General features: G+C 40.7%; 1 pseudogene; it reads left to right on the top strand.

The window, feature by feature from the left end:
• The first annotated feature begins 14,520 nt into the window (after positions 1 to 14,520).
• On the top strand, positions 14,521 to 44,073 carry LOC127214109 (glutamate decarboxylase 2-like; annotated as a pseudogene).
• The last annotated feature ends 16,593 nt before the right edge of the window (positions 44,074 to 60,666 follow it).

Raw genomic sequence — 60,666 nt, 5'->3', positions numbered from 1 at the left:
CAGTGCTAAGACTGAAAAATCCTAAACTAGAATTAAATGTCCTCAGAGCTTTGTTTCAAGGTCGACATCATACAGTGTCTGTCTTTCAACTGGGCATCTGACCTGAACATACTTGGTTCTATTTCCTGCTGTCTTGCATCTCCAGAGGTCCAACAAATTAGTATTAGCCTGAATTTGGACTGTTAGGGATGTGAGGGTCTGGTTGGTGGCTGCTTTGTACCAAGTGGCCTGTTTTTATCAGAAACCCCAAGGACTCACAAATCAAAGATCATAGTCATACATAAGCCCTTCAACAGGCACAAGTTAGTTGCTCCTCAGTCACAAAGAAGAAAAAACTAATCAAGCCATCATGAAATAGTTCAGGGTTTCTTCCTTGGAGGTGAGGCGGAGGAAGACAACTTCCCTCTCTGCCTTATGATCTCATATTTTCTGTTTCTGTATGTTCGTGGCGTGCATGCACAAAAACTGAGTAACAAATTCCTAGCTTCTCAACAGTCCTATCGAAAGTTTGACAACTTGTCATAACGAGATGTTCCTTATGGAGTAGAAGTGGGGCTGTCACTTATGAAATCCTTGACAGTCTAGGGGATATACAGAAGCCATAATTCCATATAAATTTGACATCATCAAGAGCAACATTGCGGTAATGAATACCAATTGTATCAAAGAGATAACTAAGAAAGAAAAGACAGTTTAGAGGAATGGGCAGAGGATGATAAGAGATGAGTATAGATGTTTACCCCACATTCTGTAGGAACCATTAGCAGCCTGCAACATTAACAACAGTTTGTATGACTCAATTCAAACATAAAGCATTGCTGCAAATGAAAAAATAATATTTATTACCATTATAGTATACGATTTTGCAGGTCTAATGGCGACTGGTTATACTTATAAACTAGATAGTAATGAAAGGGGGGTAAAAATCTCTCTTTTTCAAAATTCTCTTCAAGATGTGCATAGTGTTACCTCCTGTAATCCCAGCACTGGAGAGGCTAAGACAGGAAGATTGAGTTCAAAGCCATTGTGCACCACATGATAAGACTGTGGGAACTCCCCAGCAAGGGCTAAATAAGCTAAAACTCCCCCGCTTGAGGGTGGGTGTCCCTCCATTCCACCACTACAGCCACTTTCTCTTTCTCGTCTCAGTTGTTCCAGACCAGGCTGGCCTTCAATTTTTCTTCATCACTGCTCACCCTCCCCCCATTTACAGATGTTTTCCTTCCTGTAGTTAGACCCAATGTGCTTCCTGAATCTGATGCAGTTCAAAAGGATGCTATCAAGGGTTTTACCTGGAAGTTATGGGTCGGGTTTCTTCAACTTTTCCCACTCATAATCCTTTTTTACCTGGAAAGTTTTCAATCCTAGGTTTCTAGACATACAAATAAAACATTCACTAATAACAAATCATAAACAATTTATTTTACAGTAATTCTTTGTTATGGATAACATTTTATCGCCCATTAAGGACAAACAAATTTGTGTAGTAATGAGACGCATATGTTAGATTTCTGAAAATTAAACCGACAAAATCATGATAGGCGAACCTTGTGAGAACATCACCATTTTTAGAGTTACTCCTTATTTCGGATTGTTTATAGCCAATACTTAAGTGCATCAATACCATTATCGATGGCCGACTTATATTTAGAGACATTTCAGAAATTGTTGAAAATTCTGTCCTAGTTCCAAACCAGTATTTATCATCTTAATTATTTATGAAACTCAATAGCAACTTATAAAAAAATCAAACATTCTAACACATGTGATCCAGATGCACTGATATGTACCAGCTGAGGTTAATGATGAGAAATATTAACTTTGTTTTGGATAACTAATAAATTTCTATAAAATAAAAACTTTCTATATATTGTATCCCATAAAATCCTCTGTCATAACACACATAATCTGGTATCTGAACCAATACATTTCCATTGGCACTCATTGTGTTAATGGCAAGACACAAAGAGCCAAGTGAACATTATGTGTGCTTAGAATCAAGTTACAGTGGCGCTGGGTAATGTAACACAGACAAGCACTACAGAAACATCTCAGACTCATCATGTTTGATTTGGGAAATAATTTGTGGTTTGTGTATGTTCTGAAATTTTTTACTGATGACAAATTTTAAACCCTGCCCTCCCCACACCATGCAGTTATATGAGTGTCATATTGGGCTATGACACACAGTTAGAGAAGCTGTTCTAGGTCTGTGGAAATAAGAATGCAACTTGCACGAGAAATGTTGATGGAGAATGCAAAAGGTAATGGTTTCCTGTGCCCCTTTCAGGTGGTGCCATCTCCAACATGTATGCTATGCTTATTGCCCGCTATAAGATGTTTCCAGAAGTCAAGGAGAAAGGGATGGCTGCAGGTGCCCAGGCTCATTACCTTCACATCAGAGCATGTATGTGTTTACATTCTTTCCAGCATACAATTACAGTGATGAGCCCCCAGTTTAATGAATAACCCCAGGAAGTGATACTTCATCTCCAGATGTTCTCTTTCTGGAGACACTTCTTGCAAAAGAATGGGGGAGGGGGTTGGTGGAGCTCAGCTGTCCAGTGGGATAGCTTCCTTGTCTCTGAAATGCATGGGAACCCAAGACAAAGCAGATGTGTTTTTGTTATGGTATATCTGTTGTGGGGTATGCACACATGTATACAGGTATCCATGCGGCCAGAGGCCTCCCCTCAAGCTGGAGTTTACAGACAGTTGTGAGCCACCCAACCTGGATGGGAACTGAACTCTACACTCTGCAAGAATAGTACCTGGCTCTCTGACCACTGACCCATCTCTACAACCCCAAGGGAAATCATTTTAATCCTCCCATCCTCTGTGTCTGTCTAATGCTATGTCAGGTTGAAGGAGAGGGAGGAGAAAAGGCAATGTGGCTTCAACCCATCTGACTCTCTAATGCAGTGCTTCATGTAATCCAAACTGGATGATGCCATCCCTGTCAGTGAACTCTTCTGATTAAAACTATCCTTTTATATCTGATGGATTCAAACCTGTATCTTTAGCCATTTAACTCTAAGCTGGCCCACTTGATTTAGTATCATCTTAGTTATGTTTTAGTTTAAGTCAGCTTGGGATGTGCTTAATCTCCCTCATACTTTCAGACAATTCATTGTGATGAGAAGGCATGGTGGAACAAAGCAGTCACAGCATGATGGGGCCCAGGAAGCAGGGATGGGGGCCAAACATTCTCACCTCTCCACTTTTTACTCTGTGCCCATCTCCACTTCCAGATGGGTCTTCCCCCCCTGAGTTCAGTCCTCTCTGGAAACACTCTCATCTCATGACACACCTAGAAATACTGCATACCCCCTCCTAGATCATTTCTAAATCCCTAGTCAGAGCCTCCGTGGGGTTGCAAGTGCCAAAAGAAATGACATAGGAGTCTTTCCCATCTGATCTTTGAGCCACATGTCTGCTACACACTGGATTCTGTCTATCACTGGGTGCTAGCTAGGTGCAGGCTAAGAACTCTGGTCATCCTTGTTGGGTATCATGGCACAGAACTTCATGCTCCTCTGTGCCCTTCAAAGAGTGCATACTACTCCTTCTGCCAACATGTAGGGCAAGGAAGCGATGTTCCAGTCTATTCAAGACCTTACAGTTCTAACTTGTCAAAGAACCGTTTTCCCTTTCTATGTCCCAAGCAGGGCAAAGCAGCAAGGGACCCACATGGCAGCAGCTTATGCTACATAGTATGGCCAAGCCCTGCTGACACACGCCTTATAATTTGACCCTACGCCAGGGGATAACTTTTATTAAATTTAACTTCTCTGTGGATAAAAACAAGTATAATGTTCCTTCTCCATATTTCCCTGAAGTGGATCAAGAGCCCTAAATAGTTAAATGTTTCCATATGCTCCCAGCTTCAAAATACCCAGATGTTTTATGTTAGACATCCTTTCCTTTGGCTACCTGAGTGGTGGCCCATAGCAAAAGCTGACCCTGTACTATCTGCCAGGTATTCTTACAGCGTAAGCTTTTAGGCCTCACACTGACAAAAGTTGACCTTGCCTGTTGTAGAAACTCAGACCATGTGCTCTGAGACTACTTATGCTTTACTTTCATTCTTCATCTCATGAACTTGGAAGTCCATTTCTTCATTTGCAAGACGAAGAAAGGCTTTGGGCCACCACTGCTCTAGCATGTCTTGCAGGCAGGACAGCGTTGTGATCAAAGTGTTTTGTGGCTGAGTTGGTTTTTTACATTTTTTTTTTTTTTGGATGGCATACAGAGTACCTTCCTTCCCAAAGATGTGGAACACAGGGTGAAGGTTCTGTGTAGGCACTTGCTTGTTCTAACTTCACCATGTTCAGTGAGTTACATGGTGTTGTAAACTTAATGTTTTGTAGTTTCATGATCAAATTTCCACCATGAACTTTTGTTCATATTACAAGTTGATACTAAATGGCTAATGCTTATAATGCCTGTAATAAGCCATGGTCTTCAAAGCCAGGCTGGGGACATTAGAAAGTAATTGCAGTATCTACTTGCTCCATTCACAGACCAAATTTAGACACGAAGTTCTTCGGTGAGTCCTGGTCTTGAAGCTTTGAACAGAGGACTCCTTGATCCCCAACTCTAGTTCCTTTGGGTTTGACTCACCATTTCACTGTAGCTCCTCTTGGCTCCAGGGCAAGGATACATATTCCCTATGTATTTTCAGATTTTCAGTCATTTTGTTGTACCTGCTCGTGAAATATCTCAAAAAAGTCTCAAGAAGCCAAGTCCTTCCTAAATGGCCTTTTCTCCAGTCGAGGCATAGTTGGTCCTTTCAGTGGGGTTTTTCCATAAGGAAGAAAAGGGGCTTGTAAGCTGGTGTGGGAAGGAGGAGGGCAGTGAAACCATGTCTTTCTTCTTGCTCTTTGAGAGGTTTTCCCAGCCGAATACTTACAGGGCTCAGATGAGAACATCAGAAAAGCTCTTGACTCATGCCCAGGGCACAGGAGGCTGTATTCAAGGTGACACCTTAAAATATCAATCCTGCTTTATAGAGGTGGAGAGCAAGCTACAGACATGAGAGATGCTTTATCCTGGATTACAGGCCAACAGGGGCAGCCAAATCTATAGCCCATGTTCCTCCACCATCGAGTACTGCTCTTTCAACTACTGGGCTGGGAGACTGAATGTCAGTCATCCTGTGGCTGGGGGCCTAGACCAGGCTTGTAGTATCTTGTCTCAAGTGATATTTATTTTCATCCTCTGGTTGTTCTAATACTATTATATCCCTACTGAGTCAGAGTTATTATTATTCTATTCTGGGTGCTGACTGTCATCTGACGTATTTGTCCTAATCAAGGTTACTATTGCTGTGATGAAACACAATGACCAATAGCAAGTTGGGGGCAGAGGGCTTATTTGGTTTATACTTCCACATCACTGTTTATCGTGAAGGAAGTCAGAAAAATTCTTATTTTTAAGCAAGAAATGATAGAGGCCTTGGACGGGTGCTGCTTACTGGCCTGCTCACTGTACCTTGCTCCAGCCTTCTTTCTTACAGACCAGGACCACCAGCCCAGAGATGTGCACCACCCACAATGGTCTGGGCCCTCCCAATCAATCACTAATTAAGAAAATGTTCTATAGAAGCTTGCCAATAGCCTGCCTTGTGGAGGTGTTTTCGGAATTAAGGCTCCCTCCTCTCCAGTGACTCTGGTTTGCATCAATTTAACATGGCTTTCACCAATACAGCCATGAGGATGAAAATAAGATTTAATAACTCTGCAGCCCATCATTTCCAACTGGAAGCTTCCCACACATTTAGGATGGAAAAATTACTCTTTGCTTGCTATGTGATACAGTGCGAACTAGAACTTCATCTAGAGACAGTGCATGAGCTGAAACTTCAGCATCTAACCGATAAGGAGAACAAGCTGTTTACATTTTTCTGTCTGTTAAAATGAGCATATTTACCCACCAAAAACTTGGATGGGACTGAATTAAACAAACAGCATTAGAAGTGAATGACTCAGTGAGCTACAACAGAGGCACTGAGGTCATGAGCAATAAAGTTCCACGATGACTCCCCCTGCAATATATAACATCATATGAATCACGACACTGGAAGGGCCATCAGCCCGTTCATTCCACACACTCCTCTGCTGAATCATCACACTCCCTAAACCTTCCATGAAAGGGAAGCATAAAAAGTAATCTAATGAGTTATAGATAAGTTCTTAAAAAGCACAGTATAAAGGTGATCTAAAAATCCTAACTCCAGTCTCATCTGTCAATCTGAACCATCAAAATCCCATATAGGGGTCTGTTCTGTCTCTCTTTTTTCTCCTTCATGTGACTCAAGTTCTTCGAGAAATAGCTTCAAAAGAACTTAGCACAGTGTCATTGAGGAAGAAGTCCTTCATGATGGTAAGGAAGGTTTTTAGGCAAATCACCAAGACATATTCCCTCCACTTTTCACAGATCAGGGACTGCATGCATCCATGTCCTCTAGAATGGGTCATGAGCCATCCCACTCAGGCCTCTCTTGGCAAGAAAGGGGTAGTTTTCCTAATTTACATTTAGAAAACAGTCTGCATGTTTTATATATGACATTCTGGAGGGTTTTAGTTGCATAAAAAAAAGTAACAACAATAAAAAGTACAAAAGTTTTATTTTTAAAAATGTTCCACACAGCATGAAAAGGCAACTGTCATGTAATGCATGCATACATCTAACACCAAATATGATCTAAAGCCAGTTCATCTTCAATACCCCTGCTCCCAAAGCTCTGGCTTTGTCTTCAACTAAAAGCTCTCCTCTCATGTTGCTTTCCCTCCTGCTCACTCCTGTGAGGGCAGAGGCCTTGCCTGGGTGTGTGTGACTATAACCACATCTACACTCTCTTGAGGTGTTTTATAGCAGTGACTAATAGAGACAGGGACGGGGGGCATCCCTGCACTATGGATTCTTTACTTCTTAGTCCCTTCCACTCTTCCCTCTCTTACTTTTACGACCCCCTTCCCTTCTTCTCTCCTCTCACCTCACCTTCTCATCCCTTCCCTCATGCACTCCATCCCCTTCCATCCCCTTCCTCGGTTTTACCCCTTCTCTCCCCCTTTCTCCTGTCTTCTCCCTGCCACTTCTATTCCCTTCCCTCCCCTTTCCTTCTCTCTGTGCTGCTCTGAGCCACCATTGGGGAATTTATAGCACACTGACAGCCCAGTGTCACAGACCCAAAAGTATATGTTGTCATAGAAAAGGCCTGGAAGGCTATCATCTTTCTTAAATCTCATGATTGCATCCCATGTCAAGTGGAGAGGCCAGGTTAGAAATGCCTGGGTAGGTGTATTTTTTTCTTCAAGGATAGTATAGGAGTCCATGAGTTTTGAAGTGAACTCAGAATGGTGCAAGACCTGCTCAACTTCCCCTTTAGGCATTAATTCAGATGAGTGACTCAGTTTCCTCTTCTTCTGAAAAATGAACAACTACACCGATAGTTGTGGAGAGGTGATATAGGCTAATTAGGTGAGGGCCCAATGACCTGACCTCTAGTGACACTCCAGAGATGACAACCAGAATGGCTACTATAATGACCCACACACTAGTGTTCCCTGTGAAGAAAGAGCTGAATGCATCCAGGTGAGATGGGTGCAGCAGAGATAACTGTGATATGAGCACATGTCTGGGAGTTGTTCCTTCTTTGAAACAGGTGTGCTTCCTCATTTCAGTATTAGAGCAATGACCAGGAATTCACAGTGCTGGAAGGTTGGATTACTCTATTGCTATGGTTATCATTTTTCAGATTCCCTTACAACTTCAAATAACATTTGTTTATTTTAAGAAATCAAGTAAATGATGTTATTTATCCCCACTTAGAAGATTCCCAAAATTCTACTTGAGGTAACAAGAGGGGCATTAGGGTGTCATCACACCTGGGTGGCAGTAATATGAATTAAGAGCTAGATTTGTAAAAACCTCCTGTTGTCTGTCTGGGTGGTGCATCAGTACTTTATATAATATCCATGGATTCTCACACCAGTTCTGCCAACCTGGGCAGTTCTGTAACACCTCAGTGAAAGTAAACTAATGGGTACGTGGGAGGCATCTGTAAGCGGACCGAGGAAATTCTATTCAGTAGTGCGGTGGAGAAGGAGTAAGAAATTAATCATGAGAAATAGTAAAGAAAATTCTAGCTCATTCATGGTTGACTTTAGATCTGGTGTTGGAAATCCCCATTGTCATATCCAGCCAAGGGGTATCAAATCCAAAGATGGCTGATAGTTCTCAAAACTAGAATAGAGAATTTGATGGAAAGCCTGAAGGGTTGAGAACTGATATTCCCAAACCACTGTGTCATTGCTCTGTCGTCATTTGAGATCTATGGAGGTTTAGCTTCTCTTTCATAAGGCAGATGGTCAGGAATAGAGGAGCTGGTGGTTAGCGGCATACTTAGGAAGAACTCCATCCCTCAAGCCTTCTGGGTAGGGACCAGAACAACCTCTAGATTTAGCACACAGAGTGGACAAAACCCATTTAGTCCTCAATGATCTGAGTTGCCACAAAACTCCACACCTCAACACTCATATTTGTGGCTAGGTATTCTAAGCAATAAATAGTGGACATTTTCCTGGATTGCTCTCTAAGCATATGGCCAACAATGTCAACAAATATTTATAAGCAAAATACAGAAGTCTGACCTCATGCAATTCCTTTTGTCCCATTGAGAGCAGTGAACTAGTTATCACTATATATTTCATAGGGCAGTAATGGGTTATTGTTATTTCTACAGAGTAAGCATAAAAGATCCAATGCAGAGACCCATATGGAATGAGGGATGGATATATAAAATTATCAGAAGACAATTTAATAGTAACTTCCTAGTCTTAGGAGATGGAACAGTAAGCAAAGGCCATGACTGGAAATAATTTTAGCAGCTCAGTGACAACTACAATAATAACCACTGTGGGAGGGATGTGGGGTAGAAGAGATGACTGGGTACTGAGGGGGCTGCCTAAGTCATGCTCCATTTCCTCCAAAACTAATAAGGCCTTTGGTTCACAAAAAAGCTGATGAAATATTTGCATGTGACTAACCGGGCTTGGAAGGAATTGGTGTAGCTCTTCAGACTTCCGACGTAAATTCTAACAGGAGAGAAGCCAGCCAGGGGGTGCCCCAGGCTTCAGACTCTAGGAACTGGTTTGTCTCAGAGCTGCTGATCAATCTACTAGTTACTACCATCACCAAAAGAGGGTGAAGAGCTTGTCCCTATCAGGAAGTGAAGGAGCACAGGCTGGAGAGATGACACAGTCAGTAGTGTTTGCCATGCAAACTTGAGGGCAGATTTTAATCCCCCCAAGCCATGTAGTTAAGCCAGGTGCAGCCATGATTATTCATAATCCCAGATGCTGGAGAAATCAAGAAATAAAAGTGTCTGGGGCTTCTTGGCTCTAGGTTTCCTGACAAGCTCTACCTCAGCAGTAAGGTGGAGGTGATTGAAGACAGTGTTGACCATGTGAATGTGCGTGCGCACGCATGCGTGAGCACACACACACACACACACACACACACACACACACACACACACACAAAGTTGAAGGGCCCATACCACAAGCTGCAGCCCATAAATATGGAAGAAATGATTGAAATTGGATATTCTTCGAGCTGACCTTCCCATTCTCACTGAGGATGACCCTCCCCACCTCCTTTTTTTCTTATTTCTCCGAGCCAGTCAGGGGACTCAGTATGATGTATCCTCTAACCTGAAATACTGCACAATCCTCCTACCTGCGTTCTCTTTAATGTTGGGATTACTGTGTGTCCTCATGTCTGCCTTCTCAGTGATTTCCTACTGGATAACTGTATACGACTCAAAACCAAAAAAGTCTCTGCTTAATTTTCAAAACACATTTTCCAGTAGTAGCTGAATCCTGTAAACTTCCTCTAAACTGCCAACATAATTTATTTTAAAATATTTTTATTTTAAAAACTACCTCTAAACTGCCAATATAATTTTATTTTTAAAACATTTTTATTTTAAAAATTAAAACATAATGTAACAAGCTGCAGGTTGGCTAGTGTGCACACACACACACACACACAGAGAGAGAGAGAGAGAGAGAGAGAAGAGAAGAGAAGAGAGACTTTCCCTCATCTCGCTGCTCCCAATTTCCCTGTTGTACTCTTTTTGCCCCATGTATTTCCTTCCACTTGTGCTATGTCCTTCTTTAAAACCTCCTTCTTTCCAGTCTAAATTTCTTATTAATCCCACCTTGGCTGGCATTTGGCATTTGCAGAGCTAGGAACTACTCATAGAGACAATGCTTTGCTGTTAGGAGACACAGGCAACATTGTAATGTTTTCCAGTTCCATCTAGTTTTTTATGGAATTTTTCCTAATTTCATTTTGTTTATAATTCATACAAATCTATTGTGTGTATGTGCCAGATTTTCACTACCCCAACCATCACTTGATAGACGTCTAGGCAGATTCCATTTCCTAGTTACCATGAAAAAGGCAGCAATGAACACAGCTGTCCTATAAATCTCTGTAGTGTATTTTGGGTATCTGCCCAGGAATGGTATAGCTGGGACATGTGACAACTCTATTTCTAGTTTTTTGAGAGTCTCTACCACAGGTGTGTTCTGCTAATTTACACTCCTATGACAATGTGTAGAGTGCCTCTTTCCCCACATAGCCTTGTAGAGGTATGGCAATATTTGTTGTCATTTGTTTTCTTGACTATAGTCATTCTAACTGGAAAGTTAGAGTCCAAAAGTAGTTTGAATTTGCATTTCTTTGATAGCTAGAGATGTTTGTGAACATTTACAAATTATTTATTTTCCATTTGCATTTTTTTTTTGATAACTATATGTTTTTATTCTTGGCTTGTTGCTGCTTTAGAGTTGGGGCTCAGGATGTTTAATTTTGACAGAATTTCTTTATATATACTAGATATTAACTTTCTTTATCTGAAATTTAGGATTGGGCAAGATTTTCTTCCATCCCACAGTCTGTCAGTTCCATTCTGTTGAGTTTCTTCCGCTGTGCACCAAAGCTTTTAATTTCATGAAGTCCCATTTATCAGGTTGGGCTAGCTGCTTTCTATGCTTCAAATGTGAAACAAGCTGTTGTACTGACTTTATCATCCAGTATTTTACTCTAGAAGTTTTTAACATTTCAATATTAAATATTGAAATAAAACTTTCCATCCATTTGGAATTTTGGTTTAGTTTAAAATAAAAATCAGTAGATTTTTTTAATATGTATTTCCATAAATGAAAATGCAGCTTAGTCCCAAGTAAGTATAAACTCTAACTAAAGGATTTGATTATATCCAAGGTCAGAAGAGGAAGAAGAGGATATGCCCAATGGTGAACAACAAATTACTATACTAATGCACCATTATTGGGAGACAGAATTTTACAATCTTTGTGATTCAAAATTTGTTAATAATTTTGCTTTTCTAAGAGAACTTGATGTTTCCCTTCCAGCCCCTATTGCTATAGCTATTCCTATATGCTTTAAATAGCATCATCTAAGTCCTCTCTAGACACCCCTTTCCCAGAATACTTAGCATCGAGAAAAAAGATTGGCTTTTAGATACAACTACTCCCTTCAATTTATCCACAAGTGGTTCCATTATGGTAATGATTACAAAGTAATTATTACATTTGTCTCATACATAGAAAGGCATGCCATGCAACCTTGTCTTTCCTGCTTCTTCCTTAATGACTGTCTTCATGACCCATGGTTTCCTTCCTCCCCATGGATGCCTTCTTCTTGTCAGTACTGCTTAGCTGTTGACCTCTGCTCCCTTTCCTGGCAATATAAATAGTGTGGCGGCCTAATTTTCTTTTTTCATGCCTCATATCACCTTTGTTCCCCCTCTTTAAGCTCCCTGTGGGCGTGTGGGCTTCCTTAAGTCTGTGGCATCTTTACAGCAATCAATTATCCTTTGTAATTGCTTCTGTTAAGGGTCCCTGTTCTTTCCCATTAGGACCGAACCAATTACACTCTCATAGGCAGGTGCATCAGATCTTTCTTATTTACTTCAATTTGCCAATCTGCCGATTTAAGAGCCCCAGAGAACATTGAAGCACATTCAGATGTTGTGCCAAAAGCCAGGGCGGTTGACACTCTCTGAACCTTCTTAGCAAAGAGAGGCTGAGCACTGCTCTCACTCGAACTTCTGAGCTGGGTTCTCTGGTCTCTACCAAACATCGGGAACATTGGTCTGTGATTTGTGCAGACAGTGCTAGTGTTACACATCCTTAAATCCCTAGCCCAGCAGGCTCTTTCTCCACAGCCCCTGGTATCTGTGTGAATATCCACTTTGCCATTCTGTGGTTGTAAAATGAGCTAATGGTCACTTTCTCATTACTTCTAGTTACAATAGGCTTTTAAAACTCATCCACTTTGGTGTGTCCCCCCTTATTGGTTTGTGTTTTTTTGCCTGTGCAAATGTGGTTTCCTGCTTGACCAGACTGGTTGCCCTAAAAATACACATGGCTAAGTTCATGCTTTGCATGCTTAAATTTCAGTGGAGACTGGGCACTGGGAAGGCACACCTCTTTAAATCCATGATTTAAAATTCCCTCAGCTATCTTTGGAGATGCTAAATTGAGAAGCTGATCTCTTTTTGGACAGCCTAATGATCTATAGTTAATCATAGAGGCTGATGGGCAGATGCTGTACAGTTGGGTTTGAGGCAGCCTTGTCCATCTCTCCAAATGTCTAGGTGATTATAGCTAAAATAGACCCCAGATTCCAAGCAGAAAGCAAAAGCAGGCTGTCAGTATTACCCACTTTACTAGCTCCAGACACACAACACCTCCTAGAACTATGGGAGGGAGGTGCTGGACTTAGAACAATTTCTCACTCCTACTTGAATGCACAATGTGTCACTAAATTTGAGGAAAAGAATTCAAGTATAGTTTCTTGAGGCTAGACAATGAGCATCAGAGGAGAAAGAAACTTTGAATTGTGTGTGTGCAGGGGTGGGGTTATATAAGATACATGTGATAGAAAGCAGAAAGGCACCAGCGGAGGAAGACCAGGAGCCAGCCAGAGGGGGAACAGAGATGGGGAGGGAAGATCAGAAGAGATGAATCAAGAGAAACAAATATATATGAGAATTTCATAGCTAAAACTCATTACTTTTTAGGAAAAAAAATCAAAGGGAAAGAGGAGGGAAGAAAGCACGAAGAGCAAAATGTGAGTTTGAGAACACTGTGTTTTGTTACTGGAGGCAGTTGCTAAGTGTTTGAGAAGAGTTAGCTCAGGGCTGGGGAATGGCTCCCTGAGTAAAACATACAATCATGACAACCAGAGGCTGAGCCCCAGAATCCACATAAAAACCAGAAATTATGTATAATCATGGTGTATCTGTTCTGGGGATGAAGAAGTAAACATGGGGGAGTATCCAAATCTGGGGGCCCTGATTTACATAAGTCTGACCCATGTTTGAGACCCTGTCTCAAAGTGAAAGTGAGGGACTGATATCCATAGCTGTCCTCTGACCTCCACATAGATACTGACCTCTCTCTCTCTCTCTCTCTCTCTCTCTCTCTCTCTCTCTCTCTCTCTCTCTCTCTCACACACACACAGACACACACACCCCCCCCCACATGATGGGGGGAATATGTTTTAGACTTGTGTTGAGACCTCACATCCAATTACAATTTTCAATATATTTTTATCTTTCCTCAAAAAACCCAGGTGAATTCAACAACTATCACAACTAAAAACAATCGCGTTTCTGCTCTCTATACCCATAAGTGGTGTGGCTCTCAGACCCCATCGAAGAAGTTTCTTTGTTCAGAAATAGTGGTTAACACGAAATTCAGAACTAGTCAAGGTACACAATAAAGTATCTGAGAAGTGCTCAGCCACAAATGTACATCTAGATCACACCCTCCCACAAGGTTTTGAGCCTATTGTGGAAGGGGGGATGTGGAAAGATTAGAAAAACCCAGAGGGTCGAGAGGGGCAGATTGGAAACGGTGTCTTACGCGAGATGACAGGGCCACTATACTCATTAACTCAGGCAGCTGTGGTGCCACTACCTCAAACCTGCACAAAAAGGAAAGCAGTCTACAATTACATGTGGAGGGACTCAAAGGCCCACTTCCCGAGGTGAAAATGATAAGCTGCTATGGAAAGGAGTTTCTTTGTTTCATTTGTTTTTCGATACGGGTTTCTCTGCTGACCAGGGTGGCCTCAAACTCATGAGATCCAACTGCCTCTGCCTCCCGAGTGCTGGGGTTGAAGGGTGTGCACTGCCCAGCCAAGGGGTTTTCTTTAAGGCTATGGTCCCTGATTAGTTCAACCATGCTCGAGTGAATGGGTATGTGGGTAGCACAAACTGGACATGAAGTTGGAAGGAATGTAAGGGGTATGGAGTATCATGCAAAGACTTAAGGGAGGTGGAAACAAATCACAAAATAAACTATATTTATATATGAAATTATCAATTTTAATAAAAGTATATTTTAAACATATAATAAGTAGGAGGCTAGAGAGACGGCTGAGACATTAAGAGCACTGGCTGCTCTTCTGAGCATCATGGTTCTAGAGTCTCCCCCATTGCAGCCTCACAAGTACCTATTGCGACTCGAGTTACTGGAGATCCAGTGCCCTCTTCTGGCCTCTGTGGGCATCAGGCACCCACAGGTACATGGACAAACATACAGGCAAAACACCCATACACATACAAATAAGTTAATTAAATTTTAAAGTCACACTATATAACTAAAACAAAACCAACCCAGTGTGAGTGATGAGCTATCCCCTAAGAAGCCTGGGCATTGGAGGGGCAAAACAAGAAAACCAAAAGCACTCGATCTTGTTTTCATAAAGAAATAATTATATATATATATATATATATATATATTTTTTTTACAGAGTCACTTTTCTCTCAAGCGGAGCTGCAGCCCACAAGATGGGACAGACAGCGTGTCCTGATTAAATGTGATGAGAGGTGAGCAACGAATCTGCATCACTGTCCATTAACCATTTTAAAATGCCCCACAGGTACCTCTTTGTCTGAAACAGGTGATGACTATTGGAGCAGCAATCTTGCTTCAGTCTAAGACACAACCATACACTGTTTCTCTGGCGCACCAGACTTGCTCAGAGTCTCCAGATGCTGTTCCCTTGGAAACCATGGAGCCTTTTACAATTAGTGAATGAATTGGAACCTTTGTTAAATCAATCAAAGCTCTCCTCAGTAGCTGGTGTAGAGGGGCGTTTGTCACCTAGGCACATTAGCAACAGAAGCGATTGAAGCAGTGATTGATGATGAGGTGAACTGGGCAGCACGGGATTATGTAAACTTGCTGAGAAATAAATGATGCCCTACCAGCTCGACAGCTTTGGGCAACAGCAAAGAGGTCCTCTTAGGGAAACTGTCTTAATTATTACCGAGAAATCACAGCTTTCTAGAAAATAGAGTATGATACCACTGTGGGTAGGTGATAAAAATCATCTTTAGGTTATCCATATGAGGTACTACTGATTAATAGGCCTGGAACTTAAAAAAAATCGGGCCAAATGTTTAAAGTATTAGTAGAATATTCACTAATTTAAAAGCCGGGACAATGAGCCATTTATCAGTCCAAAGAGCTGCCCACCACATGTCACCAGGCTCAAAAAAGCCTGAGAGATATAGAGTGGGAAATGCCAAAGATTAGAAGGCAATTGTGGCATGGTGGGGTGTAGGGGTATACTGTGTGATGCTGAGGGTATGGGAAACTCAGTGGCAGTTGGGAGGAAGCTGGAGTTTTCTAGTGGAGGGCTGTTATATGGGGCGGGGGACAGGGTTGTTACACAAGACAGGTACAGCCACAAAAGGAGTAGGCTGGAACATGTCATAGGATACAAGGAATTGGGGCCTGGTCAGAGAACGAAAGAAATTAGGTAAAATATGTTTAGCCACGTGGATGTGAAAAGGTCTAAAAACCCCAGGACAGATTGACAGCTGCATTGACCTCTAAGTGGTGAGATTAATGATTGTCACCAGTTTATTTGCCAATTTTATTTTTTTGCAATGAATATTTTTATTTTATAAAGGGAGGGAGGCACAGTAGTGCTTGACTGTAACCTCCTCATTCCAATAGTTTGAGGCAGGAGGATTTCAGCTTCAGACCGTTAGGCTACATATAAAGACCTCATTTTAAACAAATGAGAAGAGGGACAAAGCTGGAGATGGAAATGGAGAGGGAAAGAGAGGGAACAGAGAGACAAAGAGAGAAGAAATATATGTATTTTTCCTTTGGTGGGGGAGGAGGCTGAAGCTATCACTGACCTGGATAGTCAACCAAATTAGCAACTTACGAAAATGCTTCTCTCCAAACCGCCGGTATTGAAACCACCCTCCAGGAGGTGGGGGGTTTGAGGGGGGGCAGGAAGGGATTCTAACAAAAAGAAAGGCGAAAGTGATGAAGAGCTTGAAACAAAGCAAACATTTCTCAGTAGAGACCTGTCATTCCCCTTATTATTGGGTGCATAAGAACCCAAGATTTGAAGAGAAACAGGCAGAAAGAGGCATCGGTTTCTCATATTTGCTGCTTTATGTATTTCTAGAATATCTAGAATAAACTGCCAAAGGGAAGTGTGTTTCTGAATAGAAAGCAATGAATAGAGTTAAATTTAATATTTTTATGAATATGCAGCTAATCTAAGTAAGAAACCAAGAATTTAGAATGGATCACTCAGGCAGACACTGGGCTTCTAGCCTACTTAGTCATCAGCCTAGTTAACAGATGCCCCAACATAGGATCCCAGCGGGATAACAGGTGACCTGTGACAGCATAGGGAGCTCTGAACTCCACTCATTAAGGCATCAGTATTGCTGTTGCTGCTGCTGCTGCTGCTGCTCCTTCAGTGGAATCGAGTGTGACCATGGAAGTGGACTTGGTGGGGTGACTGCAGCAAGGGTTCAGCCACATGATGGCAGATTAATCAGAAGGGAGGGGGTGGGCATGGAAGAAAACAGAGCAAGAACAGAGAGAGGGACAGGAAGCAGAAGAAGGGGCAACAGACAGGATTTCCAGTGCAGGGGCCCCCAAAGGGTGACTTGGCCAGCAAGAAGCAGAGAAAAGTGCAGGGAGGAAAGAATGCTGGGAAGGAACCCCAGAGAGATGCAGAATCACTAACTGGCAAGACATCCCTTAATTTTAAAATTATTTTTTTTAATTTCTAATATTTTAGAAAGACTGAATGTAACAAGTCTTCTCTGTGTGTGCCAGCCAACTTCCAAATTAATGATATGGAGATGTTTTTATCAATTATGAAAATTCAGCCTATAGTTTAGGTTGTTCTTCGTCACCTCTTATAACTTCCCATTTAACCCATTTTTATTAATCTACATTTTACCATGCATCAATTTACCTTTCATTCTGTAAGTCCAACTCCCCCATGACTCATTGGCATCTCTCCCCTGTGCCTTGGTTGTGTTCCTACCTCCTCTCTTTTCCCTAAAGTCCTGCCTATACCTTCTGTCCTACTGGCCATCAGCTCTTTATTAAACCAATCACAGCAATATAGCTTCATATAGTGTACAAATTTCCCACACCTGAACAGGGCCATGTGGTTTTGCCCGAAGAACTTCAATGCTGGCTGCCCCCCCCATGTCTGTCGCAGGGAAGCACTGAGGGTGAGGAGTCATCGAACAGTGGGGACCTAGGACCTTTTTCTCTTTATGCTCATGAGCCTTGAAGAAGGGAAGAAAGGAAGAAAGGGAGAAAGAAGAAAGAAAGAGAAAGAAAGAAAGAAAGAGAAGGAAGGAAGGAAGGAAAGGAGGAAGAAAAGGAAGGAAAGGAAGAAAGGAGAGGGGGAACAATATGAAAAGAGGAAACAAATTCCCTGTTTCTCCAGGAAAGAAAAAAGGAAAAGAAACATTAGGAAAAAAAGAAACCTGGGGAAGGGGGCGTGGAAGGTTTATGAAGTGGAGGCAAACCAAAGAGGAAACTGTAGAATAAAGAATGCATTATAATTTTACCACCAAAATCAGTACTTGCTTACTTGGGAGGGGAGAGAAAGAGAGAGAGAGAGAGATAATAAAGAAAAATTTCCACCTTAGCTTTTATAAATCCCTGGAGGGCAATCAGCATGGGAAGTTCTTTTCTAAACATTTGGGTTGGTTCTTTCTTTTGCTTTTTTCCCCTTCTCTTTGTCTATTTGTGATTTCGTTTTCTTTTTCTAACTAGATATGTGTTATGGGTACTTTCCCAATACCTGGACCCAGAGCAGCATCAGTCCCAAAATAACACACAGAGACACTGTATTAATTATGAAACTATTCTACTTACAAGTGTTTCTTATTAGCTAGCTTTGTCTTTAATATTAACTTATAATCACTCACTAATATATGTATTTCTACGTGATCTTATCTTACGGAGAACATAGACTTTCTCCTCCCTTCCCAAGATCACATTGAGACTCCACTACATTTCCCAGAATCCTCCCCTCTCGTCCCACCTATCTTGTCTTCCCATTTGTTAACAGTGCTTTATTCATTAACCAGTAAGAGAAACATATTTATAAAATGATATCTCCCATCATCTCCTCTTTTCTGTCTAAAAAAAAGAAAAGGGTTTAACTTTAACATAGTAAAATATATAACAAAATCATTATCAAATAAGAACTATTTAACAATATTTAGTCCATTAACATTAGAAGATTTAAAGAAAATATTTCATCATCTATCCTATCTTTGTGAGTCTAAAGTCTTATATGTAACTTATCTTTAATCCTAACTAAGGAAAACTATAGCTCATAACTATCTGTCTTCAACTCCATCAAAGACCACAGAAGGATAATATATAAGAGATGACAGAGACAACTCGCTGCCTGGTCAGTCACCCAAAGTTCTTCTGTAATGTTCCATCTTCAGCCTATAGGTCATGGTGTGTCTGGCAGACTCGCAGCAAAGCAGAAAGCTTAAGCTGTCCATCTGTATTGGCCATTTGTCAGTCACTTTTTCTCTGTGTCCTGCAGACTGTCTGGCAGACTCTTCTATGAAGCAGGAACCCCTCAACACTGTTCATCTTTATCAGCAGTCACTTCCCTGTGTGGGACCTGCATGTCCAATTTATACAACATAAAGTCAAACAGTCCAGACAAGAGCCTTTTCTTGCCCAAATGGCTATGGCTAGTCTTGCCATATTGGAAGTAAACTCCCATGGGAGTTTCTTGATAATCCATCTTTCTTTGTGTCGTAGGTGGTGTTGCCAGGAGCAGTTATATCTAACTGTCAAGAAAATCCTTAGGGCTGGAGAGTGGCTCAGCCGTTAAAGGCTAAGCTCACAGCCAAAAATATAAGAAAAATAAACCATTTTAAATGCCATATTCTGAAAGGTTTGAAAAATACCTATCAATTTAAAATATATCTCTATATATTTGACTATCTATAATTTGTACTTAATTATACATTATATTTTTAAATGAGCTATAAAGCACAATACTTAAACAAGAGTAGTAATGCATATCACAAAATTGACCTTAGAATTGGTATAAATAAATGAAAATTCATTTCCAAACAAAGCATTCATTTCTATACCATAATCCCCTTTTTTACCTTTAAAAGAAATTTGTTGTAGCTATTAATCATTTATAATCAACACCATTTAGGTGAAAACAAACATTTATAGACAAACTGTTTCTGCTGGTTGAGAATGCTATAATACCATAGGAGTCCTAAGAAGATGCAGAAATCCTAGCTGTGGTCTGCAAGGCTACCTTGTCCCAACTGTTTTGAATGTTGGATCACCTGGGACACTGTTTCAGGGGGTCTTGTGTGATCAAAACATGTTAGTCTGGAAGAAATCCACAGATTTTAATTTTTTGTGGAAACAAAAATAAATTCTTTCCCCAGTAACCTGTCCTTGGACTTAAGTGTAGAGTCAAAGCATTTTTAAAATATATAAATTGGATGAATTCAGCAGCATTGATAATCAAGTTGTTCCTTTCTTAGTAATTGAGTAATTCGAAGACAAGCATCAGTATCCAGATTCTCTGTGTATTTTCCATCTTTACTTGACTTTTTTTTTTTATTATTGCTTCTTTTTTATTTTTTTCTTTGCTTGTTTTTGTTTTTGCTTTTGTTTTGTTTTGCTTTGTTTTATTTGAGACAGGGGTTACTCTAAATAAGTTTTGCCTATCCTGGAATTCACTCTGTATACCAAGTTCCCTTTGAAATCTCGAGATTTAATTACCTCTGCCTCCTAAGTGCTAGGAGTTAAAGCACACCCAGCTACTCTCATTTTATTTATTTTTTAAGCCACTTTATCCTGTTTATTTTTCTCTCCCAGCCTATGTATATTTTAAACACGCTTTAAGCCTTTAAAGGTTGTTCTTTACCTTAATCTGTCTTTAGATGTAAATCTTAATCTTTTTCTGGTCCAGAGTCTTTTATCTGCTAAGTAACAACATTGCTTTTCCAATATGGCAGGGGTATGTTTACCACCAGCAGTGAGAGCTGTTTTTGTCAGTTTTTAGCTAATAAATATGTAAATGTTAGTAACATTAACTTAAATATTATAAAATAATTGGACTGTCTTTTCAGTGAGTATATGTAGTAAGGATGCTGTGTGTCCGGCCGCATTCAGCAACATCCATTTAATTTTTTTTTCTGTACTTATTTATTTATTTATTTATTTTTTGTTTGTTTGTTGGTTGTTTATTTATTTATTTATACATATCGATTCCAGTTCCTTTTTCCTCCCTCTCTTCCTCCTCCCCCCCATTTTAATTCTTATCTAAGATTGTTTGATGGTTTGCAAGATGAGTCATTTTGTTAACTCCATCCTCTCTTATTTATTTGTTGATTCTGCATCTATCAGTGGGTGGGGTAGGCTTTTCTGTATCTTTGTGTCTCTTTATTCTTTCTCTTCCTCTATCACTGAATGGATTCATAGGTCCTTTCAGAAACTAATTCTACCATTACCCTCTCCCACTCCACTTTCGCCTCTCTCTTTCTTTTCTCCATCTTTTTTTTCTTTTCCCTTCAGACTTACCTTTCCATTATCTAAATTTCTAGTAATTTTCTGTGACTGTGTAGGGGATAAATCTGCAGAGACACATGATGCCAACTTGGACAGTGGTCACTGACTGCACCCAGCTGAGCGACAAGAATTCTCTAAAAGCTACTCTGACTAATGTTGTTAGAACACAAATTAACTACTAGTGTTTTGTACACATTTTCACTGTTTTAAAAACACTCCCCTACTTTAGAGATTATAGCTTCCTATGATTGTTAGAGTACCATACTTTGTCAGACAGTTTACTGAAACAACTGAAAGTGTAAATAATCTGAGATCATTAAACTCTTTTGTTAAATTAACTGAATTGTGGCCAGTACTACAACTGAGAATGCTAATGGCCTCCTTGAGGTTTCAGGGGAGCAGCTGGGGGCACAGTAACAGGACACACTATACAAGAGACACTGAACCAGTTGTTAGAGAGCAAAGCTGGAAAGTCTAAGCATCCAATTTCCTCTGGGTTTCTATGCAGAGGCTCAGGGGATACTTGTGATAGCCTATATGAGGAAATTACAAAAAGAGTAATAGCAAACTCATTGCTTATTGCATGTAGCTTGGTCTACCTGCTGTGCCTAGCGACCCAATTAATACAGCAATTAGAAACACAAAGGGGTATATTACCTCAAGTGTATCCCTGCTGATACAGTGCATTATGATTTGTTACTGAAGAAGCAACAACTTCAAATAGTACAGTGAGGTTTCCTTTCTCATTTAGCTTTTAACATATCCACACTCGTCCAAGGTCACATAGTTTGGTAAGTGAAGAGTTGAGTCTCAGCCTCAGAAGGGAACTACCAACTTTCAGCAGTTAAAATGACTACTTTCTCTCCAATCACTGTTATCATCAAATGCATAGCGCCATATTAACTTCATGATGGTACACCTCAGCATCACACACTCACATTTTTAACCATTGTAATGAAAACTGAAATATTCCCATCAGACTAGCTAACACCACCCTCTTCCCATGCCCGTCAATCACTGCTCATTATGTATTCTCCATGAATTTGGCCACTTTGGGTCTCACTCATGAAAACATGATACACAATGACTTTTTGTGAGAAGTCTTGGCAAGATGTCATAAAACTTTGTCCAAATGTTTATACCTGGAATTCCTTCTTTTTCAGGAGTAACAGCCCATGTGTACATGTGTTACTATTTTTGATTCATTTCCAGTTTAGTGTGTATAGATCTATTAGTTCATTAGTTTTAACTACTGGCTTGTTGTGTCTTACTCCCTTTACTTGCCTTCTGTCCCTGGTTAGGACTTACAGGACTTCTATTAGGAGTGACAAGACATGTCATCCTTTCTTGTTTCTAATCTTAAGCTTAAAGTTTTTTGGCACTCAGTATGATGTGCTAACTGTGGAGTTTTTCTATGTGGCTTCAACTGTTTTTCCATACACTTTTTTTCATACCAGAATCATTGGGTTTTTATTGTGTGAGTGTTATCAGCGTTCACTCTTTTGACTTTTTGAGGGCCTGCCTCCCAGCTCATAAATGATCACACACAATTTAGTTATGAAATACCTGGACTTAGCAGGCTAATTTCTAGCTAGCTTTCCTAACTTAAATTATCCCTTTTGTGTTTGGGCTTTTCCTTTCCCTATCTCTGTATCCTTACTTTCATTCTTCCTCAGGAGCTGGATGGTGGCTGGGTGCCTGGGTGGCTGGGTGCCTGGGTGGCTGGGTGGCTGGGTGGCTGGGTGGCTGGGTGGCTGGGTGGCTGGGTGCCTGAGTGCCTGAGTGGCTGGGTGCCTGGGTGCCTGGCCTCTGATGTCCTCTCTCGCCTTGTTCGTCTTTGCTCTTCCTATTTATGCTCTCTGCCTGCTATCCCCACCTATCTTTGCTCCTGCCTTGCTATTGGCTATTCAACTCTTTATTAGAATCTCCAGGTGTTTTAGAGCAGGCAAGGAATCACAGCCTTCACAGGGTTAAGCAAGTTCTGAATAAACAAAAGTCACACACCTTAAAATAATATTCCACCACAGTGTGGGGATGGTGACACTTGTCAAATGCTGTTTCTGCAACTATGGAATAGTCATGTTTTGTCTTCCATTCAGTTGATATGTCTACTGTGCTTTCTTATTTGCATATGTTGATGCATCACATTTGGCTATGGTGTTGGATCCTTTTGAAATACTGTCTGTTAAACTTACTGGTGTTCCCTTGAAGATCCTTGCATCTGTCATTATCCTGCTTGTTTCTTTCAGGTGCAGGTCTTTTCCTTATTTCCATGTCTAGGTAATGGCAGAAAAAGTTTAGAATAATATTCATCCCTTGTCCTTTATACAGACAATTGTAGAAAGTAGCAGTGATCCCTATTTAAATGTTTAATGAAATGCACTAGTAAAGCCAGTAAGTTCTGTGGTGGGGGTGGTAATGGTAAATTTTTTAAATGCGATTCAATCTCTATACTTGTTAATGCTTAGACTTTCTATTATCTAGAAACTAATGTTTTTAGAAAAAAATTAAAAAGTGTTATTGTTTCTTGCTAACAAGTGTCTAAGTGCTATTTTGGTATAATACTGACATTTATTTTGAAATAAATGATTTCAATTGTGACAAATAGTACCTACTTTTCTTAAACTACTGGAATTTCTTCTTTTTCTCTTGCACTCTCTCAGACTCTTCTCTTCTTCTCTTTCTTCCATTCTTCCTCTTCTAGAATATATTTATTGATTGTTAAAATGCATTTCGTAACTGGTGTGCTGCTGCATGTTGTAATGCCAGTACTTGGGAAACTAAGGCAGGAGTATCATTTTTGTATTTTATAGTGTTTATGCCTCCTACTCAGTTTGGTCCTCATAGAAAATTAACAAGGCAAGAACTACTATTTTATAAATAGACAAAGGAAAAACTTAACTCTTCTAATACAGCTAGTTACCTTAAATCTGGGACAGTATCCAATTACCTCATATTTATCTGTCTCTTCCTCATCCAAAAATAAGCAGTGATAATTCTCTTGAATTGTTGTCGGAGTCAGGGACCATGTGAAAAAGCATGGTGTAGTAAACATTTGTAAGCTGGACCACTCATGCTCACTGCCAGAGGCATTGCAACATTAGTAATGGTTTTCATGAGTCCTCTCTTTGCATATGAATGGTCACGACAAAGCCATGTCCTTTCCCTAATAATTTAGGAAAACCCTGTGAAGCTTTTCCATTTCTGAAGGACTATAAGCAAGGTCAGTCAATAACTCAGCTCTCTATGACCATCTAGAAACTAATGCATAGAAATACACCCTCTCTATTAATGGGCTCTGTGCAGGAGGATATCCCTTGACTTAGGTTCATGGATGTGCAGGGATGAACCATAGCCCAAAATCCATGATGTAGACTAAAAGTCTTAACACAAAGACTTTTCCAACCTACTAGCATCTTGCTGGGGTTTGTACAGCAACTTTGTATGACTTTTTAAAACTATATCACATACCAAAAAATTTCAATACAAAATCATCCTACAAACCCTCAGCTTGGTTCAACAGCCTTCCCCCAGTTATCAGTATATTCTACCACACTGACACTCAGACCATATCATAATGGTACTGGTGGTTACTTTGAGGTTACAGACAGCTGGATGAGTAAATGTAAAGACATACATTATGCTATAAGGATCCTGGTAGGCCAGGCATAAAGGATGAAAATCTACCATACAGAGCATTTCCAGAAAGGCTGGGACAGACAGCTACAAATCCTCAGAAAAGCATTGCTGGTGGCCCCACCACATGTGGGCAGGCAGAGGCTGTCTGTGTTACATCTGGAGCCCCTTCTACTTACTGCCTGATAGCCATACAGACTCTGAACTAGGCTCATATGAGAAGTCTTTAGCTAGCTTGTTACTTTATTACAATGCTACCCAGGATAAATGTACATTTCTAAAAAGCATTACTACTCTATATGTGACACAGGTCTACCTCCATCATAATCATCTCAGTGTATCTTAAAAATGCAGCTTTCTATAACCTGTCTACCTATTGTTTCTCTCCCATGATAGCATGAGAGAAGACCTGGCACACCAGATCATAAAAACAATATCTGTACATTGTAAGTGCTTAAGATATTTATTCAATAACTTCATTCTTCAACTCTATACTGACTATTAAATCAAAATCATAAGAATGAAGTCAAGAATTCACATTTAAAAGTAGTACTTTAATGATTCTTAGTCATGTTAAATATTAGGCATTTGTATCCCAAAGTAATTCAGTGAATTCTAGGATCTTAAAATGGAAGGTTTTCACACTAGTCTTGTTCAGACATCCATATTGTTGAGATCTCATGGGTGCATTTCCCTGACAGGTCTAAAGGATACTATCTAGTAACATTATCTTGAGCTTCTTCCCTGACAATCTTTCTTACTCCTCTTCTGAGATTTTCCTGGAGCCTTGGGTGTGGGGTTGCATTGCAGGTGTATTAGATGGGTTGGGCATCCCACTATCACTTACTCTCTGTATTTTGACCAGTTGTAGATCTCATTAATAGTTCCATCTCTTGCAAAAATAAACTTCTTTGATGAGTGGGCACTAAATGGGCTCAAGAGGTTATCTGTACTATGTGTGCATATTAATAAAGAAAGATCTTGAATTTAGGGGTATAGGAGACAACACTGGAGGGTTAGAGGGGCGGAGGGGAGAAGTACTATAGTTACAGTGCCTATGTATGAAGTTCTCAAAACAAATGAAATTAATAAAAGTGATGTATGATTTTGTGTCTAGACTCATGCTGTCTGTCAGATGGTTTATTAGTATTCTCAGAGTATACTATAAAAAAATAAAATAGGAAGTGGATTCTGCATTCACTGCTGTTTCCCAAGCAGGTTTAGTTATTAACAGATTCCCGAAAGCAGTATGTTATCATCAGAAGTATAACTTTCTTCAGTTTTTCTTCAGAGGTTTGGCCACTAAATACTACCCAGCCATTCCCAGTAGATGCTCCCACAACCATTCCCTTTAGGCAGCACAAAATGGGATTGGTGAGTTAGAAAAAAAATGGGAGAGCACTGGGGGTTTGGGAGGGAAAAGTGGTTATGGTGAAGAGGAGAAAATGGAAGGGTGATGATGAAGGTCAATTTGATCAAAATACATTAAATGTATGTTTACTATTCTCAAACAATCAAAAAATAATCTAACCTTTCCAAATAGCCTCACTAAGTGTGGTTCCTTTAAGTTTGATGCTATTTTAGTTGCAGTCCACCCATGGCAGCCATTTGTGCAGGTGGTCTTTTCCCCTCTCAGACCTCCTCCTCATTTGATAAGTGAAATGAGGAGATAGAACCAGTCCTTCGGGTCATTCTCAGTTCTAATGTGCCCAACTCTTGGGTTGCTCAGTAGGCAGTGGTGTAAGAGGTACAGGTTTTGCTCTGCCTACACTTAGCGGTCTTGTCCTATATGCCTCTGCTTAAAAAGAAATATTAGAACTCTGTATTTGATATAATCATGTTGGCAGTTACTAGTTTTGTATTGGCTGGCTGCCTTAATTATTATTTGTTTGTGTTAATTTATGTATGTCCAATGTTCTTCTTACCGGGAGCCGGCTGCACTTGTGCAAAATGTTATCTCTCAGGCTCTCAATCTTGACTCCTCATTACTTATTTATATTTTCTCCTTGTCTCTGTCCATCCTATCTTCCCTTTACTATTGGCCAACAGTGCTTTATTATTAACTTTTAATTGTAAAACATGTACGGAATGACATCTCCAAACACAGTAGGTGGTTTATATGCCAACAAAATACCCACTTATGTAATTTGTGATGAGCAAATAGTGATTTCAAGTGCATCTTGTCACCTTTTTCCAATTGGGCTTGACTATGAAATTGTCCAGATGCATAACCAGTTTCAGAGGTTTCTTTGAAGGTTCCATGCCACCTGCAGATGCATAATAGGTTTTTTTGTACTTAAAACTTTCTGTAAGAAATACATTGCCAAACTTTCCTCTGAAGTTCAAAGTTCCTTGAGAACAGGAATTGGAATAGTCTGTGGTCCAGGACACAGCTCCATCAATGCTGGGTCACAGCCTCATCTGAGGTTCACTTAACTGTAGGGGGTGGTGAAAAAGTCACTCAACATTAAAATGTTTCTGACTGTACAATGAGCAAAAATTAATTCAAAATCAGTTTGTGGTGATTCCAAGATGTTTCTGGCAGTGCCAACTCAGTTGCATTCTGCTGTTTTGCTGTGAACTTGGTTCTGAATATACAACCAAACTTTGTCTGGTTGGTGTTTGCCTTCATATTTACACAGTATCAACAACCATCATCTACAACAACCTGGTTAGATGTATGCTCGGTTATAGTACTTTTACACCAACCACTTACAAGATTTGCTGCTACTGTGAAAACTTAAATGGTGCAATTACAGAAAAAGTTGGGTTTTACTTTTATGGGAACATTACATCATACAAGTATCAGATTTTGTATCTCTCAGTTTTATATGTTAGAATGATTAATTTTTGAAATAATTAATTTCTTAATTGCTCAGATAAACATCCGTCTACTCTAGAAACCCCTAGAAGATGATCTACAGCCTGCAGCATAAAACATTCAGCCAAGATTTAATTCAGGCACATGCATCTCAGTGGTATGCATGCTTGCCATCATCATTAACAAATGGCAAAATTATATACATGCCAGCATCCGTGTAAGTTTCTGGCTGGGTAAGTCATTCAGTCTAAAGTACTTAGGTGTAAATACCCCAGAACTCATGTTTGAAGTTAAACCTTGGGTGTGAGACTGAGGCGAGACAATGCCTAGGGTTTCTGGCTTGAAATGCCTAACTTCTACTTGCCAAGATCCAGGCCAGACAAAGGCCACTCCTCAAAGAAAATATGACTGGAACCTGAGAACTGACCTCTACAGACACTTTTTACCCATGCAAGCATGTATTTTTATAAACATGTGCACTTATAACGTGAAAACACTTGCTGTGGCTCAAACAGGAATAGAATGAATTTCTTTGATTTATTATCAGTAAATATTTAACTAAAATTTAGGGTGTAAAATCACTTGTGAGACTCATTTCAAGTCCCATTTCCATATGAGTCTAGAAGATGGGATGCTCTGGCCTTACACACACCCTTTCCACAACTAATACACCTATAATGCATACCTTGCTAAATTCTAACACCACAAACACAGCTGCAATCCATTGCTATTGATAGGTGCCCAATTGCCACTCTCAATCACTTTGTTCTAGCAGAACCACACTAAGCCAATGGTTCCCAAGCTTTGAGCTTTGACATTTAATGTCCAATTGTTTTAATAAACTTCTTTAAAAAATAAATCTGTATTGAAATTGATAAAAAAAAAAAAACAAAAACAAAAAAAAACCTAGCTGAATCCCTCTATAGAATATTTAGATTATTTTGAAGATAAAAAATGTGATGTGAAAATGTTAATTAACCTGTAATAAAATACTTATTTTTGAAAGACAAGAAATTTATGATACAAAGCCTTCATAGTCATAGCCATTTGTTTGATCAAGGGGCTAAATTACAAGGCCAGTCATTGCTCATAATACTGGTAACAAAATCCTTAATTTTGTATTACACTCTGCTCCACTTTTTAAAAGGGTTCTTTACAAAATTTAGATTATTAGTCCCAACAGGGAAGTTGCCTGTAGAAATATTTCCCACCACAGCTCCTTCGAACTACTTTATTGTTTTTTGTTTTCCTTCAGAATCTTACAACAGAACTATCTTCCAGCGGTGCAATAATCTCAGTAGTGACTTTATGTCTATCACTGTACCAAACCTTCTAAAATATTTTGCATTTGTTAAGTTGTAAACACTTAATCCTAATAACTAACTATAAAGTATACCATTTCCAGAATATAATATTTAACATTATCTAAAGATAATTTCTTATGATTATCATAATGTTAATTTTTTTACAGGAAAACAGTGTCAGAATGCAATGATATTATTATTATCCAGCGCCTTCATATTTAACTGATTATCACAGTAAACTTATAGGTGACTCTGTCCTTTGGGAAAAGAGATCCATTGGGAACAACATGATGTTTCTTCATCATGCCCCTTTCTATCCGAGTATTTGAAATGGGTCCTTAGGTTTGGGCACTTTATACTTTCAGGCTTTAAGACTATATAGGTGATTTGGGAATCACATTTTCATACAAATGTCTCCAGAATGGATTCTCTCTTCTTGGTGTTCCGTCAACATAAAAAAGAGAAAAAAATTAGATCCACCGATTTGGAGTCGAAGTTTTTTTTAGAGTGAAAGATTGGGCATGATTGTTTTCCTGAACTTCTCTTTCATTGTGACATGTCTTGTTCCCAACTAGACCTGTTTCAAATTAATAAAAGGATGCATTTTAGCAGTCTGTGGGCAAGGGGAGAAGCAGTGCGACCATTTTACCAAGGACGTGTACGGTAGCAGTTGAGTGTCTCTCAAACACAGTAACAAATAGTTACTTATTAACTATACTGGAGAAATGCATTTTGTGCATATACCCCCAGATAGACAAAGAGCTGTCTTAACTGAGCACCAGTTAGCCAGTATTAGTTGGGTCTACCATCTTGAGGATCCTGACACTGTAAAGACCCCAGCAAAAGAAACTATTCAAGACAAACCCACATATATTCCTTTTTTTTCCTTACAGAGAGGAAAGTGGTCAAATCTGATCTCACCAGAAAGTCCTTGTGAGGAGTCAAACAGAGAGGTGAGTTTTTGTAGGGATCTCTGCCCCATAACAATATGTATTTTGATTTGCCAGCGAAAAAGGTCATATAAAGGATGCAAACTGGTCTCAAAGCTTTAACAAGAGAATCAAATTTTCGACAAATCCTTATGTTAATTTCTCAGGTATATGTATGTGTGTGTGTACATGTGGTATGTGATGTATATACATATGTATGTATGTGTGTGTTTATAAAAGTTTAAGCTTCTGAGTGGTATTCCATATGGATATGGGTTTCAGAAACCCCAGACATGCTGCCACATGTGCCAGACACCCTCTCACAACTAAGGACTGGCATGCTCACAACATGTAGTGACTGTCATGTGAAGTTCCTGACAGGACTTGCTAGGCCACACATCTGATTTTGGCGCTTTCTTTGCGATTTGAAACTCTGTTATCATGTAAGATGAGCTGGGGATACCAGCTCAGTTGGGAGAGGGGCTTGTTTAACATAAAGAAAGTCCTAGGTTGATCTGACGCATCCATAAAGTATGTGTGGTCAAAGCAGAAGAGTCAGGACTCAAAAATCATCCTCAGCTACATGCAAGTCAGGGTCATTTTGGAGAATGTGGAAAATCTTAAGATCATGCTCAAAAAATATAAAACAAATAACAATACCATCAAATAATATAACACTTGGACAGTTCACAAGTCAAAGAGTACTTTAAAGATTCTGTTTAATTTTTAGTAGATAAAGATACGATGCCTGGTTTAGCATTAGATATAATTACTATGAACTTAGCAGTAATAATTTATTTTCATATACCTTGTTCCCTTCCCACAGCTTTAATGTTTTAGAAAGGTGATAGGTATACAAACTACATAGATTAAATCTTTGCTGCCACCTGAAGACAAACTCTGAAACATCAAAAGGTCTATGAACCAACAGGATGGTCAGGACAGCCTAGAGTGATGGCACCAAGTTGATTGTATCTGACATTCTTTGACCCTCTTGTAGTCATGTCCTATTATTTAAATCGGTTTTTTAACAGTGCATGAAGCGAAGGCATTAGCCCCACATATCAGGCTCCCATCTAGATCCCAAATAAATCACTTGCACTAGTCTGAATAGGAGCACGATTTTACTAAGGAAGGGTTAGGTGTGAAGAGAAAGAGCAGAAAGTGAGCAAAAGAGAAAATAGGAAGGGTCATTCAGTCTACCTGGGCATGTAATGGTTTGGGGACATCACTAGAAACCTCAGTGCAGCAAAGCCAGTGCTAGCCATGGCTGTCTGTAAATCGCTGTGGTGAAGTGAAAATTCAGAATCTTGGAGAAGTCATTACTGGGTCAATCGATAGTGCTGTGACTCTTGTTAAAAAGTTGTTAAAAGTTCATTAAAAAGCCTCGGATCTAATTGCTGTGGGAGGGTCATTGCCTATAGCACCAGCCCTTAAGACTGGGCTGGGAGGTTGTCACACACTGGGACCAGTCTATATGCCTGGGTTCCAAGTGAGACTGAGCTACTTGGAATGACAGGGCCTTGTCTCAAAAAATTTAAATGAGCAAATAGCCCAGAGAGAGAGCTATTTACAAACTAGGCTTTCTTGTTTTGTGAGGATTTGTTCCTTTCCTTGTGAGTGCCACAGCTGGAACCACTGTGTAGGAACTTCCCAGTCCCCTAAAGGCTGTTGCTGACATTTGCAAGGTATATAAGATTTGGATGCATGTGGATGGGTGCCCCTCAAGCGACCCCATTAAATGCCTCTGCACATTTTTTGGAGTAGGACTCTCATGAATACTATTTGTATCCTCTCTCTCTCTCTCTCTATGTTTAGAATGGTGGTGTCTCAGATTTTCAAAGATTTCAGAGGCACAGAACTTACACAGTGTGAAATATTAGTCAGAAATGGTGACATTGATTATGTGTTAAGGTTCCCAATGTGAAAATATTATTGACATGTCCAGTAAATGACCTTGGTTCTCAATTTATCAATCCATAATGTCCCTAGTTAAAGAATACCCCCCCCCAACACACAGTCACACATATGCAGATCCCCACAGGATTATAAAATTAAGTTCAAGTTAGATAATCATTATTTAGTGGTTAAAAAGCAGGCTTGACAACTTACTAGGAAGTATGAACTACGAAATTTCCAATATGTTTAGTAAACTGAGAAGCTGAACTGTATTAGATATATTTTGACACAAAGTTTAATGACACCAACATTTAAAGAAAATGCCCAGCATTTTCTAATAAAAATTGTGCCCCCTTTTTGTCAGAGGCTGAACTGAGGGATTTAAATTGAAGGTGTGTTACTTGGTGTGGCTTGAAAGATCAGTAGCTATCTACAAAGTACATGCTAATAGTCGCAATTTGAGATAAAAATATTTGTGATAAATAACCAACCACAAACCATCACCACTCAGCAAGGATGTTTGGATTTCAGCTGATCTTTTTGTTACAATATTTTCTCTATAAGGAAGTGCTAAAAATTTACACATTCAGGTGCAAACTCCTTATGCTGCTGTTAGCTAAATCTGCAAGTAGCAGTGATCTGGGTCATTCTGGCTTTCAACATGGGACTGTCTGTTCCCAGCCCACTTACCTACTCCAACTGCTGGCAGCCATAGGCTTTTCTCATTCTGAGCATGGACCTTTAAAAGGATCAACATAAAAACTACAGAGCTGAGGTTGATCTTTCTCAACTCATACACCCTAGGAAAATGTGTCTCTAATTTGACTCAATAATTATAAAGTATGATATATAAATGTAAGATAGAGTCTGAGACTTCCCACCTTGAAGTTTAAAGATCTCACATTAAGAGAAGGTGGTCTACTCCCTAAGCCATATGAAACTGTGAAGGTCATTTTCATATTATGACATTCCGATTAATACTGAAGACAGCAGATAGAAATCTAGGCTGTGAAAGGGGTGCCACACTCAAACTTATCTGTTTTGTCATTTCAGGCAACTTAGGGTGTGGAGGTTTGCTGATGTCCCAGAGCCTGAAATGGAAGTTGAAGCGGGGTGGAGGTGTATGAACTATTTCCTAGTCTGCAATGTAGAATGTGAAATGCTACACAAGCAAGTAACTGGCACTCCCACTTCTAAGAAAGTCTTCCAGAATGCCAGTATTTACACTCTGCCTGTGCCCGTGTGTCTTACCTATGTGTAGCTATGGGGGTGGGGGAGGAGCAAGCAAATCCACATCAAGTAACTGAAAGTAGCTTTCAGAAATGATCTCTAGAGTTCATTCGGAATCTTTGAATCTTTCACCATGTTGATTTTAAAACCTGCCAGCCTGTCCACATTTTTCCTAGAGATCTATAGCCTCCACGTTACTATAAAGATAACATCCACTACTTTAAAGAAAAATGGTTTTCTCAAATCAGGCAAAAGCGCTTTGTCCTTTGTAATGCTGGGGTACATTTGGCATTAGATACAGTCAACTGAGACAGTAAGACATACTAGTGATTTTATTCTCACAGCTTTGTCCCACAGTCACCCTGTTCTGACATAAGCTCTGATTGATGCAGTAGGTAGCTCTTATTTAGGGCGGTGCAGCAGACCATTGAAAAGGCTGAAAAGCACAAAGGGAAGTGATATTCCCAGTTAGCATAAAACATACTGAAGTCCAGCGGGTGGAGGATACAAAATATGGCTTCAGGCTGTGGTTCTAAACCACAGGCAAGAAACAACCAGTTTTCCCATCACAACACAGCATGTCAACCAGGTCAGCAGGTCGGCTGGCTGTGAGGTTCTACCACTCCAGACCTACAGCCCCCGCTTTAATTCATCAGAGGCTGACAGCTGCACACCATGCTCTGCCAAGCAGCCAGGTGGCCCCCCAGGAAAGCTTCACCCTGGCTCTGCCCCTGGACACCCAGCCACAGAGTTCTATGTCCAGGACCAGGGGAAGAGGCTTCAGGAGCCCGGGAGCATCTGTCAATGAGAGCACAGACAGAGGTATCTGTGTGAGGCCAGGCCGACTCAGGCTCACATGGACAGAAATAGCCATGGGTGTGGAAGTGGGGGAGGAAGAAAGTTGGGGATGGGAGCTGAAGTGTCCTTTTTTGCATTAGCAGAAATAAGGCTAAGGAAGGTTGGCACAAACGTGTGCCACATCATGGGATGACTGTTCTGACTCTGCTGCCAGGAGCCCTGGCCTTGGCACAGCAGGGTTAAGTCACTAACACTGCCTTATTTCGACTACATGGTCCATGGAGGAAGATGAGAGTAGGTGTGCTCCCACCTGAGCTTAGCCCCAGAGGCCTGGGTACCTACATGCCCACCAGAAGTGCCAGCAGCACCTTCCATTCTGTGACTGTTCCTGACAAAGTATAAGTATATTTTATTCTCCCTTTAATACCACCTCATTTGGTAAGTACCAAGGACTGGAGAGCACCCTACCACCACCACTTAAAAGCTCACTAAATTACCTAGCTGGAGCCCGGGGGGAAATAAGCTTACACATTTTGTACTAAAGACTGTTATTTGAGAGAAGCGCTCAGAGTGTTCATCTTGGAACATGAGTGTTACTCCGTGTTCCTACTCACTACAATTCTCAAAACCAGTTATGATTAAATTTACCAAGGTGGGTAGCCAAGGATGGACTGCTGGGAGTTGGGGCATAGCCACACCATGTCAGGCTCTGAGCACATGTAGCAGATGGTAACCGCCTACAGCATCCTTAACACCTGGTACATACTCTTTAGTGAATATTGGTCACAGAACCTGTAGAAATGTGGAGCCTTAATTTTAGGAAAGAAATGTGACTCCCATTGGAGAAATAACTTCTCTAAGTATCACAAGCCAAAGTTTAGGACCTGCTTTAAAGGGGAAGAGAAATCATAGTCCATTCTTGCCCTCTATGTGGTTTCAGGCATTCTGAGTGACATTTTCACAGCATAATGTGAGCACTATCCAGCATCCTCTTTGAGAACAAACCCAAATCCTTCAGATGTCTCTCTTTCTTACTAAGCACTGCCTTTCCACCTAGAGCCAGTGTAGCTGAGAAGAGCTGCTAGGAGCCCAGAGACTCCAGAGCATGTCTAACACTGCAACAATCTGTCCCTTCTTTCCAGGGGACTTAAGGACTTGCTGAGGGTTTCAATGAAACAGAAGCAGTGTCAGCAATTGCCTTGGATCCCCACTTGAGAGCCAGGCAAGCCTGCTGATAAAGAGAGATGGAGGAAAATGGTCCTTTTGAGAGGTCATTGGGAAGCATACAAAGCATCCCAGTGCGGGGACTTAGCATCATCAGTGAGGGGCAAAAATGAAAGAAGATTGTATTCCACCTGGAGAGAAGAGATGTTAATGTCCTTGGAGAAAGTAGAGGTCCAGTCTGGTGTAGGTAGAATGAAGAGTGGTAGAAATACAGAAGACACTGTCCCAGGACTTGGCAGATTATCTGGCAGTAAAGTCCCAGGGGTGCTGTCTAAATGCCATGGACTGCTGAGCTGGATTGTTCATTGGCCAGGTAACATTCCCGTGAGAGGTCTCTGATTGACCCAGATTATACCTATTGTTGGCATCATTACTTCCCAGAGCCCTCACACCTTGAAGAGTGAGGGGAACATCAAGCTAGGGCATTTGTGGACTCAGTTGCTATGGGCTGTTCCACGAAGCCTTATTTCCTACCTCTTGTGGGTTTTCTTTATTCAACATTCATATCACTTGACCTCATCATCTTGCTTGATATTTATGGAATTCTTAGGAGCTTAACAGTTGCTTTCTCTGGGCACTTGGAATGTAGGTTGGGGGCACTGCAGAGGGGGTTAAAGGTGAGAAGTTAAAGGGAGTTGAATGTGGCTGAAGAAATTTACTTAAGTATCTAGATGTAAGGGCAAATAAAATTAAACAAGCGAAGCCAAGAAAGAGAGCAATGGCATGATTTTCCCAAGTGATGGGGAAATACTCAGAAGACAGAAGGGATCTGGTGTTATGGAAACTGCGTAAGGAGAGGAAGGGGATGTGGGCTGAACACAGAGGTCCCCTGGGATATCCATGGTCATATGCTTGCAGTTTTGCAATTTGAGCTGCAGCCCAAGACCATAAACAAAAGTGTAAAGTAATCCCCCGTACCTAGGGGAGAGGCAGAGTCCAGTTAAGACTACCGAGGTCAAAGCTAATATTAGCGATAATTATTAAATAAATGTGAACCATGGTCGTAATGGAGTATGAGTCACTGAGCTGTTCATCTTAGAATCTTAGTCACTGAAAGACTGTGGTGTTTCATATGAGTGAAGACAATTTATTGGAAACTCTGCAGTACAGTAAATATGGGCAGCCATGTCCATGGTCCCAGTACTCAGGAGGCTGAAACATAAGGATAACAACTTTGAATCATCCTGAGCTAGTAGTGAGACCATGACTTTCCAAAGAAGAAAGTAAGGGAAGGGAAGAAGAGAAATACCTGATAGCAGCAGCTCTCTTGTATGGAGCCATCAAGCTCTAAACACAAGTATCCATTGACAGGAGAGTCCCTCTGAAGGGACACATGTGAGATGTATGTTTGGGCAGGCTGAGGGCAAATACCATCAAAAGAAAGAGGGGAAAGGGGTTTCCTCATCCAGACCATGGTGGCAGAGTCAGAAGCAGGGACAATAGGGGGGCTGGATGGCCCTTCTACATTTACAGTACTCTGGTCAACAGTGGCTAAAGGCAGGACCATGAACCCAGTGATCCCAGGGCACCCCAGGAACTCTACAAGGAACACCATACAGGCAATATCAACTTTTATTGAAGGTACCAAGAAAGGAAGGGACATGGAAGCATATTCTGCTTCCCGATCTGTCAACAGTGGAAGGCTGCACCTCTGTAGATGGGGGGTCATGTCCTGGGTATGAGAAAAGGTACAACCTGGAAGCTCTGGTGTCTGTGCTTAGACCCCAAAATCTGATGGAAATACTAAATCTAATGTGATTTTTTTTATTTTGAAACCAACTCTGTGACATGGAATCCACACAAGATGATGCGTTGTCCCTTTGCAGTGCTCAGCTCTCTTGGTTAGAGGAGGTAGCCGCTGCCAGACTTTGGGGCCAGTCCAGGGGTGGAATCTACCTGCTCCCATACAGCTTAGGACCATGCTCAGGTCCAGGTATTAGTACTTTCCCAGGAGAGGTCTTCAAGAGCCCTTGTTTGGAGGGAAAGGACCTGAAACCCAGAGGGGAAGGAAGACTTAACTCTCAGCCTTCAGAACTAATATGGCTTCATTTGCATGTTTTCTGAAAATCCTTTCCTTACATTTCCCAATACATTCAGAATATAAATCTAACCCATCTGTGTAACTAGGACCCACAAAGAGAATAGCAATGACCACTTTCATTCAGGTACTTATATGTGCAAAGTCTGAAATAGAGGTCTCTCTGTTGACTCTGCATCTCCTTAGTGGTGCCAGGGTGGGTGCATATGTCTTCACTCTTACATTCATCTTGTTGTTAGGAACTAAACAACAAAGGGACAAATGTCGGGTTCACATTTGTCATCCTAGCACTAAAGGAAGCCCAAGCAGGATTGTTGTCAATCAGCCTTGCCTAGTTTCGAGAAGCAGACCATACCCAGAAACAAGCAAAACCAAGCAAATGAAAACAAGAACTAAACCCAGGAACTTCCAGTTCCTTCCAATTAAATTTTGCCTTGTTAAAGTCATGATACTAGATTTTAGTATACACATCTAGCTCATTTTCAAATACTTTACTTGCTTTAACAAAATTTCACAAAATACCAATTAAATTTAAACTTCAACCTACAATTCTGTTATTTAGTGATATTATCACTATTGTCTTTAAATATTACTCAAACAATTTCCTAGGACACAACAATATATTATATATAGATACATTTTATACATTCAAAATAAAATTGCAACTATATATCTCATATACACCATTCTATATTTAACATTCTAGGATGAACATAAATATTTTAATACTTTTTAAGAAGTTATATTTTAATTCTCTATCACACGATGTTGGTTATTAAAATCATAAAACATTATTATCTTTATCACTTTTCTGAGATTATTAATCCCTTTAAGAAGGGTTTCTGGGTCAAATAGCATTCTTATTTTGATACGGTCTTTGGTGATCCCTCTTAACAACTATAAATTTAAACACCATGCTTTCTGAGTCTTCATCAACTAAAATTAAATCCGGACACAAATTGGAGAGCACCTTTCGTAGGAAATTAAAGGGAATGTTGTAAAAGCATCCCCTTGGACTGGTTTGCAAAGAAACATGATTTACTTCATAGGTCATTACCCTAGCCCATGTACACCTCAACTACTACTTGAAAATATAAAATGACCTTTGTCATTTATGTCCCAGCCAGATGTTAGACATTGCTTGCGTTCTGTCTTTGTAAACACAAAAGAAAGTCAAGTCAGATGAAAACAGGCCAAACTGGATCTGACTAGCTGCCTGTACCTGGAAAGATCTGCCCACTGACAATTTGATGCAACCTAGGATGAGGCAACGTAGCAGCACATGACCCATTCATACACCAATTACTCAATGACAATCTGAGACACAAAAGCTCATATGCTTCCATATGAGAGGAAGCTGGGAAGGTGGCATAGAATCAGGGCACAACCTGTGTTTTTCCTGAACTAGGACTGAGAGTCTCATTGAAGAAAGGGATGGTGTTCATCCTTTTCCTTTCTCTGTCACTGGGACCAAATACTGTTGGGGGGTTAGGCATAGAGGGTCTGTTTTGGCTCACAGTGTCGAGATGATCCAGTGGATCACGATGAGGAAGGCACAGCAACAGGCACAGTATGGCATGTGGCTGGGATATCTAAAGACCTCGAATCTCGGCAGAACTTACAAATGTGAAATAGTGTGGATGTGGAGCTAGGCTATACCATCAAGGCCTACCCTAGTAGGTCATTTCTTCATAAGTTTGCACACTCTTCCAAAAGCAGCACTACCATCGCGGGAACCAAGGTTCAAAGCGTGCCTATGAAGGGACATCTCCCATTCAAAACCATAGCACTCTCTCGTGGCCTCCTTGCACTTACAGCTACCCATAATGCAAAGTGCAGGTCGTTCAAAGTCGCTGTAATCCCAGCAGTTTCAACACCACCCCCAGAATCTCTTCAGAAACTCAAGGCTGTTAACTGTAGCTGCACAAACCCAAAGACCCGGATAGCAGCACAGAGATTAAGCCAACAGGGCAGAATGGGGCATAGCAAGGGAAGGCCACATCAAGGGAAGGCTGAAACCAGAGCAGGCTACACTTGAGCTTGAGCTGAACAGGCTCATCTCACTTATTGTTCAGACGATATAAAGAAAATGGAACTTCAGTGTGGAGTTTTCTCATGATGGGATAAAGCAAATCAAATGCCATTCAAAAACCCGATTGAGAAGGGTAAATTCAGCATCCAAGGGTTGGTGTCTCCACTCTCTAGTGGTTTAGGCCACACCTGCCAGCGTTTCCAGTTACTTGGTCCCCAGACTGTATATGGGACCCCACCAAGTGAGGCGATCAATAGCCAGGGACACACATGAGCGTCTACTATTGGCCGATGTGGGCCCTGTGAGAGTTGCTCTATAGGACTCTCTGTATAAAAAATACAACTTCAGACTACCTACCCGGGGTGGCACCTCCCACAGGGGCTGGCCCTCCCACATCAATAAAGGGTCATCTTCTCAATTGAGATTTCTTCTTCTCAGATAACTTTTGACAAAAAACTAATCAGCTGCAAACATTGAGACACAGAATTAAAATTAAAAATAAATCAAAGAAAAAAATAGATTAGTTTAATTTTAAGTCTTCTAAAATCCAGAAACCATGATGTCTTACCCACCCCCTACACACACACACACACACACACACACACATACACACACACCCACTACCACTTTTTGGAATACAATGGTAATAACATCACACAGATTGCAATGAAAGTTCTGTGGTGGGGAGAAAAAAAACAAAAACTTCAGTTTAAAAAAGGTTGAGATGATGATAAGAGTTTAAAACAAATCCTACCATCTGAAAGTGTTTGTTGAAGCCTTTAATATTCTGTTATACATTATAAGATCTAGACAGAAGACACAAATATATAGTTTCCTAAGTCTGGCCAAAATTGGGACTTCCATTTTGTGTAGCATGAACTCATGTGTTGGATTAGTTTGAGACACTGTGGTCTATGACTGTTTCCTTGGTCAGAACCTGGACATTAACTCACAAAAGTCTTGTGTATAAAAACCTAGATCACTGTTTGCTTTCTGAGGACATGGTGAACCTGGTCTGTCCAGGGCCAGTCATGAAAATGTGGACTACAAACTAATCTTTACATTTTCAGTAGGGGTTGGTCCAATCACCACCATCACTTTCTCTGAAACTCTTTTGTTTGATACGGGTGACTTCTATTTGTAATTTTCAATGCCAGGAAAAACTGGTACAAAGTTTTTGTGGTCATGAATCAGTAGGGGCACTGCCTATAATTCTACTTCTTATTAATCTGAAGGGATTTTTTTTTTTCAAGTTGAATATATTTCATCCTGCTTTCATGCTCACACATATTTATTTTTGTCTCACTTCGAAAGAGAACTACAGAGTTCATGTAATGTGAGCCAAGCTAGAGGTGGATCAATTGCTGTTGTCTATCAGCATACTGTCTGCATTTGCTCTGCCTTTTAGTTTAAATTTTTTTTAAAAAGGTTCTCACTTCTACTTCAGCTGGTGATCACATTTGGTCTTTTCTTCTCTTGTCATGGGTCATAAGAAAGGAAAGCAAATGCCAAAAGCTTTAATAAAAATCACAATTTTACAGCAGCCGACAGGAAGTCAGGAACCTCGAGTGGCTGTGATAAGTCAGACTGTGGTAGGGTTTCCAGGAGGGACTGGCAGGCGGTGCTATTGTAGCCAGAAACAGGTCATTCACTGTTCTTCAGAACAATCACTTCACTGCCTATTTCTATATTAGGGGTATGGTGCTTGGGTAAATTCATGGTCACTGCAGGAAAATCTGCTTTATCATAAGCAGCTGAATGTTTGAAAATGCAGTCTCAAAGCCCTACTCTCAGGAAGACAGGAGATGGGAAAGTCTGCTTCTTTAGGTTCAACTCCATAATTGCAGTGTCTTTGAATTTTTTTACATACCAGTTGCATAAAGCCAAACTTAACGAGCTACCTAATAGCTCAAGCTCTAGTAATTACAGAGGGGTGAAAGGTTCTAGAAGAACCACAATAATGGTATTTGAAGAACCAGAAAGTTGGGACTGGAGAGATGACTCAAAAGTTACAGGCTCAAACTAATCTTTCAGAGTTTAAGATCCCAACACTTTAACTGGCAGCTGCCAATCCCATTTGTACCTACAGTTCCAAGGATTATAACACACTATCTGACCCTTGGGGCACTACAGACACATGGTAGACATAAATGCAGGCAAAGTATCCACACATGTAAATCTTAAAAATCAAACAAATAGAAGCCTCTGAAGCCTCTTCCCCTTTCCTTTTTCTCTTTCTCCTCCCTTCTTTTTAAAAGGGTGAAGATGTTGATGTCCAACCATGACAGACCTAGAACTCACTAAAGGAGACCGAGAGTGAGCTTCAAACTTACGAAAGCTTAGTCACTTCCAAGTGTTGGGTTCTGAAATATTTTAATTATATAAAACTAGATTAGAATGAACTCCTAGAAAATATGAACATCATATGAAGCTTGCTGTATCTATGTATTTTGTAAATGTTATTTCCCTAGAAGAAGAAAACAAAAGTACAAGTGTGACCCTGTTAACCTCTGGTAGCATCCTACCCTGAGCATTCATCTCCCCCCCACTTGAATCAACCCCTATGATGTTTGCCTGGACAGTCTTGTCCAGTAGTATTTCCTATTGACTCAACCTGTTTTCTTCTTCAATCAGATATAAAAAATTTGGGTCTATGGCTTCTCTTCTTCCTAACAATTGCTGCACCACAATGCAATGCTAATGCAGAGTGAGACAGTGCCCCTGAATTCCTCTTTACTTTGCAGGGACTGATGCAAGGAGCTGCAACAAGATGCATGCTTCCTACCTCTTTCAACAGAATCAGCACTGCGAGCTGTCCTATGACATAGGAGACCCAAGGCCTTGCAGTGTGGTAGCCATGTTGATGTCTTTAAACTATGGCTCATGTGGAGAGCAAAGGTGAGCACACACACCGCTGAATGGCAAATAAAGAAAAGAAAACCCTATATGACAAGGTTGTAAAAAGTGATTGCTAGATGGAAGGTCACTCAGGAATTCTCTTTGATCTCTATCTGCATACCCACATTCTCCATGGGCAAGAGTACAATGAGACCCCCTCCTTTGTCTCTCTCAAGGCCAGTTGTTTCTAAAGCTCTTAACTCAAAAAGCCCATTTTGATGCATTTTGGCAGAGCAGCCCTAGTTTTGAGAGGCACCTCTTACTGCTCTCATCCTCATTGTTATTTAGTTTATTTTGTGCCCTCATCTCCATCTTGTTGACCAATCACAGGGTAGATTAATGTGTTTATAGAAGGAAAACGGGAATGAAAAATGCTACCATGATCCCTTGCTGGTCACTTCCAGGGATATTCCCAAAAATGTGAAAACACTATTTAAACTCTAAAAGTTCCCAGTCCTTTGTGTAGGGTTCTGTGTGCCTCAAGAAATTTACCTAGAGGTGATCATGCTTCTACCCAGTGAAGTGCTTTCTGTAGCTGTTGGTACAATATGGCTGGGCCTCTTCTCAGCCTTCTGGAGGCAGATGTTAACTGTAAGGAGGCTGCAAAGGTCAGGAATTATTTTTTATTAATTTATTCTTTGATGGTTTTCATGCATGTATATAATGCATTCTAGTCACATGTGTCCCTCACCCTTTCTTATCCATCCACCCCCAAACCTTTTTCATATCTTTTAGGGGGCTTCTGGACTCAGCACGCACTGACCCACTTGTTTAATTTTAACTGGACTCTCAATTTGCATGTCCGAAAAGCACCATGTTCTCCGTAAACTAAGGCAAGAGGATTGGTGTGAGCTTGATTGAGATCAGCCTGTCTTCTAGGTAGGATCTTGTCTCACAGCCATGTAAATTTGCTCTGATTGTTCTTTGAGCCAAGGTTGACCTTTGTGACAGGCATGGCTGAGGCTTCAGATGGGATAATTACCTTCACTTCTGGTCTAGGTTGAGGGACTGCACTTATTAGCATTTACAACTCTTACACAACTTTCATCTTGGGGAAAAATGAAAGCCAAATGAGACTTTTCCCTTTGGATATCCAGACATTTTAAGCTTTTCATAACAACAAAAAGAAGCTCTTAAGTAAATACAGCTGGTGACCTTGCCTTTTTCACCGCTCTCAGGGTCTTTTATTTCAAGGCTGGGAAAAGCTGGCTTCATCACCTTCCTGTCCAAGGGTTGACCTATTCTTGCTGGCTTGATCCACACCCTGGTATTTCTTTCCTTTGCCTCAGGAATTCGGATTTCAAACATGCTTTGGGCTGTGTTGGGTCTTCCCTTTGAGGGATGATAAGGCCCTGAATAAAAGGGAAAACATACCCATCTTCTCTCCATTTATAGTTAGGTTACTTCTTCTGGTTTTATGTTGGGTTAGGTAGTATGCCAGTACCAACAGCATTAATTTCTTTCTATGATTTGCATTTTTACTTGCCAAATACAGGTTCTAAAGGAGGAAAATCATTTTAGAAATCAGATTTATCTTAGTGTGCCTAGACATTGGTTAAATAGCTCTCCAGCCAAAAGGTGTTTCATAAGTCCAGACCCGAGGTTTCTAGAGCTGAGAAATGAGGACTTCAATAGCATATTCACCCAGCTGACATATGAGTCAGCATCCTGCAAGGACCCAGCACCAAAAGCTAGGCAGAATGACAGGCTTGAAAGCTGATTTGTTTGATCAGCAGACATTCAATGTCTGTTGTTCTTACTGAGTCATTTAAGGGGTTTTGCAGGGATGGATAATTTCCCAACTTCAGTGTAGGGGTCCAAGCAGGCATGTGTGGGGGGGGGTCTCTGACAAGCCTTCTTGCCTACAGCAAAGAACTAGCCCAGCTCTTCTGTCATTATTGACTTCCATGATTGCATCTATGAGCTGCACAGGCAAATTTTCCCCTTGGTAATCAAAATAGTAGCCTGAGGAATTAAGCCCTGAGGAACAAAAGAAGTCAGCTATGGGCCCTAGTAATGAAAAGGAACAAATGCACCTGGAAGTTTAAAGGGAGCCTTGTGAAGGAAAGCCTCCAGAACAGTCTCATCTCAACCTGGCAGAGCTGGAAAGGGCAGGATGACCCCCAGTCTCAGAGGACTCATGTCATTCCCCTATTTCCAGCTGATAGCTACCCACATGCGGGTCTGCCTATTAACTTTTCCTTCTTCTCTTTCACAGGGGACTACTGGCTTTGGGCACATATTGATAAGTGTTTGGAGCTGGCAGAGTATTTATACAATATCATCAAAAACAGAGAAGGCTGAAATGGTATTTGATAGGAAGTATATCTCATATTTCAACACTGCCATTGTTGAATCCCAACGTGCGTTCCATCTTCACACTAATTGTTTTCTGATATTGAAACATGCTGTCTAGCTAAGTGGGGCCCATTACAAGGGGAAGCAATAGATGGTGGGATGAAAGCCTTTGAGCTGGAATAAAGATCAGACTCAGAGTAATTGTATAGAATGTGAAAGTGAGACTGCTCAAAAGGCAATTATTCATTTAAGTACAGCAATTATCTTCTGAACCTAAAGAATAACCACATCCAAATCATCCTTGGAATTTTGGACCATGTCTGAATCCTACTTTCTTCCTTGTGGCCTCACACACAAATGTGTGCTTCACCAGTTTCATACCTCCCAGTTTTCATGAGTTCTGAAGACAATGAAGGAGAATGAGCATACCTCTCAAGAGTAAGTGCTGTAATTCCCTTTGGTCTATGTGTCTTCTTTTTGACGAGAAACATCTTTATGGGAATACCAGCTGGTACCTAGATGGATAATGGATACCCCTCTGTGGCTCCCACAGAGCTAGGATCCTCTAAAAATCATATTTCCTGACTTAAAACAATTCTGTTTGCTTGTTTCTAGAAAAAGGTTTATGATGTCTTAAAATTGGTTGGGTGATAATCTCATATGACATTCGGAAAGCACCAGAACTGTCCTCAAAGTTTCCTGGTTTTTGAAAGGAAACAAATGCTCAATTACAATTACAAAAACACTTTAAGAAGCCATGAAACAGAAAAAAAGAAAAGAAAGAAAAAAAAGAAAAGAAAAGAAAAGGCTGTGGAGCCCCTTGAGATACCAGGGTCAAGGCACCCAGGAAGGGAACAATAATATTAACGGCTACAGAAATTTACAGTGTGCACTGTGCCCCAGGCTCCAACATTTATCATGTTGGTCGCCAAGAGACTCATGTTGAGTTGATGTGGCCAAGTACTGATTGACAGGAGAAAATGTGGTGTCCCCCAAATTTCACAGTAAGTCTGACTCGAGAGCCTGGTTGCTTCAGGTCTTCTTTGGTCAGGAAATATATATGTATATATATTTTACCTTTAATCTCTACCTGCCCCAAACATCTACACATGGGTATAGTATATTTTTTGTTATTTGACATCACGGTCTTGTAGAAATAAGAAAACTAGGTTGACTGCTGTGTGCCTGAACTTCAGAGGCTGGCTGCTCCTAGGCATTTTTCTGGCAATAGGGGGCTGGAGGGCACAGCTAGGTTAGGCAGACATGTATTTCCAATTGCTAAAAATCTCCACCTTATCTTACTGACCTACTAGAACAATTCATTCCTCTACATTAAGGGAGGAATGATTCTTGTAGATGAAAAATCCTCAGGAAAGTTTTTAGACATTAACATCTGCCTTGTAATCCATAAACCCACATTCCTTGACATAGTGAAACTCAGATGTGGTAGATTCTCTCTTTTTTAATTTGTCAGTGTGACTTGTATATAAGGGTACATGTTCACACATGTCTGCAAATGTGCATATTATTATTACATATTCCCATGGCAATAGCATCTGCATGTTGGAGAGAGAGCAAAGTTAAATTCTGGACAAGACAAGGAAAGAACCCTACCCCAAGGTCAATTGCTGAGCTAAAGTGATGAGGTGTGGGGGTTTGCAATACATAATGAACTGGTTAGGTGACGATAGACCCCTTGAGATTGATTTCCCCTGATTCTGGTGACTGGAAACCTCAGAGCAGAAGTCGGGGATCCCCACTATATCTGCTGAGATCCCACTTTCTAATCCGTTAGTATTCTGTTTTCACTGCGGTCTCCTTTCACAGAAAGAAGGGAAGGGAAGAAGAAAAAAGGAGTCAAAGACAAACACCTCTCCTGGGGTCTCGCAAAAAGGCACAAACTAATGAGGCAGAGTCTCCATGAGAGCCCTACCTCCTAATTTGGAATTAGGATGACAATATAGACAGCGAACTGAGGACACAATGTCGAGTCTACAGTGAGTGCTTTTCACATACCATCATGCATAAGGGGAAGAGGAGACACCCCTTATGTGTGGTGACCCCTAAGAGCTTTCCCAGGCTTGACTGGTAAGGAACAAATATCTGGATAACAGAGGTAGCTGTGACTAATCCAGCATTCACCCCATAGTGGGGATGTCAGGATGAGGATCCGGTATATGCATTTCCGCTGCCCAGACAGGCTGCTCCTACTTCTGGTTCCTCTGTTTCATCTTCATCCACCACATCATCTTTTTTTTTGTTGTTGTAGCTATTCTAGGGATGGAACTCAGGACTTCATACATACCATCAGCTGTTTCACTCAAATACACTCTAGCCTCTCTTCTAATTATTCTTTTTATTTGTGTTGTTGTTTGCTGTTATTTTGAGGACAATGGCTCACTATGCCTTCCTAGCTGGAATAGAGGCACAGGGAACCCTACCTCACAAATGCTGGGATTAACGGAGTGCATCTGTGGCCCAGCCATTCTCCATCATTACTTGCATCTCTTTTATTAGCTTTTATAGTTTCCCTCTCACTAATTAGAAACAGTTTTCCCAAAACATCAACAAATGGGTTGATAAAAAATCTTTATAACAAATAGTGAAAGGGCATTTCATGATAACTGTATGCTATTTCATGAATACTATTTTTTATAGGAAAAAAACTGTTTATTTTAATTATAAGAAATGCTGTCATTTAAGGGATGGTCCCCATTTTGAACTGAATTTCTGGGCCTTGCTCATCTATATCTAAGTTAAAACAGAGTCAGCTTCTCATTTCTGTTTAAATCTTTATTATGAACACAAGGTCCCAGATGCTATGTTTACAAACTCGAGTGGCAAATGCGTGGGCAGATCCAAAAGATGCAACGGAGAAGATGCAGCTGGAATGTATACTCTTGTCTTAGAGAGCACAATGCTTCCTTTACTATACCATGTATCAAATTGAAAACCTTTTCACTTCCCCTGCGCTGTGCTAGGGGGCAAAAGGTAACTTCCAGCAACAGACAGCACAAGGGAAGAAAGACGATGTATCTGTTTATCAGTGAAAAGGGCCAATTAAGAATTGGGATATTATTTACTTCGTAGAACTATCAGAAGAAAGAAAGATGATAAGCCAATTAAACTATCAGAATGTTATTGAACCCAACAAGTCAAAGCCCATCTCATTTCAACTCAGAAGGAGAAGCAGGAAGAGTCTACGGGACATGTAGCAACGATGGGAAGATCCTGCAGAGTGTGGGGATGTGGAGGTTCCTACAGACATTCATAGACTGTGGACTGGGAGCATGCAACCATAGGTCTGATAGAGGCATGAAACAGCAAAAATGTAGATGGTTCAAGGGATGTTTAATAAGTTGCTCTTATCAGAGTTGTAGATTCATTTTGGTGAGCAGTTGAAGATGAATCATGGGGCTGGTGACAAAAGACCTTGATGTGAAGCTAGGGACCATGAACTCAATTTGAAACAGCAAGGGAATCCCATGAAGCTGTGATCTTGTCTGAGATTTCTTCTATATATGAAGTCTTGTGGATTCAGCTTTTTACCACTAGATAATTATTTATGGCATTAAAGCTTCCTCCCCCTCCAAAAACATACTCATCAGGGAAAGCAATTTAAAAAAGGGCTACAAAACTAAGAGGTTTTGGATCTGAGAAAGTTATCAAGAGTAGGTGCTGTGCGTGTGTGTGTGTGTGTGTGTGTGTGTGTGTGTGTGTGTGTGGCAGTGGGACTGCACCCTCCTAGGGAGGCCAAGGGAGGGCACTGGCTGTCTTCCCCTATTTCTCTCAACCCTGTTCTCTTAATCATGGTCTCTTGCTGAATCTGAGCCTCACTGTTTTAGCTGGGCTGGCCAGTGAACTCCAGTGTAACCCTGTCTCCCCTCCCCACAGTGTTAGTGTTGTGCTTTACGCAACCACTCCTAGTTTTATTACATGGAATGAGACAGCACAGGTCCTCATGTTTAAACAAGTACACAAACCTTACTGAACCATCTCTCAGCCCCTCAGAGGTCTACTACTTTTAACCATCAGTGATGCTAAGGCACATCCCTCCCATAATAATTCTACCTGAACAATGTTTTCTTTATAATGACTTCGTATTTTTCTGTCTTGAAACTCTCTCCCATCTGGTTCTGATAAACCATTTATTCCTGGAGGCAAGAGACCACATTCTTCCCATTCCCAACAAGCGTTAACTGACTTAACCAAGGTGGCAAGCATCTGCTAGCCTGTAGCATTTGTGCCTCTTATCATATTTAAGGTTTTTAATGTTTTTGTTTTTCTTATCTTAGTTATAAATCGCAGTTCGGTTTTCGATGTTTGAGCTCTTTCATTTTTCTGACCCAATGAAAATTTGAAGAAATTCCTTCAAGAGAAAACCTTGGTACCATTTTAGTTAAAAAAACAAAATCAAAGGCTTGCTGTGGGATTCCCCTAACCTAGAAAAGAAAGACATTGCACTGATGTGGTCTCTTCTACAGGTGGCACCAGTGATTAAAAGCCCAGAATGATGGAGTATGGGACCACGATGGTCTGACTACCAACCCCTGGGAGACAAGGTCCTTCTTCCATATGGTCATCTCAAACCCTGCAGCAACTCACCAAGACATAGACTTCCTCATTGAGAAGAAATCCCAGGCATGGACGGGATTTGTAATCACCTTGCACATCAAAGTGTTTTAAGTCTCTAGGTAGACAGTTAAGTTGTCACAACTGTGTAAATGTATTTATGTGATTTGTTCCAAAAGTAAAGCTATTTCTATGGTAACCAGTGTCTGATGAGTACAGTTTAAAAAAAATCAAAACTAACAAACATAAAGAGGAAACATTGCTCCTTTTAAAAATCCTTTTAAGGTTTAGAGATACATCTCTAATAATTAGTGACAAAAAAAGCTATGTTCTCGTCAGTAAGAGAAAGCATAAAGTTGTTATAAATATTTCTCCCTTTTAATATTGGTGCAATCCAACTTTACTTCAGCGGCCCAGCAGGAATGCTGAATAGTGCCAAATCACCCTCGGATCATAAAGGGTTCTCTGGGGTGCCGTGAAAAGGACAAAGTAATATAACATGTACCCTGACAATACAAACTCTTGCTTTTTCATAGTATTAGAAAAAAAATTTCTAATTTACCTATAGCAACATTTCAAATGTTTTTAAATACATATATTTTTACAAAGAAAATATATATAAAAGAAATCCTATTTTGTAACATATAGTTTTTATTTTATATGGGTTATATAGCTGCAGGGGCAGATATGTAGAGCCTAAGCCAGATTTATTTCTTATTTATTTTTTTCTCTTTTTTTTCATAGGAAGGCACAATAAAACACTTTAGCAAGGTAATTTTAACAAGAAACCCACAAAATTTTTAAAAGTTTATTAACTTATGTTAGTATATATCATGGGCTTATCATATCCCTAAAGATAGTATTTCAAAACAAACAAACACACACACACACACAAGAAACTTTCTAAAAACAATTGACGGATCGCTGTAAGACTCTCTTCTGCCTGTTTAGGCTTTATAAGTTGGCCCTAGAAGACCCCACTTGAGGGATCCTGCTTGGTCCCAGATCCAGTAAGCATGTCTGTCACTGCTTTTTCCCTGTGTGGCTGATTTAGACAGAGGTTGATATTAGTTCTTGAAGTTTCTTTTCAAACTATATTCTTTTTATTAGATCACTTTGATTAATTGGAAAAGGCAACAAATAAAACCTAATGAGCCCTACCAAGGAGGTGTGGCACATTCCTCAGTATATTAAACCAACCCAGGGAGATGAGACCTCTGTATGACAACCATGGCTTCATCCCAAATACCCTTCTGCTGCTTTCCCCTACCTCCCCAGCAACCCACAAGAAGGAATTGGTATCTCATGTGGATGTTTTCCTTTTCTGAAATAAGCGCCTCACTGTAAGCAGTTTCAGAATAGCCTAAGATCTTTTATCTTGTCTCCAGTTGGGTCCACAATAAGGATACGCAGAGATCACTAAATCTCAAAATAATAATTTAAAAATATAAATTTCCTTCCCTGTCAACTATATGAAAAGCTATCCATAATTTCCATGATAACCCAAGTCTGCCAGAAGCCTAAGTGATAGTAGAAGAACCATGTCATCACCACAAATAAATGGCTAGTATAGGTCTGGAAGCATTCTTCCATTCCAAGTGAATTGAGCATTTCAAAATTCAGAAAAGACTACAGGAGGAAAAGCCCTGTCACTCAACTGTCATATATCTTCATGACATGGTCCCAGATCTTATTTGGTCAAGGCTGCCAGCTGTGCCAAACATATTGATTGTCTACAAGTAGCAAAAGGCTGAGTATTTGCTGTCCTAGAAAGCCAAAAGCCTTCCCCAGAGCACTGGAAGAAAGCTCACTATACCAGCAGCGTGTGTGAAGGAATAGCCTCCCATTTTAACTATTCTCTAGTGGGCAAGCAGGCCTTTCTGGAAACTGGCTGTAGGAGGTAAGCCATTTGCTGTCCACCCATCTTGAACCTCAGGCTTAAGGATCTCATTTCTTTGAAGGATATTTATTCCTCCAAACCACTGTCCCACTTAGACCAGGCAAAAGCCAGGTGTCCTGATGAGCAGAAGGCTTAGCCCTTAGGGGACAGACTTGGTGGCACAGGATGGCTTCTGGTTTGTTGAGATGACAAACTAGAAAAAGTAGTCATGTCCATGTATGAGATTCCAGCAAAATACTTTTTACTGGAATTCTCCTATCCCCTCATTCAAAGACTCTTCCTTGCATTTTCTAGAACTTGCTTAGATGTGAGATCTCTTCCTGTATTCTAAGGGGGCAATGCTTTAATTAGATCTACCATTCACTTGAGAAGAGGAAGATGGGAAAGGAAAAGAATAATGGAGAGTGCACTGAACAGTGGTCCAAATCTGGATGCCAAAGTCTTTATCTGTGATCTTCTTTTCTTTCATTTATAAAACACTAGTTTCCATCTTTGGTCAGAATTTGATATGGCCATTTTTATTTACACAGCAATATTTCATTTATTTTTAAATACTTGAAAAAGTGCAGTGTGTGTTTCTCTGAGATCTCTAAATGGTATAGAGCTCATGTACTGTCACATGATTTGACAAAAGAAAAGTGTGTGTGTGTGTGTGTGTGTGTGTGTGTGTACATGACGCCTTTAGTACATTGTTAGTACTGTCACCAGCCACCTTGGATTGGGGTTGTGCAGATATAATGGTGTGTGGTGTTGCAAGTGTATTGTGTGTTGCTGTAAAAAGCTTTTAACATTATCAGTGTGTAAATCTTCTACATGGTAGCTATATTGAACTTTGAAGCTTTGAGACTATGAGAACTGTATTTGCATCCGTTCCTGTTCTACGCCTCTCTTCTCCATCACCCTCTCCTGCCCCTTCCCCAGCTGTGTGCCCTGTATGTCCAGCTCTTATGAAGACATAACCTCTGGCTAAGCCCACCCCAAGAAATCTCTTTGACAATTATGTGATCAGACACAAATTGCAACGTGAACGCTGTTTTCATCTCTGCGGCTAGAAATGGGAGTACAGTGTCTAGAGCTGCCCCAGTGTGCAGCAGCTGTTCCACTTTGTGGGGACTCGGGTAGATTGCTGCTCCTCAGAACATGGAAAAGGAAACAAGGTGTAAATATAGCAGCAGGACAAAGAATCAAAGACCATCAAATCAGGTATCATCTTGCACGTGCTTTTTTATTTAAGTACTAAATACAAGCACTGTGTATTAATTAGTTGTGTGTGCCAGTCTTGTTACCAAAGTGGTGTTTCTGAATAATGTCAATATTTCCCAGTGCCCTTCCATTACTAAAGACAGAATAAAAGTAAATAAAACTACAGACATGTGGCAGCCTGTTCTTCCTACCAAGTATAAACTTGTGTATGAGTCAAAGTATTTTACCTGTGTTTTCTCTCTAAACCCAAATAAATGTGTATATGTGGACACATCGAGTCTATGCATGAAGTCATTTCAAGCTCTGCCATGTGGCAGATGTCATTTTAATGTCTTTCTTGTCTTTTCTGGTCTTATCTCTACTTTCTCACCTCACACTGCACCCATCAGAATTGCCATTACCTAAATTCTGGTTTCTCCTTCAAACCAGAGAGTGATCAATTAAAATTATTACAAAACATTTCCCATAAATGCTTGAGAAAAAACAAACAAATAAAAAGCTGTGTGGCCTTTAACCTTTTACTGCTGTAAACTCAAATGTTAATCTGTTTCTCTCCCCACCCAGCAAATTATGTTTTTCTGAATGTGTGAAAGACAGGGACTCTTAAATAGAAGGGACACACAGCTTTACCATTGTCCTCTGTGCCCAGGAAGAGATTTTTTCTCTTTTTGATGAGGAAAAGTGATGGGAGATGTCATTCTGTATATGTTTCTCATACTAGTTTCATGAATAAAGCACTGTTGGCCAATAGGAAAGGGAAGATAGGAGGGGACTAGGAGACAAGGAGGAAAGGAGTATTAAGGGCCAAGATGGAGAGTCTGGAAGAACAAGTACTGCTTGGCTCCCAGTGAGAGAAGGCCACGTGAAAATACATAGATCTTGAGAAATGGGTTAATACTTAAGACAGAGCCCTTCGATAAGAAACTAGTGCTGAGCCAACAGCATTGGCCACCTAATTTAGAGTCTCGATGTGTTAATTGGGGCTGGCTTGGTATTGTGGGGACAGACCAGAGGCGGAGGAAAAACCCTACTCACTTACAGAAAAGCATCTCGCCAGTTATAAGGTGCAGGTTCTGCATCAGAATTATCTGGGATTAGGGTAGAACTATAACACTGCCCCTTGGGATGTCCCACAAATGTCTGCCAACCTCCTTGATTCTGTCCCAACAACCTTTGCTCATAAAATTTCTATCTTGGATTACACATTGAATATATACTGGGCACTGAAGATGGCTCTTGGTATTTGTACTGCCTAATCTTCATCATCAACTTGACTGGATTAACCCCAGGGTGTGTCCAACCCCCAAAAAAATGAAAAATAGATCTGAGCACTAATATTCATCTCTCTAACACTCCTATTGCCAGCTTCAATGTGGCTAGCCACTTCTCACTTCTGTAACTACCCTTTCCCTGCACAGGAGGCTGTGTGCTTTAAACCATATCACTCCATTCCTTAAATGGCAGTGGTCAGGCACTTTGTCATAGCAATGAGAAAGTATCTAATGAGGCATTCGTGTAGTCCCTAAATCTTGATTGTATCATACCCCTGTTAATTTTTATGTGAATTGTTTCAGTCTCCTCTTTTCACCTCCTTAAACACTCAAGCCCCACTGAGCTCCTCCACTGCAGGCTCTTGGTCAGTAAGGTTCTACTTCAAGGCCAACCTAACAAACTCAATCCAGTCATCTCATGCCTGTGTTGATCTAATAAAGCTTTCCTGAAGATCTTAGTACCAAGCTAACCACAGTTATACAAAACCATGCAGTCGTGGCACAGACCTTTAATCCCAGAAGCCACACTAATTAGCCATAGAAACTTGGCAGTGGTGATTCCTACAACAAATCCCAGCACTAGAAGAATGTAAAGCAGATGGAGACACAGTGTAGTGTATTCAGTTTGCAGTCTAGAGAGTCTGAGAACCCAGTGCAGTTTGGCCTTAGCCTTGGTAGAGGTAAGAACTCTAGTGGCTTGGCTGCTTTGGTTTTTCTGATCTTCAGTTTGAACCTTGATACACGATTGTATCTGTCTCTGGGTGTTATACCTCAGTTGTCTTCTTTCTTATTCCTGTAGATTTGCCTAACTGTCTAATTGACTTTTCCTACTCATCCTAGAGTCCTAGCAAACCCCCACTCTCTCCTGTGGTATTCTACATCCATCTGTACATGCATCTTTCCTTGATGTTTGGTGTAATCTTGAGCTAAGTCCAATACTGTCCCTGAGCTTCTAGAACTGGGGACTGAAGATGGGTCCTAGGAAGAAGGTCATGAGATATAATTCAACATACAAATTTAGGCCTGTGTCCATTTATCCTAGACAGTTGGGGTCCCAGACTTTCAATTCTAACATACCCTCCCTCAGGGTGCCTGTCAAGTGAAGGCCCTCATACACTCCACACCTCCTGCATACTGTGTCTGCCATCAGGGGTATCTGTGCAGAATCTCTCAGTCTTCCTTATGCTTTTCCTCTCTTCCCCTTAACCCTGTAACCTAGCAGCACCATCTGAGGGCCTGAACTGAGCCCCTTGCTCCCTCCGTAAGCCAAGCAATCACTTCCACAGGTGCTGGAATCCCAGTGCATCCCAAATGAGGACCTATGCTGACTTTGCCTTAGCAAACTCTGAGAAACCTCTCAAACTCTTTCAAAAACCCTAATGACACCCTCTGAAGAGACCTGTGCTGAGTACCCAAATGCTCCTGGGGGCACTCCCTCTACTTCTCTCTGGCACTCTAACCTCAGTTTTTGGGAGACTACTAGAAAAACCTGCTTGTTCTCTAGGCATCTGTTGGTGAGATGAGGAGGCCACACCTTTCGCAGCTAAACTACAAATATTTTTGCTGCCCAACTCACTAATCAGCCCGAATGGCACTAAGAATGAACTTCAGGCCATTATTTGTCACAAAAGTTGTCAAACCAACTTAAAAGTGAAAAGGGAAGCAAATACTCCTCCACAAAGATGGGCCAGACCAGTAACCAACAACTGCTCCACCCAAGTCCCTTTCCCTAAAATGACCCGAGAAAATGAAAAACCAGACAATACATCTCCCCCAGGATCTTTAATCCCCATAGTAGTGAAGTCCCCAGGAAGCAACTGGAATTACAATAACTTAAGACAATGAATTCCAATAGAACAATTACATATGTTCAAGGAACTCAAACAGAACATGAAAAGAGGCAAAGGAAATAGAAGATTAAGAAAACATATAACAGGGATAACAATCGAGGCCATGAGAAATAAAATTCAATAAAAATTGAATATTAAATAAAACTACAAACAAAAATAAAACTTAGGGTAAAAGCTCAGCAAAAAACTTCACCAGTGAACAGGAAAATGAACTAGTAGGGCATAAAGACCAGTAGAAATTGGAGCACTCAGTCTAATAAAACAATAAATCAAAATCACACAGACTATACTGGGACCTTTGAAACACTATGATAAAAAACAAACCTACAAATATTGTGGACATAAAAAGAGAATAAATCCAAGTCAAAGCACAGAAAGGTATTTCACAAGAAAATCTCCAAAATTAGAAAAAGATGCCAATCCAAATACAAGAGGCACACCAAAAGATGAGATTAGAGGAGCAGAAAATATGTCCTATAATAGAACAGAAGCATTAAAAGCTACAAGAGAAGGATGGGAGTCTTGTATAACATTTGATGAAGCCAGAAAGACAGGAATAGTTACACTTCCATTGTAAGGGATCACAAGCCAACCCAGACTACTATATCCAACAGAACTATATCATAATTAGAAGTAAAGAAAAACATTGCCAGATAAACACAGCCTGAAAGAACATATGACTACCAATCCCAACCTACAGAGGAGTATAGACTGGAATATTTCAGACCTAAAGATGATAAACTTAAAAAGGATCATGGGGAAAAATAAGCAATATTATTCAAAGGCTAAGAAAATAAGCCAAGAAAACAGACACTAGAAAATCAACAAATGTTTTGGAATATACATCTTTCTATAGCGGAATTTAAATATTAATGGTCTCAACTCCCAGAGCAAAGACAGAAGCTTATCACTGGACCAGAGAACTGGGAGTCCATCAATTTCTTCCTTCCGAGAAACATGCTTCACCATCAGAGATGAATACTACCTTTGGGTGAGGATGGAGCAAGGGTATCCAAAGCAAATGGAGTCAGAAAGCAAACAAGTATTACCAATTCTCATATCTAAAATGAAGACTTGAAACCCAAATTACTCATAAGAGATAAAGATGGTCGCAACCTGCCACCAGTCAAGGGATCAATCACGAGGAACATTAGAGATTAAACAGGCAAAGAATTTCCCCAAGTAAGATTCCAGTAGTTCCTTTAGCTGTAGGCTCAGCAAGGAGTACACAACTGTGAAGACCCTATAAAGGAGCTGTCCCTAATAGCCTGCCCCTGGGAAAACCAATCCCTAGGCCCAGATTAGGTGGAGGTTTTTTGCACTGAGGGAAAGTGATGGGAAAGTGGGGAAGGGACTGGTCTCTAGGACAGGAGCAGCAGAAAAGAAGAGAGGCAGAGCAAGAGAGAGAGAGGAGGAGAGGGAGGGAGGGAGGGAAGGAGGAGGGAGGGAGGGAGGGAGATGGGAAATAGAGCAAGGCCTTGGTAGACCATAGGACACTGATGCACCTGTGAGAAATCTCTTTTATCTTTTTGTTTATTGTGGAAGAGAGGAATTTTAAGGCTTTAGGTGCTTCACAGAGAGCAGCAATCCCCCTTCGACTTCCTGTTGCATAACTTTTGTCCTTGATCCAACCAGATCCCCGCATGAGACAGCATTCCATGCTCTGTGGAAGAGTTCCCAACCATGCATTCAGAAAACACACCTGCCCTGGCGCATGTCTTTTGATGCCTGAGAAAGCTATTATTTCTCATGACTTTTAAAGCTGCTCTTGATTCCTGCTGTCCAGATTCCCCACGGAAGCTGCAACGGTGGGCAGGGCTGGAGCTGACGAGGGGCCTTAAGAGCCCCCAAGGCTGCCCCTGAGTAAATATCTTCACCCTAGCGCGGTGGTTCAGTCTTCCTAATGCTGGGAGCCTTCCTTACAGTTCCTCTGTGCCATGGTGACCCCCCCAGCCATAAAATAATTTCGTTGCTACCTCATTGCTGTATCCTTGCTGCTGTTATGAATCTTAATGTAAATATCTAATATGCAGGATATCAGCCTGTGAAAGTGTGGTTTGACCTACCAGCAGGGTGAGAGAGCCACAGGTTGATAACTGCTGCCCTGTGAGACCATTCTGCTCTTCTGGTGGATGTGAGCATGGCTCCAAACCACGAACATCCATTGAATTATTGTGAGTATTCTAAGACTGAGTCACTAGGAGTTTGATGTCACAGTGAAAACAATATTATCCCAAGGCCATGTGGGGTTTTTAAAGATGCCTCCTGCCTGAAGGTTCTTTACGGGTGTATTATATGTCAGGGGATGCGTGCTGGTTCCATGGTGTAATGATTTAGCACTCTGGACTCTAGATCCCAACAATAAAGGGGATCATTTTTTGTTTTGTTTTTGTTTTGTTTTATTGTATTTTGCTTGAGACTGGAACTCACTATGCCTCCCAAAATTGGCTTTGAGCTTGTGATCCTCCAGAGAGCTAGAGTGGCAGGTCACCACACCTTCATGTCTAGCAGTAAAGGGATTCGAACAACCATGTTAACCAACGAACATTTGAGTAAACTGCTCAGAAATGATGATGAACAAGAAATAAGAGATGTTAATTATAAAAGCCAGTTTCCTCCTCTGGCGCACAGTGCCCCATTGAGGAACCGAGTCAATTAACTGCCAGCAAGCTTGTGCATAGTCAAGTACACACAACTAGAGTATATGTATGGAAGGAGTTTGGATTTTGCCAGGCTTGGAAAATAAGCCCCTGCCAGGAGAAGTAAACTGTGGATACAATGTTTTCCATTTCCCCTCATGAGCTAGCTGGCGGCCTTCGGCTGGAATAATACAGCTTTCTCAGCTTGGTCTGCCATTTGTTAACCTACTAGATCTCTCATGATCTCCCTACTTCAGTTCTACCTGTCCAAACTAGGACACCAAATGGCATCTGGTCACTCAGATGATAGATATTCAAATGAGAAAAATGCCCAAAGCCTGAATCAAAGTGCTTTCCTTCACCAGTGCATCTTACATGAACCCCATTTCGTTATGTGCTGCTTCATGGAAGAACCAGGCCTAGATGCAAGGCCTCCTCTTACAAAACTCTCAGGACTAGGGTTCTAAGCAGGAAGGTTTAGGCTTCCATATACATCCATGAAGACACAGTCTTGGTGTAATAGTGGTGGGGGACAAGACCTAGATAGTGTTATAGGGAACTAAGGAGAAAAATAAGAGCAAGAAATAAAAGTTAGGCAGGTGTGGTGGTCCCTTGAGAGTTTGAGACAGGGATAATAAATCTGCAAGTTATTTTGAGCTGTGTCAAAAATAACAACTTAAAGAGTGATATAATACTAACCTCACAAATAGATGTTCTCACAGACTCAGCAAGGGCATGATTGATATGAGTTTCTGGTTGGGTTGGGGTCTTCTCCATTGGAGAATCATATCTATCACTTACTATAAGCCTGATGGAAAGCTATGGGTAGAAACTCATAAGTCCCTGGAAAAGAATACTACTACTGATGTTTTGCTTAATGAACATGTTAAGATGACATCTAAATGTCCACTTCCATTGATAAGTACTACTCCTGGCCTTAAAGAAGAAACAGAGTGTGAGTGGATAGTAGTGAATGCAAGTTCATAATTGGTTAAAGTAATAAGTGACATTTGTGTATTTACTCCTAAATATGACATTTTATTCAATCACCCCTAAGCTCAGGTAACAGGGCACTCACAACAGAAAATATGGAAATACTGTAAAAATCAGGATGCTGGGAGGAATACACAGTCAAACATTGTCTTCTGAACAACCATAGCCATTGCACACTCTGAACCAGCAGCAGCTGTGTTCCCTGCATAAGGCGCATCTACCCACCACAAAATGTGGAAGGGGCTCAAGACATTCACCTCTAAGCTAAAGGTAGATATAAGCAGTTAATGTTTGCTGAAGGAGGGAAGTCATATTTCCCAGTAGCCATTGGTAAGTTATCCTGACCGAGTAAATACCCCCGCATGCTCATGCAGGTCACTGTACACACACATAGAAAGTAGAGAGGTGTTTTCTGAAGAAGAGATTGAGTTCAATAGTAGTGGAAAGGGAGTTAAAGAGGACAGTGAGGTGTGAATATGACCAGATAATTTGTTTTTGAATCCAGATAATCAAATAGCCCATATATCAATTTAGTTGGAGGCAGTTGGTTCCCTAATGCTCATTTGGAATCCCCACATGCATCCTTCCCCAGAGCAGACACCTTTAGGAGCAAAAATGACATGGAATATGTGCCTTTTCCTACCTGGAGTCACTAATAAGGTGGCTTTCTTAATATTTACTTTCTTCTATTATTACTTGACCAGGACATAAACATTGGTGAAAGCAAACATTGTGTCTCCCCTTATCTTAAAGCAGAAACACATCAACACCCAATGTGATAAATTTAGAGGTAGGCCTTTGGGAGGCATCCAGTCATGAGAAGTAAAGCTTTCATGAGTAGAATTGATATTCTTACAAACAAGATAGTTCTAGAGGGATCTCTTCACCTCTGTCAAATGCAGACACAATGCCAAAATTCCAAGGTGTGAAGTGTGAAGTTCAGCAGAGCGATGTCCCCAGAGTCAGTACCTTAACAATTTCCAACCACTAGCATCCAGAATGGGCTGTTATTTCTAAGCCCTCCAGTCTATACTGAGCACGGGATAGTAGCCAATCCAATATAACTATAGAGTTGCCATTAAAAAAAATTAACCTTCTCAAAGCAGCAAAGAACTTCAGAGCTAAAAAAAAAAAAAAAAAAAAAAAAAAAAAAAAAGCATTTGTAAATAACTGCCCAGTATGGAGTTGAGCCTAGAGATCATCTACTTGCCTCTGCCTCCCAAGTGCTGGGATTAAAGGCATGCACCACAGACACCTGGCAGTTGTATTTAAAAAAAAAAAAAAAAAAAAAGATACACAGTCAGAAAGGGGACATGTTGGGAAGTTGTGGGGGTTTCAAGGAGATATGTCAATTCTGAAAATTTAATCATATATGTGAATTCTACAAGCTGAAGAATAAACCAAATTCCAAAAGACCACCAGAATTCTGAATGGAAGGCAGATCTGCCCCAAGCTCATACTGCTTCTTTCTTTCGGGGCAGTGTGAAGGAAGAGTGTTTGTGTTTTGTTTTTGTTTTTAGTTTCTTTTTTTGTTTGTTTGTTTGAGGTTGGTTTTTTTTTACCATATTCCACCTTGTAGTGCATGCTGAAAGGAAGCCAGGACAGGGGCTCAAACAGGAGGATCCTGGGCAGGGGCACAGGTACAGGCTGTGACGGAGTGCTTTGCTTACAGACTTGCTCCCCGTAGTGCTCAGCCTGCTTTCTTATAGAACCCAGGACCTAAAGGCAAGGGATGGTACCACCAACAATGGTTTGAGCCCTGCCCCATTAATCACTAAAGAAATGCCTAGTTAGCTTTGCCTATAGCATGATCTTATTTTTTTGTTTGTTTGTTTGTTTATTTATTTTGTTTTGCCTTTTCCCCTTTTTAAATTTAAGTTTGAGGAAACAGAAGCACTTTTACATGTCAGTCCCATTACCTCTCTTCCCTCTCTCCCCCAACCCCTATCCCATCCCTTCTGTCTCAGGAGGTGAGGCCTTCCATGGGAGAGTCTTCAAAGTCTATCATATCTATTTGGAGCAGTGCATAGGCCCTCCCCCATGTCTAAGATAAGAAAGTATCCCTCTATGTGACATGGACTCCCAGAGTCCATTCATATACTAAGGATAAATACTGATACACTACCAGAGGCCCCATAGACATGATTATCTAAGTAACACCCACATTCAGG

This window comes from Phodopus roborovskii, unplaced genomic scaffold, assembly GCF_943737965.1.
Source record: "Phodopus roborovskii unplaced genomic scaffold, PHOROB, whole genome shotgun sequence".
In the NCBI taxonomy this organism is placed as follows: domain Eukaryota; kingdom Metazoa; phylum Chordata; class Mammalia; order Rodentia; family Cricetidae; genus Phodopus; species Phodopus roborovskii.
Note: the sequence above shows the minus strand (reverse complement) of the source record. Positions and strands in the feature narration are given on the sequence as shown.